This window comes from Rhamphochromis sp. 'chilingali' (genome assembly GCF_963969265.1).
Source record: "Rhamphochromis sp. 'chilingali' genome assembly, chromosome: 15".
Classification (NCBI taxonomy): Eukaryota; Metazoa; Chordata; class Actinopteri; order Cichliformes; family Cichlidae; genus Rhamphochromis; species Rhamphochromis sp. 'chilingali'.
In genome coordinates, this window is record NC_137942.1 from 30,530,136 (window position 1) to 30,602,224 (window position 72,089).

General features: G+C 41.3%; 3 protein-coding genes across 3 annotated transcripts in view; 2 read left to right on the top strand and 1 right to left on the bottom strand.

The window, feature by feature from the left end:
* Positions 1-448: 448 nt before the first annotated feature.
* Positions 449-20,435, bottom strand: engase (endo-beta-N-acetylglucosaminidase). Its single transcript, XM_080904608.1, has 14 exons — positions 20,070-20,435; positions 18,258-18,334; positions 17,973-18,174; positions 16,137-16,285; positions 15,817-15,971; positions 12,878-13,026; positions 12,535-12,703; positions 12,357-12,463; positions 11,853-11,964; positions 6,274-6,461; positions 6,000-6,142; positions 4,439-4,538; positions 4,238-4,349; positions 449-3,724 (listed from the first exon to the last, which is right to left on the bottom strand). Exons 1-14 carry the CDS (start codon positions 20,153-20,155, stop codon positions 3,347-3,349), a joined length of 2,127 nt encoding a protein of 708 aa, XP_080760734.1. The 5' UTR covers positions 20,156-20,435; the 3' UTR covers positions 449-3,346.
* Positions 20,436-21,488: 1,053 nt separating this feature from the next.
* Positions 21,489-44,198, top strand: csnk1da (casein kinase 1, delta a). Its single transcript, XM_080905447.1, has 9 exons — positions 21,489-21,974; positions 30,991-31,101; positions 35,845-35,993; positions 36,191-36,419; positions 36,505-36,675; positions 36,768-36,916; positions 37,307-37,475; positions 37,565-37,674; positions 41,253-44,198. The coding sequence occupies exons 1-9, from the start codon at positions 21,899-21,901 to the stop codon at positions 41,301-41,303; spliced, it is 1,215 nt and encodes a 404-aa protein (XP_080761573.1). The 5' UTR covers positions 21,489-21,898; the 3' UTR covers positions 41,304-44,198.
* Positions 44,199-62,358: 18,160 nt separating this feature from the next.
* Positions 62,359-72,089, top strand: part of slc16a3a (solute carrier family 16 member 3a) — an 11,637-nt gene continuing 1,906 nt past the window's right edge. The window contains exons 1-6 of the mRNA XM_080906531.1: positions 62,359-62,440; positions 66,481-66,744; positions 67,454-67,597; positions 68,338-68,957; positions 69,042-69,222; positions 71,352-72,089. The exon at positions 71,352-72,089 is cut by the window's right edge and continues 1,906 nt beyond it. Of these exons, the coding sequence (XP_080762657.1) occupies positions 66,522-66,744; positions 67,454-67,597; positions 68,338-68,957; positions 69,042-69,222; positions 71,352-71,767 (1,584 nt within the window). The 5' untranslated portion in view covers positions 62,359-62,440; positions 66,481-66,521 and the 3' untranslated portion in view covers positions 71,768-72,089. The remainder of the gene's footprint in view (positions 62,441-66,480; positions 66,745-67,453; positions 67,598-68,337; positions 68,958-69,041; positions 69,223-71,351) is intronic.

Sequence of the window (72,089 nt, forward strand, 5' to 3'; positions counted from 1 at the left end):
GTTTTTGTTTTGTGCCCTTCTCCCCCGTCCCTCTTCTCAGCTGTTTCTCTTTCCCTCTTTCTTTCTCCCCTTCTTTCCCCCAGTATTCAGTAAGTGAAAATAAAATAAACAATAAAAGGTGAATCAAATGGACCATTATGGCAAGGCTGGGATGGTCAATTTGGTAAAGTAAATCCGTTGGGCATCTTTCTTTGCCTTTAGACAATAATTCTGATGCAAAAGAGCCAAACGGGACAGGCAAAAAAAAAAAAAAGAAAAAAAAAAGATGTATCAAAGAATATATAAATAAAAGATAAAAAGATACCGGCATAGTATGTTAGCATGCTAATATTAGCATTGTATTAGCTTAGTTATTATAGCAGTTAGCATGGCTGTAGATTTGATTGTATTCACTTATACAGACTGTGATTAGATATTCAGACAAAGACATAAAACAGTATAAGGCAAGGCAAGGCAAGTTTATTTGTATAGCACAATTCAACAACAAGGTGATTCAAAGTGCTTTACAGAGACATTAGAAACAAAAACAAATAAAAAGCATGGTTTAAAATTGATTAAAACAAGCAAACAAACAAATTAACTAATTAACAAACAAACAAACAAACAAAACAGTATATAAAATCAAAACAGATAAAATCAGAACAATAGATAAAATCAGTAGTTAAAATGTTAGTTTTGAAATTTAAGCTTAAAAGTGTGGATTTGGTGCTTTATTCAAATGCAGCTGAGAATAGGTGAGTCTTCAACCTGGATTTAAATAAACTGAGTGTTTCAGCTGATCTGAGGCTTTCTGGGAGTTTGTTCCAGATATAAGGAGCATAAAAGCTGAATGCAGCTTCTCCGTGTCTGGTTCTGACTCTGGGAACTGATAAAAGACCGGATCCAGATGACCTGAGGGATCTGGAAGGTTCATACTGGGTCAGGAGGTCACTGATGTATTTTGGTCCTAAACCATTCAGAGCTTTATAGACCAGTATTAGAACTTTAAAGTCTATCCTCTGACGGACAGGCAGCCAGTGTAAAGACCTCAGAGCTGGACTGATGTGGTCCACTTTTTTGGTCTTAGTGAGGACTCGAGCAGCAGAGTTCTGAATGAGCTGTAGTTGTTTGACTGATTTTTTAGGTAGACCTGTAAAGATGCTGTTACAGTAAGCAAGCCTACTAAAGATGAATGCATGGACTAGTTTTTCCAGGTCCTGTTGAGACATCAGATCTTTTATCCTTGAAATATTCTTGAGGTGATAGTAAGCTGACTTTGTTATTGTCTTAATGTGTTTTTCTAAGTTTAGGTCTGCATCCATAACTACACCCAAATTTCTCGCCTGGTTTGTGGTTTTTAGATGTATAGATTGAAGTTCTCTGGTGACCTGTAATCGTTTTTCTTTGGCGCCAAAGACTATTACCTCAGTTTTGTTTTTGTTTAGTTGGAGAAAATTGTGGCACAACCAGTCATTAATTTCCTCAATGCACTTACCAAGAGCCTGTACAGGGCCTCGGGCTCCTGGTGACATTGTGATATATATTTGTGTGTCATCTGCATAGCTATGATAGTTTATTTTGTTGTTCTTTATAATCTGTGCCAGTGGGAGCATGTAAATGTTAAACAGAAGGGGTCCCAAGATGGAACCTTGGGGAACTCCACATGTGATACTTGTCTGCTCAGATGTGAAGTTACCTATTGATACAAAGTATGTCCTGTTTTCTAAGTATGTTTTGAACCAGTTTAGTACAGTTCCTGAAAGTCCTGCCCAGTTCTCCAGTCGTTTCAGTAATATGTTGTGGTCAACTGTGTCAAATGCTGCACTGAGATCCAGTAAAACTAAGACTGACATTTTTCCACTGTCTGTATTCAGACATATTTCATTAAACACTTTGGTCAGAGTGGTTTCAGTGCTGTGGTTCTGTCTAAAACCTGACTGGAAGGCATCATAGCAGTTATTCTGTTTTAAGAAGTAATTGAGCTGTTGAGAAACTGCTTTTTCAATGATCTTACTTAAAAATGGGAGATTTGAGATCGGCCTGTAGTTGTTCATTTGTGTCTTGTCAAGATTGTCCTTTTTCAGTATAGGTTTTATTACAGCAGTTTTTAGTGATTCTGGAAACACGCCTGACATTAAAGAAAAGTTGACGATCTGTAACAGGTCTGACTCTAAAGTCTTTGAGACCTTTTTGAAAAAACTTGTTGGCAGGACATCTAAACAGCAAGAGGAGGAGTTCAGTTGACCTAAGATGTCCTCCAGGTCTTTGCTGTTAATAGGGTGAAACTGTTTGATGGTGGACACAGTACATATTCTGGATCTGCTGTTGATGTACCAATTGCTTGTCTAATCTTTTGGATTTTTTCTGTGAAGAATTTGCCAAAGTCATTGCAGGCCATGGTTGAATGAAGTTCAGCTGCCACTGACACAGGAGGGTTTGTTAGCCTGTCAACTGTAGAAAATAAGACCCGAGCATTATGGCTGTTTTTAGTGATAATGTCAGAGAAGTAGGACCTTCTTGCACTCCTCAGTTGTAAATTATAATTGTGAAGTTTCTCTTTATCGATGTCATAATGAACCTGGAGGTTTGTTTTTCTCCATCTGCGCTCAGCTTTCCTACACTCAGTTTCTCCATGGAGACTTTTTCCTTCCAGAGATAACCTTCACCTTAATGGGAGCAATTGTGTCCATTACATTTAACATTTTTGCATTGAAGCTATTGACGAGCTCATTGACTGACCCTCTGGCCAGGTCAGGTGTTAATGGGAAGACCTGGTTAAAGATCTCACTACTGCCTTCAGTTATACACCGTTTTGTGATCACTGCTGTTGATATATTTGTGTGGGCTGTATAAGGGTAAGGTGCACCTTTCTTTTGTTTAGAATGCTACTGGCTTTACACATAACTGATCAAAACTATCAAATTTAACAAATTTCTTTCTTTCTTTTCTTGTCTGGAATGCCCAGACACCAGACTTATTTGACCCAAATATGGATCATATTTGCATTTTCGTACAGGTTACATATTGCTTTTATCCCTTCAATTTAAATTTTTGAAAATATCCTTTAGTTATCCAGTTTTATTGTTGAACATTCTTGTTAATAACTAGATCTTAAACAGGATGTAAAATGTTACAAAGCTGTATTCATAAGTATACTTACACAGCCTCAATTCACATTTCACAAGATGTTTGACATGTTTCTTTAAGCTTCTACTACACTGGGACGAGATTGGTGATTACATCACTGATGCACACTGATCCTGAAACAAATTAAGGCATTTCTCCACATTCTGCTTCACAGGTGTGATAGTAACAGTCGTAGCATGAGAGTAAATGAAGATGCTACTGGTTGGTATTTGTGTAAAATTCATTTCGAGGAATCCTTTGTGTAGCTGAGGCTTCTTCTTCCCCAGTGGCTCTCTGGGACTGGGAAACCCATCTTGATCACTGGCTCCACCACCAGCTCCAACAGGCCAGGAGGTTCTGGCACTCTCAGTTCCGTCACCCTGAACAAATTGGAATACGAGCGACCCACCAGAACCAACTGACCGGGGGGGATGCTGGGATGAGGTCCTCTCAGCTGTCGCCAGTACACCTTGAAGTGACGTACGAGGTTGCCAGGGTAGTCCCAGCGCAGAGTGGCGTTGAGGAGTGAGGTTCCAGCCCCACGCAGCCACACCACGTCATCAATGCACACACCGTGAATCCTGTCTGGGGGCACCTGCAGGCTAGCTACATCTAAGACCTTGTAGAAAGAGACGAATAAGAAACATGCTAGAACCAGATTTAAATTCAAATTTTGAATAGATTACTTCTCAAAGAAAACTGGTAACCTTACTGCTGATATTGTTATAGTTGGCAAAAAACCTCTGTCCATCATTTCTTTGTCTGTCTTGAAACCTGTTCATTTAATCAGCTTCAAACTTGGAGTGTATTCTCCCAGTTTAATCTCAAGTGGACTGGAATAAACATATTTATCAGTAACTTTACATTTGTCTTCATGTCATGTGTGGCTAATAAAATGTGTACCAAATACCACAAAATAACCCCACACAAGCCCAGTGTGTAGGGCTTATTTTTTTTGTTGTTTACCTTATGCTTTTATTTTGTCGTACTGTAAGGTGACCTTAAAGGTCTTTAAAGGCACCTATAAATAAAATGTATTATCATTATTATTTATGGATCCAAGCTTACATTCTAATCTCTAACAGCAGGCACAGAGTAATACATCGAGGAGTACTTGCTCCCACTGTCTCACCATGAGTTCTCCCACCCTGCAGCTGAAAGGCCTGTCCTCAGGCTGTCCGATGCGTTCGATCTTCACACAAACTTCTCGAAGAGTGCAGCAGTGAAGCTCCAGCTGTGAACACCTGCTCACAAACATGGGGAAAAAAATAAGTCCAAGAACTTCAACTCTTTGGAGAAATTAAAATCACTCAACTGTTAGTGCTCCACACACCTCATGGTCCAACCATTGTGGTTCAAGTTTCCACATAGCTGAGTGAACTTGTTCACTAACTGGTGCTCGTCATCCAGTACTTCAGGGGATACACTGTTAACTATAGACACACAAAAACACCCAACAACGACTCGACTTGCTGTGTGATTTGGAGGCAGGATCACAAACCTTCAATAAATGATGAAGTATCAGCAACTGTGTGAAACTAAAGCCCCTAAGCCTGACCAACAGCACTATGTAATAAATTGAGACATTAATATATATATATATATATATATATATATATATATATATATATATATATATATATATATATATACACACACACACACATACACACACACACACACACACACACACAACATGTACTGGTGCCTTTTATAGCACCAGTTCACCTCAGCACACTGTTTAAGGCCTGTTGATCAGCATCTTGGAGAACTTGCCACAGTTCTTCTGTGGATTTAAAATGTCAGTATCTTATGTCTCCTCATGCAACCCCGGACATAATCCCCGGTGTTAAGATCAGGGCTCTGTGGGGGCCACACCATCTGTTGCTGGGCTCTTTGTTCTTCTTAAAATAAGATAACAAATGTTTTATTTATCCCAGTGTTAGATTTTTTTAATAGCAGTTAAAAATTAAGTTAAACAAACGTACTAAATGGCCTAAATCATGAGGATACTCCTTTATGACTCTGGATGGATGATGTGCTGCTAAAGGAATTAGGGACCAATAGGATGGCTCTACAAAGGTTTTGTTTATTGAATATTGGTTTTTGTATGAGACCTAATGGCCTCGAAGTGCCCATACTGTGCTGTAAACATGTTTAAAGTTCTTTATTTGCAGGTCTGCCAGAACAGGTTTGCGCACTGTAATGTTCAATAAACACATTTTCCTCATCCAGAACATCGCTGCAACACTTCTTTTGACAAACTCTATATTTTGCCTTCCGTCTCTTTGAGAAATCACAAGAGAATTGAGGCGTCAAAAGCAAAAAAACCCATATCTCTAAAGAAATGGAATTATTCTGATTTAAGCAAGAGTTTTGCTTAGAGTGTCTATAAGCCAGACTATTCTCACAATCATACAGTTTAATATTCAAACAGCTCAGTGCCAACGCTGAGGTTTTAACCTGTGGAATCCAGAAACCAATGGATGAGTCTCTTAATCCATCTTTTGTATACAGTCTATAGTTTCCAGCCATTGAAGAATAGTAATTTCATATAGTTTGGATTGAAACACTGCAAAGTCTAAATATCTACACCACTCACCAAAGGAAGGGTCCTTTTTCTCGTTTTTAAAGAGGCACTCGCTGGGTAAACTGTCTATAATGAAACTCAATAAGGTAACAGTTTATAAAAACAACCAACAGCCGTACAAACTTAATTTCACACATGAAAATCAGTCAGTTTTTAATTAGTCTGCTCCTTAAATGTTCTCAACTATAATGTAAACCAAACTAAAGCAGAGAGGGTTTTGACTGTGCGAAATGAGTAGTGATTCCCTGTCAGGCTTAATGGTGGTGATTCAAAAAGATTTTTTGAAGGGTCTTAAGAAACTCACGTTGGATTTCCTGGACATCGACGTGTGTGCACTGACTGGCATCAGTCGTCTTCAGCTCCAAGGAGACTGCGATCTCAGGAGACGCCTTGTAGATGAGGCTCACCAGTGTACTGGACGGCAGGGGTACATGGATGGAGAAGATCCTGAATCAAGGAAAAAAAAAAGAGAAATGAGCTGTTCCATATGTGCCTTAGACTGCAGTTCTGAGTTTTCTATGTGAAAATAAGGTAGAAACTAAAACAAAATAAAGCCTCAATCAAACAAACCCACACACTTGGCACAAACTGGAGTGGTGTGGCTTGCAGGGATGAGTCCGTCGAGCAGCAGCGAACAACTTCCATTCCAGGCGTCCTTCGGGCAGCCAGAGCTTCTCAGCCACCCGAGGCCCCCTAGAGTCTGGTGGTAGTACAAAGGCTGAATCTCCTGGGCTGTCAGGTTGAACCAGCTGCTATTTGTCTCATGCTACATACAGAAAAAAAAAAAAGAGTAAAAAATACAAAATTACTCTGCACATTTTTAAACAATGTTAATAAACTAATAAAGCAAATAGTACACTTTAATAGGTTTGACAAGTAAACTTTTGAGTAACAGGTAAGCTTTCAGCTGCTTACAGCTTAACGATGACCTGTAAAACATTACATGTTACAAACCTCTGTAAGCATGTTAAGGTTAAAGTTCATGACCATACAATTAGAATAAGACTGGCTTGTTGCAATGGTTGTAGGAAAAGTCCACTTCTCTCTGAACATGAGAAGACGGCAGCATGGTTTAGGTTTGCAAAGTTGTTGTGTCTGAACAAACCACAAGACTTGTGGAATAACGTCCTTTGGACACACAAGGGGAGGTGCCTGCACCACATGTGAAAACAAACACCTCATACCAACTAACGAGCAAGGTGGTGCAGAGATGACGGTTTAGGTTGGTTTTCAGAGGATGGGACCCGGACACCCTGCTGACCCTGAACTCCTCCGTACACTAAACTAGTCTAGAGTCAAATGTCCGGCTGTCTGGGCGATAACCGATCATCTTAAACACACAAAGTAAATCTACAACAGAATAACTGAAAGTGGTTCAAGACGTTAACAAGAAGTGTACTTTGTTTTTCACAGACTAATTCTGGAGTTTGTCTTCTTTAAATAAATAATTACACTGTTGATGATGTTTGTTTGTTTTTTAAATTATCACCTGATATGCAAAATTGTCTCCATCCATCCATCCATCCATCCATCCATCTTAATCTGCTTTATCAGAGGCCGGGTCGCGGGGGCAGCAGCCTAAGCAAAGAGGCCCAGACCTCCCTCTCCCCAGCCACCTCCTCCAGCTTATCCGGGGGAACACCAAGGCGTTCCCAGGCCAGCCGAGAGATATAATCTCTCCAGCGTGTCCTGGGTCTGCCCCGGGGCCTCCTCCCGGTGGGACATGCCTGGAACACCTCACCCAGGAGGCGCCCAGGGGGCATCCTTGTCAGATGCCCGAACCACCTCAGCTGGCTCCTTTCGATGTGGAGCGGCAGCTGCTCTACTCTGAGTCCCTCCCGGATGGCCGAACTTCTCACCCTATCTCTAAGGGAGAGGCCAGCCACCCTTCGGAGGAAGCTCATTTCTGCCGCTTGTATCCGTGATCTCGTTCTTTCGGTCACTACCCACAGCTCGTGGCCATAGGTGAGGGTAGGGACGTAGATCGACCGGTAACTTGAGAGCTTCGCTTTTACACTCAGCTCCCTCTTCACCACGACGGACCGGTGCAGCGCCCGCATTACTGCAGCCCCAATCCGTCTGTCGATCTCCGGCTCCCTTCTCCCATCACTCGCGAACAAGACCCCGACATACTTGAACTCCTCCACTTGGGGCAGGAACTCATCCCCGACCCCGGAGTGGGCACTCCACCCTTTTCCGGCTGAGAACCATGGCCTCAGATTTGGAGGTGCTGATCCTCATTCCCGCTGCTTCACACTCGGCTGCGAACCGATGAAGCCAACAGAACCACATCATCCGCAAAAATCAGAGATGAGATTCTGAGGCCACCAAAGCGAAAGCCCTCCGCCACTTGGCTGCGCCTAGAAATCCTGTCCATGAAAATTATGAACAGAACCGGAGACAAAGGGCAGCCCTGGCGGAGCCCATCACCCACCGGGAACGAGTCCGACTTATTGCCGGCAATGCGAACCAAGCTCTTACAATGGTTGTATAGGGATCGAATGGCCCGTAGCAATGGGCCAGACACCCCATACTCCCGCAACACCTCCCACAGGACACCCCGAGGGACACGGTCGAATGCCTTCTCCAAGTCCACAAAACACATGTAGACTGGTTGGGCAAACTCCCATGCACCCTCAAGTACCCTTGAGAGGATAAAGAGCTGGTCCAGTGTTCTGCGACCAGGACGAAAACCGCATTGTTCCTCCTGTATTCGAGGTTCGACTAGCGGACGAACTCTCCTTTCCAGCACCCTGGCATAGACTTTCCCAGGGAGGCTGAGGAGTGTGATCCCCCTGTAGTTGGAACACACCCTCCGGTCCCCCTTCTTAAAGATGGGGACCACCAGCCCGGTCTGCCAGTCCACAGGTACTGCCCCTGATGTCCACGCAACATTGCAGAGGCGTGTCAACCAGGACAGCCCTACAACGTCCAGAGCCTTCAGGAACTCGGGGCGGACCTCATCAACACTAGGGGCTCTGCCACCAAGGAGTTGTTTAACTGCCTCAGTGACCTCGCCCCTGGAAATTGGCGGGTCATTCCCCTCATCCCCAGACTCTGCTTCCTCCTCGGAAGACGTGTCGGTGGGATTAAGGAGGTCCTCGAAGTATTCCTTCCACCGCCTGACAATTTTCTCAGTCGACGTCAGCAGCGCTCCGCCAGCACTATACACAGTGTAGGTAGAGCACCGCTTTCCCCTCCTGAGACGTCTGACGGTTTGCCAGAATCTCTTCGAGGCAGTCCGAAAGTCTTTTTCCATGGCCTCTCCGAACTCCTCCCACACCCGAGTTTTTGCTTCAGCCACTGTCCGTGCCGCATTCCGCTTAGCCTGTCGATACCTGTCGGCTGCCTCCGGAGTCCCACAGGCTAACCAAGCCCGATAGGACTCCTTCTTCAGCCTGGTGGCTCCGTTCACCTCTGGTGTCCACCATTTGGTTCGGGGATTACCACCACGGCAGGCACCAACCACCTTTTGGCCGCAGCTCAATGCAGCAGCTTCGGCAATGGAGACGCTGAACATGGTCCATTCGGACTCAATGTCCCCAGTCTCCCTCGGAATGCTGTCGAAGCTCTGCCGGAGGTGTGCGTTGAAGATCTCGCGGACTGGGGCCTCTGCTAGACGTTCCCAGCACACCCTCACTACGCGTTTAGGTGCACCAGGTCTGTCCAGCGTCCTCCCCCGCCACCTGATCCAACTCACCACCAGGTGGTGATCAGTTGACAGCTCAGCCCCTCTCTTTACCCGAGTGTCCAGAACATATGGTCGCAGGTCTGGTGATACGATTACAAAATCGATCATCAACCTACGGCCTAGAGCGTCCTGGTGCCACGTGCACTTATGGACACTCTTATGTTCGAACAGGGTGTTCGTTATGGCCAAACTGTGATTAGCACAGAAGTCCAATAACAAAGCACCGCTCGGGTTCAGATCAGGGAGGCCGTTCCTCCCAATCACGCCCCTCCAGGTCTCGCTGTCGTTACCCACGTGAGCATTGAAGTCTCCCAGCAGGACAACAGAGTCTCCAGGTGGAGCACCTTCCAGCACCCCCCCCAGGGACTCTAAGAAGGCTGGGTACTCCGAACTGCCACTCGGCGCAGGGAACAAACCCTCTCGTCCACCGGGAAAAACCCCAACGTACCGGCAGCAAGCCGAGGGGATATTAGGATACCCACCCCAGCCCGCCGCCTCTCACCAGGGGCAACTCCAGACTGAGACAGAGTCCAGCCCCTCTCCAGGAGACTGGTTCCAGAGCCCAAGCCATGCGTAGAGGTGAGCCCGACTATATCTAGCCGGTACCTCTCAACCTCACGCACTAACTCAGGCTCCTTCCCCACCAGAGAGGTGACATTCCATTTCCCTATTGCCAGTCTTGGCAGCCGGGGGTCAGTCCGCCAGGGCCTCCGCTCCTGGCCGCCACCCGGCACACAATGCACCCGACCCCTATGGCGCCTCCTGCGGGTGGTGGGCCTGCGGGAGGATGGGCCCATGTCTCCTCTTCGGGCTGTGCCCGGCCGGGCCCCATGGACTAAGGCCCGGCCACCAGACGCTCGCCCTCAGGCACCCTCCCCGGGCCTGGCTCCAGGGCGGGGCCCCGGTAACCCTATCCCGGGCAGGGTAAACTGTTCCCTCGATATTCTTTTCATAAGGGTCTTCTGAATCGCTCTTTGTCTGGTCCCTCACCCAGGACCAATTTGCCATGGGCGACCCTACCAGGGGGCAAAAGCCCCCAGACAACATAGCCCCTGGGATCCCTGGGACACACAAACCCCTCCACCACGATAAGGTAGCGATTCAAGGAGGAGAATTGTCTTTCCTTTACATAAAAAAATGTAAAGTGTAATATGAGTATTCACTGTTGTACTGGTAACAGTGAATACTGTCCTTTTTCTTTTTTATGTAAATTGTCTTTCCTTTACATAAAAAAGAAAAAGGACAGTATTCACTGTTACCAGTACAACAGTGAATACTCATATTACACGAGTAAGCCCTCTGATCCAAAAGCACAGGCTTCAGCTTGGTCTTGGCTTCAGACAGTTTCTTCTATTCTATCTCTATAGTGATGTCAGTGAGATCATTACCAGAGGGGGACACCCTAAATAAGGCCATCTGAGTCACAAAGCTCTCTGTAAGTACAGAAGACCACCCACCTGCTGTTCAAACCTTCTGTTTGTGAGGAAAAGCTCTGTTTAGAAGAATGGGAGACGGGACAGCAATGGCAAAGCAACTTAAGGAGTGTACATCAAAGCTATACAACACCTCAGAAATCAACCCTTTTCTACACAATCTATGACGCTAACACAAAGTTAGCACACCCCTTCACACTAGCCAAGCAGATGAAACTTGACTGGGATTGAAAACAAAACAAAAGAAGTGATGCAACAGCTTTTAGAATCACACCTTGTTCCAAGTGTACTCAGATCACTGTCAGCCCTGTAAACTGCTCCAGGGCTGTTTTTGACTTTGCCGTGAGTTTTGTGGTAAAACTTCAAAGAAATATCTTATGGAAGTTTTCCTTATTAGGATAGAAATATGTGCAAGTATGTAGGAGCATTTCTTTTAGGATTCATTTTAAAATTCTTTTATTTGCTTTTAAAGCCCTCCATAGCCTAACCCCATCTTATCTCTCTGAGCTGCTACAGCCTTATACACCCACCCGCTCTCTCAGGTCAGCTGATCAGCTGCTCCTGAATGTACCCAGGGCTGAGCATAGAGGAGATCGTGCGCCAACCTATGGAACGATCTCCCTTCAGAGAGCAGACAGGCTTCTTCTCTACCTGTTTTTAAATCACTCCTGGAAACCCACCTCTTCACCCTGGCCTTTGACACCACGTGAGATTTTGGTTTTTATTTTTAGTGTTATTTTAGTTGTTTTTAGTTGATTCTATGCTGTTTTATCTTGTTTTTTAATATAGGGCTGTTTTAATTTTTATGTATTATGTGTTTTATTTATTTTTGCTGTCTTCTGTTATTCTATTGTTTTTAACTTATTTTCTGTACAGCACTTTGGTCCTGTGCTGGGTATTTTAAAGTGCTTTCTAAATAAAATGTGAGCAAAAGAAAGTTTAGTGTCATATTGTTATTGGCATTTACACAGGGAGTAATGCAAAGGTAATACATGAAGCAGTGTAATACATAAATAACGCTTTACTTCAGTACCTGTCCTTGCCAGTAGACGGCATTCCCAAAGCCCTGGCAGAAGGAGGAGACGAAGGGGAGCGGTGAGGCTAGTCGGTGGATGTACAGGTAGTTTGACAGAAGAGCCCAGAACCTGCACAGAGGACAGACATCTCAGTCTTTACACTGACTAACATGCCCCACATATTGTCTATATTTGAAAGATGGATGCTGTGTCCAGTTCTCAGAAGTGTTGCAAATGCACAAGAACCTTAACTTAGCATTTACTCCAACAGCCAGCAAGGAGTGATTGTAAGTCTGAATGTGAAAAAGGCTCTCAGCTTCCTCCCCCTATTATGGTTCTCATTAGAGCCCAAAAGGACTGACAAGTGAGAAGTTACTAGCCTCTCAGTGCACAATCTCACTTCTGCTGCTCACTGTTAAAAAACAAGACAGTGATGGCTAAAGCCTTCAACTTATGGTGCCTACACCCATCTATAAATACAGTCTGATTTTTTCACAGAGTAGATGTTGCACTAGTCTCACTTGTCTTGATTCTTGCGGAATTCACTCTTATCCTCATGAGTCTCGTATACCCAGCCAGGAGCAAAGATGGCTACAGAGAAGTTGTGCCTTCGAATGATCTCCAGCGCCTGCAGACAACCAAAATCAGACGCTGCACGGTACAAGCACAAGCTGGTAAACACAATTCACAGTTTCTTACCTTATTTGTCTCAAACATTCCTCCTACTACCTCTCCTCGAGCAAACACATCCACTCCAACATAGATGTCAGCTTGGCGGTCTTGGAGCGCCAGGTTCTTCATCTCCACTAGGTTCTCCTCCTTCCAGTTGTAGTTGGTAAAGAGGCCATCGCAAGCATCAAAAAACACCCTGGTATGGAGATATTGACACGGATACATAACTGTTTGCCAGGAACTGACAGGCTAGAAGCAATCGTGATCTAAAAGGTCTGACACACTTCTGTGGACCAAAGTTCTCTTTTTCAGTCTTTGTTTTTGATCAGATGCTATAAAGGAAACACGTTTTGTTTTTTTTTAAATCTACCTGTTGGACTGGTTGAGCTCATTCTGCCATTTTAGCTCTCCATTGTCAAGTACACTGTCGTACCACAGCACAAGGCTGCCGGACACTCTCTCGTGCATCTGGTCTGTCAGATAGCGCAGGAACAGCGGCACATTTCGCACTGCAACCTCCTGTAAGCAGAGAGCAGCACACATGATCCATCTGCTACAGCTGCAAAGACTGACACTGTCATGCAATCGGTTTACTTTTTCCCAAAAGGTAAGCACAAATCAAAGCACACATCAGTAGTACAGCGGTCCCTCGCTATAGCACGGTTCACCTTTCACGGCCTCGCTGTTTTGCAGATTTTTTTGTGCAATTTTGCATGCTTTTTTTTTTTTTTTTTAAATACACAGCGAATTGTGTTCTGCATGCTGATTGGCTGTAGACCATTGTCAATCGTGTCGTGTCTCCTGTCCAGTAAAGAATGCGTTCAGCTTGTCAAATTTACATAAATCTTCAATTGCTAGCAGTGTGACTCTGAAGTGCTGCACTGTGTGTTTGTACGTTTTCTCCCCAACAAACACGGCAATGTCAACGAAACGTTTTATACTACTGGACTTATTTTTCTACAACGGTTTGAACTTTAAGAGTCTTTAAACAAGAGAGAAAAGTGTGAAAATGTTCATGCCTGTCTGAAAAAAAGTGTATATAGTGAGTAGTGAGGGGTTTTACATTAAAACATCTCTAATAATTGTAGAAAATAAAGCTGACTACTTTGTGGATTTCACCTATCGCGAGTTATTTTTAGAATGTAACTCCTGCCATAAACGAGGGACCGCTGTTTATGATTAAATCATTTCTTTGATCTGCTCCAATAGATGGTAGAGTAAAAGCTAAATACTCACAGCCTGTTATTAATGACAGATGTAGGATTTGTTTTTGCTTCTGTGGCTTTTTCAGTGATTTAATAGGTTTTCAATAAGATTGCATAAAAGCTGTCTGTAATCCTTCCCCTCTACATCTACTGACAAAGATGTAGAGGGTGCTGCCATTTCTGGGAAAACGGTACATTAAGATTTACAACATACAATTAAGTATTGTGTAAAAGATGACTTATTCGTCTCAGTCCAGTTTATTTTTTTAAGTGTTATTAAAAAAATAAACAGAAAATTTTTTTGGCTTTTTTCCTTTTTTAGATAGTTAAGAATAGAAACTGGAGACAGAGAGAGCGGGAAGATGGAACAAATGGCATCCGGTTGAAGTCAAACCTGCCACTGCATTACAGTTTTTCTCAAATGCTAAAACACATGTCACAAACGTTACCACCAGGTCCCCCAATGTCCAAACACAACACCCTTCTCTAAAGCTACATAAACACAACCACACCTTCCCACTGCAAAACTCAAACTCCCACACCAAGAGAGCAGCTCGAAGCTGTCAAAACTGTAAACACTATACACAGCATTACACACTACAGCAAAACAATTGAAAACACAATGCTCAATTTGTGAGAAGGTTCTTTGTTTCATAACTGCCAATGCATATTTTAGAAACTATACAGTAACGGATCGTCGTAGATCTCTGCAGAGGATTAGGCATTTAGATTTGTGAGTTTCATATGAGTAGTATGAATCTATAGAAAATCCTGCATGTACGTACACTACTGTAACACAACTCAATGCAAAAACAGAATCTATTGCACACAACAGTAATCTTGAAAACATGAACAGGGTGTGAAGTTTTTTTATTTACGTTATTCACACCACACACACACCACAATCACTGTGCGGCATCATGTCGCTGAGCTGTTGCTCGCATCTCGTCCGTAATGATGGTGCGAGGTTGTCTTGCTCTCCCTCCTGGACCTTCTCCTCTCCCATGTTGGCCTTCTCCTCTTCCTCGTTGGTCGCTCCTCTTCCTCCTCTCATTTGAACTCCTCTTCCTCATTGGCCTGCTCCTCTTCTTCCAGGGCCAGCTCTTCTCCCTCCTCTGCATCAAATTCCTCTTCCCCTGACTCTGCCTTCATCCATTGTGTTTGTTTGGAACCTTCAGCATACTGTGCACTCTGAACTTGCTTTTACATGTGGGTACAGCATTAGCAACAAGTGTCTTCAATTTTGAGTCATTGTGTGTAGTGAATGACGCCAGGTGTGTTCCCTGTGTTCAAAGATTGGGGACTGTGGCAAGCATTTTGCATCACATGGGCTTTCATTTGAGGATATGAGCAGAGTTGTTTTGCAACATGTGTTTTAGCAAGGAAAAATGTGTTTAGATTTATGAGTACAGAGGGTTGTGTTTTGTGAATTGTGTCTTCATGTGACATGTGTTTATGGTACTGGAATATGGTGGCTACATTTAGTAAATGTGTTTAGACTACTGGTCATTTGGGTTACAGGATTGGCTTTTGTGTTTTAACATTTGAGAAAAACTGTAAACACAGGTTCATTATGTCAGCTACACTGGCACCCAATATGTTGGCTTTGTAATCATCAGGAACTCTGTCCCTGACTGCCTCCTAATCCATGCCACTCCAAGCTATGGTAAATTCTTGATCAAGTGCAGGAGTTTATGTACCTGAGGGTCTTGTTCATAAATGAGGGCACAAGCAGCAGAAATGAGCTTCCTCTGAAGTGTGGCTGAGCTCTCCGTTCAAGATAGGATGACGAGTTTGGTCATTAGGAAGGAACTTGGAGTGGAGCTGCTGCTCCTCCACATCTAAATAACCCAATTTAGGTGATTCGGGCATCTGTCTACAATGCCTCCTAAATGAGGTGTTGCGAGGAAACCCCACAATAAACACAGGACACACTGGAGGGATTATATCTCTTAGCTAGCTTGGAAAACACCTGTGAGTACCCTGGATGAGCTGGAAGAGCTGACTAGGGGTAAAACTTGGTGCCGGTTGGGAGATGGATTAAAAAATTGGCTGTATTTCCTAAACATTTTGTTTTAGAGGTGAGCACAGAAGCTTTACTCACACTGAGCTTGTTCTCTATGTTAATGAGCCAGCCGTCAAAGCCAAAACAGTGGCTAATCTGGACAAGTTTATCAGCTACTCTCCGGTACGACTCCTCATCTTTCAGGAAGTCTTCACACATCGCAGCTCCATTTATCCACTCTGTGATGAAAGTCCCTGTAGACCACAGCAGTTTAACATTTCAAGACAAGAAAAGATACCATTTCTCTTTCTGCCAACATACTCCTTTTCTTTTAGTATATCCTACATTTAAAATTTATGATGCTATTTCAGACGTACTAAACTGGGTCTGGTTCTGCTTTATTGAGACTTTCTGCTCACCAATAACGATGACTCCATGTTTGTGTGCAGCATTGGTCCACACAGCCGGAGGAATAGTTACCAGGTGGTGTGAAAAGTAGTTAAAAATATCGATGTACTGCCAGTGGTAGAAAGCATATGGAGCCTCTGCATTTGTGCCCTGAACAAACCTTAGAGGGGAAACAGAAGAAAGCCTGTGTGAGACCAGTACAACAGTGTGACTGTAACAACATCTCCATGAACTTAAACCAAAGAAATAAAAGCTTAAGCCACAAGTTTAGGCTGTTCTAGGTAAGGTGTATCAAACTGTAGCATTTACAGTACATGTAGTTGGTTGTAACTGGATGTGTGTTGGGATTTACAAGCATTTCGAATTTTCTTCTAGCTGGGAACAAGTGACCTGACATCTTTTCTCCAGAGGAAGAAAATGTGTCAATCAGATCTAAAATAATTTAAAGTAGTAATGAAACTCTACGCGTTTTAAGGTTATTTTACGGCATGGAGCCTCACTAAAAACTGTCATGCATACAAAACTGCCGTTTGCTGCAGTTTTCTTAAGTAGCTATACCATGGTCTAAGGCATAGTTTGTGGGCTGGCCCTTGATGGATCTCAGAACTGGGCAGAGCGGCAGCCTGCAGCCAGTTAGAAGCTAATCAGTTGGATGACCTGGTGCAGTGTCTAAGAATAATTCAGAATGAATAATTACAGATTTTAATATAATACACTGGTTTTAGGGTGGACCCTTTAGTTATTAAATCAAAGGCAGGGGATTAGTTGTGTTGACCAAATCTTTTCAAAGTAAATTAAAGAACTATTTGTGGCAAAGATGATAAGAGGAGAATATGTCCAATATTGTTGCAGTCGCTTACGCACGCACGCACGCACACACACACACACACACACACACACACACACACACACACTATGCTAACTAAAGCCACAAAGAAATTATGCTTTCAAAAAAAAATTGTTGGTAAGATAAAAAAGACAAAAACAGCTCTGTATCACCTGTTTGCATGTTTTCTGACCGTCTGCACTGAGACAGAAGCAGCTACTGTCGATGTATTAGCCTTCCCCGTCACAAACGCTAGCTCACAAATTTAATTATTCGGCTGCTCCATGGCCTGTTTCCTGTCACGCACGCTGCTGTTTTGGCTGCAGCTCATTATTATTGTAAAAATATGCCACTTTGACCGTAGGCCTGCTGATATATTGCGAAAGACACTTTGTTTTCTAGGGCTCTCATAAACATAGCTTTTGTTCATGTATAGAATCGATCAGCATTGAGCATGATTGCAGGTGTTAGGGTAAATGACGCAAAAATGCCACTGAAAGTGGTTATATGGAAAAGGACTAATATACAAGGACTGCTGATTCAGCGTGGTCCTTGTGTAAGAGTACCAAACAATCAGGATTTAACACCATAACACACCCACACATATCATTTTTGTGCTTAACATGCACGGACAGAAGAAGGTTATTATTTAAAGCACCATAGTAAACTGCTGTATTGATAGTCTATGTTAAAATACGAAGAAAACTATCACACCCTATTATTAAGACAGACAAATATCTGACTTTAATTACAGTTTTGTATTTCAACAAGCTAATTAAATATAGATATTTGCCAAGGCAACAATTTTAGCTGTACCCTTTACCCCAGTGGCTTTAACCCTTTTTATAAGGTCAGCATGCACAAGGTTTGGGTGCTCTGTGATCATATCGCAAGGTGTCACATTAAGGTCTGTCAGCAAGATTAGCCAGAAATCACCGTGCTGAATCTTATGATTCAGAAACGTGAAGCATAGACAAAGAAAGTGCGTATCACATGTTGGCATGGCTCACTCGCTTCATACCTGTCATCAAGGTAGCCACCCATCATGTCATGAGACACCAAGGTCCGTCGCAGACAACGGTCCAGAGGAGGCTCTCTAGGTGCCAAGGGGACAACTGCCACACTGAAGGGGTTTGCCTTACTTCTTGTCCACGACAACAGATCCTCCATTGATTCAAGACCGCAGGTGATTGGTTCAGTGGTGTCAGCATCATAATGTTTCTCTTGAAGACAACAAGAAACAGCATGTACAAGAATGTACAACATACCAGCTTTAACTCAGATCTTTTTAGACTTGTAACCTTACTAGGTAGCGGTGACGCTGTATACGTGACGACTTCACAAGTAACTGAGTCCGTGGGCTGATCCAAACAAGATTCCAACCTGATAAAGGATAAGAAACCAGGAAAAGGTTTTTTTTTAAATTGGTTTTTAAACTAATCTGATGTGACAGTATTTCCGAAAAAGGTTCCCAGACATCAAAAATTTTTCTGACAATATTGCAATTAATCGGTTCCCAGACAGAGAAAATTCCCTTAACATAAAAAAGTTGCTCTGGAAGAGTCCTGGAAGAGTCCAGCACCCACCGGAAATTAGTCCGAATTGTTGCCAGTGTTGTGCCAGAAAGTGATCGCCTACCAAAACCTGATTTCCAGTGCTTCCTGGTTTTTATGTGTAATCTCTTTGTGTATGTTGGTAAATAGACTTCAGTGAAGAGGGTTTACAAAGGGGTTATATACAAAATGTAAAAATTACATGTTTTTCAAGTATCTTTATAACATTGTACTTACATTATAACCAATCTGGTCCTTTTTGTCCACTTAAAATATGTTTACAGAACTGTTGTTATATTTGTTGCAATATCTTCTGTCCTCTTGGCCAGATTGCTCTTAAAAAACACATTTTTAACTGGATAAATAAAGGATATATAAAAGTCACTGCCAAAAACTGATTACGGCTTCTACCTTGTTACAAGAATGCTGTTTGTGGTTCAAGATGACCTGATATCATTCATACATACATATATTTGACATATGTCTCACATATTATAGACCAACAAGTTATTTATAGCAGTTTAAATACGAGCAACCAGTTTTTGGCAAATACCGGAAATCAGTTTTTGGCAGACGATCATTTCTTGGCATAACACCGGTAATGTGGACAAAGCTCCCGTAACAAGGACTGAATGGCTAATAACAATGGACCGGACACCCCATACTCCCGAAGCATCCCCCATGGGACACTCCAATGCCTTTTCCACACACTCTCAAATATCATTGAGGGGATAAAGAGCTGGTTCAGTGGTCTGCGAACAGGACAAAAACCACCTTGTTCCTCCTGTATCTGTCGTTCAACTAACAAACACTCTCCCTTTCAAACAAACAAACTGTGGTTTATGAAAAAGTCCAAAAACAAAACACAGCTCGGGATCAGTTTAGACAGGTCGTTCCTCCCAGTCACGCTCCTCGATGTCTCCTTGTCGTTGCCCACTCAGTGACTTCAATAAGCCTGGTTACTCTGAACTGTTTGATGCATAAGCACAAACAGTCAGGAATCGTTCCCTGACCAGAAGGTGCAGGGAAGCAACCTTCTCATCCACCGACGAGAACCCCAATGTATCTGGCATGATCCCCATAAATGATCATTCCCTTCCTGCTTCCAGTAATGTGTCCCGTAGTTTTCTCCTTTCTCTTCTCCTAGGTGAAGACGGAGCTTAACTTGACAAGACAGAAGATCTTGACCGGAAGTTCTCTAACATAACTTTTTTTTGGCAACGTGATCGATCATTTCGTATCCTCTCTTTGAGATTTAAAAATCAGTTTTACAAAAGACACCTGACAAATATCTCATAGCATTTCAATAAAGACATTTCAAGTGGCAAAAAGGTGATTAATTATAATATCAAACGCAGAGCAGGAAGAATAGCAGACTGTTAAACATACTTGCAAAGCTGTTCTTTGTTTTATATTTAACGCCATAGGTTATGTTGACTACAGCCTATTTACCAAAATAAATAAAGATATAAGGCATAAAAAAAAAAAGAAATACGTATATCGGGAACTTTTAGGCCTAATTTTCACACAGCAGGCAGAAGGGCTCTCCTGACTAAATGTTGTACCTCTTTCCTGCGACACCATCACTTTCCTCTCCGTTCTTTCTTTTCCTTCGTAAAGGAAGCTGGATTTCCTCACCACTCGATGCCATTTCCCTGAATTTCGTGCAGAGAGTAATGAAGTGTCAAGTTATCTGAAGACATGGAAACTGAAACGGCTTTTCAACCAGTGAGGACGTCGTTCTCTCTCTCATTCTCTCTCAAGTTAATAGGCGGTTGCAGACAGCTGAAAGGTGCACACCACCACCTACTGTACAGTGTGTACATCATCATGTTATTAACAAACTAAATCAGCTCCCAACCAGCTGTGTTTCTCTCAAATAACAAAAATTGCTTTCCTAGTTCCTTCTTCTCTTAGTCTCCTTCCTACACCTTCAGCCCCGCCCATCTGTTCCCCCAAATATCCATCAATGACCGTTCCCTTCCCTGCTTCCAGTTTCCCCTTTCTAGTGTATTTCACATTTTTGAAATATTTTTTCATTTCTTATCCTCATACTATCTTTTCTGCCATAGTTCCATCCTTATCTTATTGATAACTGCCCTTCCTTCACATTTTCCAAGTGGAATGGGTATTGTTATTTCTTTTAGCAAAAGCACCTTTTGGTAATTTATCGGCATTTTCATTTCCATTCCAATTTCACAAACTAAAACGACAAAGCTGGACAACGTGGGAGCTGTTTAATATAATGTGATAAAAAAAAATCTGGTTTGTACTTTTTGATGTCACTATGCTCGATATACGAAACCTATAGGCGTCAAAATCCAGTTGATAACACTCAATTTAAACCACTGTTAATTACCAAACAGCTATAAAATAATTGATGATCTAATTTATTTTATTTTTTTAAACAATTTTTAAGAAACTGGTTAGATTAAACATTAAACTCAGTCCCCGATCAGTAACATTTTGTATTAACGGTTTTATTTTAAAATAAATATCTATTTAGGACTTCTTCTTTTTTTTTACCATGTCATACAGCAAAAGACTGTATTTGTTTAATTTGTTTATGAGAAGGTGGACAGTGGCCAGCTGGACAAAAGAGTACATCTTTTGTTTATGTGCACGACCAGACTCTTTCGCTTTGTATAGATTAGTCTCTAACGGAAAATACAGGTGCAACAACACAGAGCCCCGGAGAAGGTAAAAATGGCGGCTACGGATCAGGCGAAACCTCACACTCTTGTCCCGTGTGAATGATTTTCATTTATTTTTCATTACACTGTATTTCCCGGTTATTTAAAAGCAAACGTTTTTAAATTTAGCTCTTGTAACAGTTCAAAGTGAAGAAACTACCAAGGCTGGAGATGTGGTTGGGTCCGTTATCGTTAGTGGTATCTGTTGGGAACTCTACTGCAATAGGCTCTCTGATTAGCGTCCTCCCCCACTTCACCCTGCAGGGAAGTGATGTCAGACACATTCAGAGAAGTGCTGAACAGGGTCCTCACAGAGAGCAGACAAGGCAGCCAGACGAAGAGGATCAGAGCAGAATCGTAAAAGTAACCTGCTCAAAATCCGCCTTCATCCGTGGAGAATTAAAGTGTATCGGCACAGAAAACACCAGGAGCAGAAAGTACAACGATTAACCTTTCCAGTGAACCTCATATTGTCACATTATGAAGTTAGGAATACTTTAAAACAAGAGGCGAAAGATTGTGAGTATCGACCTCATCCGGCGACAGCATAGAGAAGAGTCAGTCCTTCGCCTGAATAGCTCGTTTGCGTTGGATGCTTTTGGCTGTGGTGCTTTTAAATAAGGCTGAGTTCTAAACCAGGACGTTTTTGGCTGTTTCCGAGCTAGCGAGCGTGCTTGCTAGCCGACTGAAGCTTGCTTACCATGGAGTTGAGAGTGGGTAACCGATACAGACTGGGGAGGAAAATTGGAAGTGGCTCTTTTGGAGACATCTACCTAGGTAAGTTATTGGCGGACAACATTTTTGTATTGTTTACCGTTGTTAGTCTCGTTATAATATAGACGTCTCTAACAATAAGTCATCTTCTCCGGGTTTCCTATTCGAGCTCACAATCAATCAGCTGTTCTGTGTTTAGTCCCAGTAACGTTAGCTACTAAGCTATCAGTCTGTGTAGCAAAGGAGCTAGCAGTGACATCCGCTGCCATAAAACATTTGATAATAAACGATATCATTCTTCATTGTGTTTGACTTCGAGAGCATTTTCTCTGTTACAAGATTCAATTATTGTCCAAATTAATCGTCCTAACGATAAGAATTGACACTGACGGCTCTTGTGTAACTAAATGTCCACTGCCTATAGATAGCTAATGTATAGGTTTCCAGTCTTTGCTCCCCTGGAAGCAGCAGCAGTGATAGTCTCGAACAAAATAGCAGATCAGGCCACAGGCTTTCATTTAAGCTTTTTTGGTAACCGATATCCAGCGTTTATTTACTTAAGCTGAACATCCTTCTTTAAACACAACAGACCGGTTTAATTTCCTCCTCTTGTTCATAAATGCACTAAAAAGACTACCTTAGTGTTCTTGAGAAGTGAGGAGGATATGGTCCTTTATATCCTAAAGATACTTTTGAAGACATCTTTATTTATTAAAATGATAACCTAGTTATTCAATCTGTGAGGATGGTATATTTGGGACTACATTTGATCAAAGGAGGCTCTATGGCCTGCTGAGACAGGCGGGGGTAACTTTGAGTATAGTACTGGTTGTTTGGTTTAAGGTACACGTTCATATAGTTTTTCATCTACACTTTTGGACTACTGGTGGATCAGTCCTTACTATAATGAACTGGATGTCCTTCCTCTGGCATAGGTGAACAGTAGATGTTGAATATTATTTACTGCACAGGCTGTGTGGGCTAATACTGGCTGCTAGCAATGATATAATTTATTGTGTGATGGGGAAGTCGATAGTGGCAGAGGGAAGTGTATCTTCTTTGAGCTCTCCAACTGAGCTATGAATATAAATATGCAAAAAACATTCTCTAACAGGGCTTCATCAGCTGCTGTAATGTGTTCTCTTGTGGCCATGTTGGAGGTTTTTGGCATCAGCAGTGGAGAACAGCTGATCACATTTTTGAGCTTAAAACCTAGTCATCTAAACAAATGTAGAGGTTATTCATTTGAGTTTTTCTCTGGTGGTGGACTGACTATTCTGTGACTGACGGCGCTCTAATCAACCAGGAGAGAAAATGGTCAGCTCTGACTGCTGGGACTTGGTAACAATTGAGTATATGTTACACAGTATTAAGTGCAATGTTTCCGCTTACTCAGGAAACAGTGAGATAGGTACATATGATTGGTTAAATGTTTCATCATCAGTTTAATTTAATCACTAAGCATTTTGAATTTGCTGTCTAAGTTGGAATTGTGGTTTTCCTGTGATTCTATGACATGAAAGTCAACACGATCAGTCCAGTTGTAATAAATAGTCTCTGTTAAATTTTTTAGGCTAATTTGTAACATTTTTTTCTTTTTCTTTTTTTTTTTTTTTGAGTAAATGATAAAATGCTAAACAGCACAACATGTAGAGTTACACCAGTAGCATTTATTGTCCCTTCTTGAATTAGTGTTGGGTTTTTCCAACCCATGTAGTGTGTTAAGGTCTCAGTCTAGAGCAGTTAAGCTGCAGCTGACTTAATAGTTTATTCATATTTAAATTTTACTTGAAAGGATAAAGTATGTGTTTGATTATTGGTTAACAAGCCTAGTTTCCTGTAGGGACAAACCTGTGTACATAGTTTATATAGCGTTTTACCCAGACTTGTTGGTTTTTGACATTTTTCTTTGTGGAAAAAACGAATAAGATTTGGTGTCTGACGGCTGTTACGGTACATGATTTAATCATGTTGCCCTCTGCAGTATAGCAGATGACTTTTTAATCTGTGAAATCAGAAATTATGCAGGGTGGACTGCAGGTTTAACAAAGTGCTTAGATTCAGATTCATAAATGCATTTATTTTTAAAACGCAACGTTTTAAACAGAGCAAAGTGGAAGTTAATGCATCAACTGTATCCAGTTTGCTTTCCACGTGATGCGTTGTTTCGACTGATAGTGAGCTCTGCCAGCTGCTTGCATAATCACTTTGTGGTTTTGTCTCTCCCTCCCTTCCTCTTTTCTCCTCCAATTGGCTGGTGGATAATGTGATGTAACATTGTTAATCAGCCAGAACAGAGAGTCACGCATTGTGCAGAGGTGTTTTTCCAAGTCTTACAGCACAAATTTGCACTTTAAGTGAATAATAGAATTGAACAAGTCAAACACATTTGGAGAAGTAAAATCTCCAGGAAGTAAACAAATTCTTAAAAGTCTTGAGAAAATGAAACTTTGACAGTTTAGGCAACTGGATTTCACAGTCATTCCCACATTAAGGCTCCCACACAGTGTGTGAAAACAGCGCGTTAATAATGCTGACAATGTGTGAGCAGCTTGGCTGAGCAGTGGATTGTGCGAGAGATCGGTTGTTGTTAGCAGGATTGAGGTCAGCTCTTGGAGTGAAGCCTTGTACTCTGTGTGCTGTGACTGGACGCAAATGTGGATTGTCAAATATTCTGGTACAAGTGGTAGAATAGCTTTTCCACTTTTGAGAGGCTGTCACGACAAAATGCCAGTTATGCACAGAGCACACAAGCGCTTAGTCAAGGTCTGAGTCATCTTGTATTTCCAAAGATCTTCCATTTGAATCTCTTGCTGTGTTATCTGTTGGGTGATGTGCATGTTGAAACACGGTTCAAAAATCCGGATGTGGTCTTTATCATTGTCCAAACTCCTTGAACTGTAAAGGTTTTCCCCTCATCACAGCACCAGACGTCAATACTTGTTTGGTATCGCCTGAAAAGGAGCATTCAAGTACTGCCAATATCTAAAGTTTAAACTTGGGAGATGGACAGAAATGTTGGTCTTTCATTGGAGTTCTGTGGCCAATTACAGATTCTAACTTAGGCAAAGTTCTTTTATGTCTTTCTGTTGTACAATTATTTTAATCAACAATTTAGAAATACGACTTATTGACTTTCTGTAGAGTTATTTAAAGTGAATGTATTTATACTTACTTTCAGCAAAATATTTTTATGATTTGAATTTACTAGAGTAGTCTACAAATTTGAGGTTTTAAAATAATGCTGTTGTTTTGGGGCCTTGGTGTAGGTCTAAATTTGCCAAAAATAAACAATTTTATACATTTCCTCTCTGACAGCAGCGTGGAGCCTGAGCTTTTGTTTCACAATGACTGCTTGTAAATAAACCTGACTTATTAGTGGCATTTTTAATATGAGAATCCACCTTACAAATGCAAAGTAAATGCAAAGTACCTTCATAGCTAGCTCTGCCTGTTCGTATTAAACGCTATCGTGGTAACTTGAATGACCTGAATACCCTTCAGATCTGGAAGAGTTGCTGCTTCAGTACATACACTGCATATAAGTATTGGTTCTGTGACATCCCTATTCTGTATCATTGTACTCTGTATTTATGACTAATATTTTATAATTTTAGGGCGATTACCACACCCCTTCACCCAGAGGCACTGAACACTCTCATACGTAATCAGTGCAAAGTTGAAATGGTAAATGGTAAATGGCCTGCATTTGTATAGCGCTTTTACTCAGTCCCTAAGGACCCCAAAGCGCTTTACACTACATTCAGTCATTCACCCATTCACACACACATTCACACACTGGTGACGGCAAGCTACATTGTAGCCACAGCTGCCCTGGGGCGCACTGACAGAGGCGAGGCTGCCGGACACTGGCGCCACCGGGCCCTCTGACCACCACCAGTAGGCAAACATGGGGTTAGTATCTTGCCCAAGGATATTTGGCATGCAGCCAGGAGGCAGCCTGGGATCGAACCACCGACCTTCTGGTTAGTGACTGACCTGCTCTGCCACCTGAGCTACAGCCATGAAAAAACTTGAGTGAGTTTGTGGGAAAATGTCACAAAATTACCCATATTGATATGCTGTGATGATGCGTTGTATTGACGTAAATTTAACCATTGATGTATTTCTTTTACACCGCATTATTGATCACTATCAGTAAGAATAAAACCTGTTTTTCAAAGTGTTCAGAGCTCCAAACTCTACCTCAGCCTGTTACTTAGCTACCTGAGACTTGTCTAACATTTTCCCAGCTTTTGATTTTTGAAAAGCTTCCAGTAGAGTATACCAAAAGGGATGGGTCTGCTTACACAAGGAAAAATAACAGTGAGGTTGCTATAAGGCTGCCATAATAACAAAGAACCTATGATGTGCTCAGAACTAATGCTGGCGGTGAGTCAGTCTTCAAACTGATGACGCGTTCCGTTGCTTCCCATCTGCCGTGTTATGGTGTCAACAGTAGCTATAATGACGCTGTCTCATCCAGCCCAGAAACTTTGGTATTGAGCAATCTTGAGTCTTTTTTTTTTTTTCTTAACTGATCGTAGAATATGTTAATGCAGCCTAAATTAAGCCTTAGTTCAATGGAGTCCTCGCACTGAAGACTTGAACCACTGCAGTCTTGGTCATCTTCTGTGTGAAATGCCAGCTTAGACCTGCTTCAGCATTATTGGGGATTGCTGGTCTGACTGGTTTTACTTGGATCGTGTTGCCTGTGCTGTCAGTTTCTCTGATTTACTCTCTGCCTGTTTGCCTCGATCATGGTAGTCTGTAATATATTTCTATATTTCTATTATGCTTATGGCAAAAAACAACTTTGATTCTATAAAGTGTGTTAATGCTGAGTTTTGTTTTTATTCCTATATAGTCATTACAGCACAGTTTTGTGCGCTGGTCTCTATGCAAATCTCGTCAAATATTTGCATATTTAGAGTCTCAGTAGCCTGCCTGTGTTTGTTTGTGAGCCAGTGTGGAGAGACATGTCAGAACACGTTTCACAAGCAGGACTGCACTTGATAGAAACACACACCATGTACATACACACTGTGTTTTTGTTTTGTTTTTTTGTTTGGGGGGGGGGGGGGGTGTTCCACTGACAAACACATCTATGCCCCCAGCCTCGCATTTAAAACCATGTGGTTGAGAGAAGGGGGTTGTTGGTGGGTGGAGGTGGGGGACTACATTCTCTAGGAAATGTGTCCAGGCAAATCACATTCCTATGATGCAAGAGAGCAGACACCACAGTCAAACACACGCTAGTTCTCCCCATAAAGAGGCTTTGAAGCCTTTTCGTTGTGACTGCGGATTGATTTATCAATCGATTGGCTGAGCACATACTGGATTAAACACTTATTTCGAGTTAAGTGTCTTTGTGTTGTACTGAAAGCTTTAATAGGGTAGAAACGCTAAGGGTGTGTTTTTAAAAACTAAACATATTTTGCATAACTATGCAACTGGATTTCTATAAAATTATATCAATCCACCAATGAATAATAGATTACTGCATGTTCAGGAACTACTTTGGCATTTCAAATAGGAGAACATTAATTCTGCAGGGAAATCCATAAAGAAATGTTTATTTAGATTGTTGTGGGTTCTCTGTGCCAGATAGATCTCATGTATTCTGCCTGGGATCCACATATTTGCATGCATATACATGTTATATATTTGTATATTACATTACATGCAATTGACCCTGTGCACGAGAACATGCTAACTTCCTGGTTTGAAGGATCCAAAACTCGAAAACGGAAAGATCGCGTTAAGTTACAAAGAGCAGAAGGTGGGAACACTCACCACTGTTGTGTCATAAAAAATCTAATGATCAATTTTGACGTTTAAAGAGTTTAGATCGATCAGTTGTTTACATCACTCAACACAAGCAGAACTGCATCACTGCAGCAGAAGACACATCGTCCACATTCAGAAGCACATCTCTGTATAGTGACTGGTCTCATGATTTAAACAGGCAAATGTTCAGCATTCAAACTACAGGTGAAGAATAGTCAAACCAGATGTTTCCCCCGTTATGTCGAGATCAGCTAGTCAAGTACACACCTACACAGCATGTTAATAAACTGTGAAAAAAGCCACACAAAAAATTAATGACTGCTGGTAACGGTTTCTATACATTAGTATTTACGAAGAGTATGTTGTGACTTACCTTAAAATTTACAGCGGTCCCTCGCTAATAACGCGGTTCACCTTTCACCTCGCTGTTTCGCAGAATTTTTTTTTTTAGTGCAAGCTTGCATGCTTATTTTTTACGTCACATTGTGTCCTGTGTCCTGATCGCTGCAGACGATCTCCTCCGTGACTTCTCTCCTGTACAGTACAGAATCGCTGCATCGATCGCTAGCAGTGTGACTCTGAAGTGCAGTACTGTATGTCCACGAAACGTTTTGCACCGTCAAAAAATAAAATTGGCTACTTGATTTCACCTATCGCTGGTTATTTTTAGAACGTAACACCCGCTGTAAACGAGGGACAGCTGAGAAATATAACATTTGAATCCCTTTTCTCTTTTGCTCTGAGGCGCGGGGAAAAAATATCGACAAGTCGATGAACATCATTTACAGATATATTGAGTAAATGCCCAAGACATCTATAGAAATGTAAATCGCCGCTTGATTCATTCATTTGCTTAACTTGTTTTGGACCGTAAACTGGGCGCGAATAGGACACCGGAAACAAAGCTCCCCACAGGAGTTTCCGCACCGGAAGTAGCATATGCTAATGTGCACACAGTCAATTAAATCACATACAGCAAGTTACAGCATTTCAGTCCACAGTGGGATATGTACCTGAAAAGTGTATGATGTTAATGCATTATCACAATGCATTATTGTTTACTGTGAACAGAAGTCATTATCTGTTACACTAAAATACTGATACAATGGATTGTGTGTACATGAGAAACAGTTCTGAGAACTTACATTTAAAAAGAATCGGCCATGAAAAAATGGGAGGAGCCAAATGCAGGTGGCAGTTTTAATGGAGCAGGGAGAATATGCTGTTATCTGAAAGAAATCATAATAAGATTTTCTCTGCTTGGTGAGAAAAAGTGACATTGATTCTGCTTCTAGTTTTATAGGATATATAAGAAAATGTATGCTAAGAGAGAAAAATATTTCTGAGTGCAGATGACCAAGTGATTTGGATAAACTTTAAAGTAACTGTCTCGAATGATTTGACAGTGGGTTTGGATTGCTAGCTTGGAGTAGATCAAAGTCAAATTTAACTGCGTAGATGAGGAGCAGCAGGTGCATCATGCATACTCATGCAGCTTTAAAAAACCCAAAATAAATATGAAGTCCTCTTCACCCTGTTAGTGTTGTTCTTGTATTAAAAACTTTGATTAAACAGTTAGGGTGCAAGTTGGAAGCCCCACCCATGATTGCTACTCGTTCCAGCCGAATGACATCATTTAGAGTTGTCTGATACACCATTGGTTGGCCTACATGATTGAACAGTTCCTTGTGTGAGATCCTGTATGCGTGAGAGTGTGTGTAATGGCATTACATAACCTGGTGTCCAGTTGCTGTTTTCATGTGGAGGGAACTGGCTTCTATGGCTGTGATTGGGAAGAAATGAGTTTGTCAGTTTGAGAGCCATTTCCCAAAATGCTTGATTGTGTGAAACCGTATCTAAATGTAAGGATAGTTGTGAGGAATAAGAGCGTAGATGTATGAAAGAAGAGCACGGTACAAGTACATCCAGTACACAAAATTGGCTGGTGTATCTTACACTTGGCTGGCTTTGCTGTGTTAATAACTACTGATATTTCCTTGTGTACCCAAGCAAGGCTTCCTAATTTCATCCACCAGCCAAGTGCTGGTTTATGTTTTTTCTGTGACATGTTGATAAAGCAAACCTTTAAATGACAACGCAGCACATTAACTGCTGCTTTTAAAGTAGTGAATCACATTGATCTAATGGACTGTTACTTGTTTTCTTGATTTTCAGAGGCTTATGGCACAGCTGATGATGCAATATTGGTTTATCTGCTGATGCTGTAACTTGGTTTCTAAATTACTTGTCTGCTAGAACAGTCCAACTTTATATATATATATATATATATATATATATATATATATATATATATATATATATATATATATATATATATATATATATATATATATATATAAAAATCAATTGCTCCTATTTTTATGCAAATGATATGCAGTATTTGCGTATCATCAGATCAGTATGTGTCATTTAAAACTCACACTGAAAGGCATTATTTAAGACTAAATCTTGTTTCTCTGTCCAAGTGAGGAAACTTGATCTCTAAAGGTTTTGTTTTTTTAACCTTTATTGGATTATGGCGATCTGCTCTTTGTAAATGCACCAGGCCTGGGCGCCGGTTTGAGCAGGCCCTTCCCCTTTCTCTCTCTCCCTCCACTTTCCTGTCATTTCTTCACTGTCAGTAAAGCTGAAAATTGCAGCAGGCCAGACCTAAGGAAGTTGGATTCTGTCTGTCATTGTGCTTTTCATGTTATTGCTAGCTGTCCTGTCCTACATCATTCTGTGTGCTGCTTCAATGTTGCAATCTCTGTTTATCTAAAGATTTCCCCATCAGTTGTTTTTTTAGCTATAAATTGTCGCTAGTTCCTCTTTATCTGCATGTGTAAAAACCACAGACGGTACACCATACAGGGTTTTAAGGTTGCTGTTGTAATAATCGGTTATTTTGTACGATTCACGTGTTTGTATCCACTTGTCTGTACTGAATATCATTTGTATTTGTTTCTTGCTATATAATGTGTTGTATTGTTGTAACTCCTACTGCCCCATTGCCCAGGTCCATATTGGAAAAGCGACATAAATGAAGGACAATAAGATTATAATAAAAACGACATTTTTTTTATCTTCATCATTAAATTGTATAACCATGACAGAGTTGTGTTGGACTTTGACATGACAATAATACTCCCTTGATTGTGTTAACCCCTGACGCAGTGCCCATTGTTCATATTGTTGATTAGATACTGTTGGGTTTTATTAATTAAATATAGGTTCTGACTGAATGTGTAATGCATCTTCATGCAGCTAACCCCTCTGCTGTTTTGCCCAGGTACTGATATCTCTGTTGGAGAGGAGGTCGCCATCAAATTGGAATGTGTCAAGACCAAACACCCACAGCTCCACATAGAGAGCAAAATCTACAAGATGATGCAGGGTGGAGGTACTGTACACTATGACACTCACTTTACACACATGCATCCATGCAGCTTTTATAAGTTCCTCATCATTTTAAAGTACTTGGATGGAGGCTGGTTTACACTTTTGTCATTATAAACCACAAAGAAAATGCTCCGTACTGGCTGTCTGGTAGACATTGGTAAAGGATGTTTGTTCATTCATTTTTTTCTGTTATTAAAGTGACCCTCCTGAACTGAACACCACCCAATAGCTGGGTGCTTAAAGCACACACCAAATGATTTTTCCCTTCCTTTTTCCTCCATTCCCTCTATTAATCACTTCTGACACCAGTTTTTTGTAAGCATAACATTAGCATTGTAATTGTCCATGAACTGTTTGGGCTATCTGACATTATGGAGTACAGTTACCGAGTGCTCCAGCGATACTCTGAGTCATTTGTTTACCATTGGCTGTCACATCATCAGCTGCTAGTATCTCCTCCTGTACCTTGTTGTCAAATCACTTGTTGGATCGTCAGTTTTTCCTGTAATTTTTGCGTACAGGTCATACAGTTTCAACTCATCTGTCATAGCTGTTGTTTCACCACTTTGACTTTAAACAAGAAGTAGAGATTAGGATAAGATGATTGATCCCACAACGGGGACATTTTTGCATTACCTCAGCTCAGGAACAGATATCAGAAGGAAAATACAAATAAAAAATAAGTAATATAATACACTAAATACAACAGTAGCATACACAGTATGTGATTATGGATATGGTTGTGGAAATATGCAAGACATAAACTATATAGCTTAACATAACTATTCTACCACTACTATTCCTATGTATAGACATGTACACGCACACACATGTGCACACTAACGTTGAGTTTAAATCACATAAAAGATAAATACACGAGTGTTGAGCCATGCAAGAGAAAGAGTTATTTACTTCAGTAAAGCTGAAAAGCTCTTTACAGTTCAAGCTTCATAAATCGAGGACTGATGTGGAGACTGTTGGAAAAACACAAGTAACACCTTTTTTCTATCGTATTAGGTAACAGGTTACAACTACATTTTCATGGAAGCGGGCCATCCTCAAAATCTTAGTAGTATTTATTTATTGTCATTGTCAAGAACAATGAAATTGCGTTTGGGGCTTCCATACAACCCAAAAAAAGAAGAAAATAATAAATACCCCTTAAAACCCAAGTGTACATATTTAACCCAGTGTGACTCCAATGCAATAAGACAATCCTTAGCAATAATGTTCGTAGAAATTCAGACAAAGACCTGAGAAACATGACAAAATACAACAATGCAACCCATTCAATATTATTGTACTGTGAGATATGATATCAGATATGATAGTTATCTATTTAAGAAAGAGGGGGGGGGCAGGAGGGGGAAGAGAATAAAGATATGATGCACCAATGCAGACCAGTTCATTGCTATTAAGAAGTTGGATATGGTTATTGTCCGTGAGAGGGGGGCAGAGAGTTCAGGAGCCTCACAGCCTGTGGATACAGGCTGTTGGCCAGTCTGGATGTTCTGGCCTGTACCTTCTCCCTGAGGGCAGCAGATGGAAAAGGTGGCGCGCAGGGTGATGTTGGTCCCGCAGGATACTGTGCACCCTCCTCAGACAGCGAGTGGGGAAGATATTACTGATCTCTGGCAGACTTGTTCCAATAATTCTGCCAGCTTCTTTCACCACCCGCTGGAGTGCTTGCTGATCGGCCTTGGTGCAGCTGGGGAACCACACTAGAAATCCATACGTCAGAACGCTGCTGATGGCACAGTTGTAGAAGTTCAACATCAGAGATCTGGGAATGTGTGCGCTCCGCAGTCTCCTCAGGTAGTAGAGGCGCTGTTGGGCCTTCCGTGCAACTGAGGTGATATGGTTGCCCCAGGACAGGTCCTCGGTCACAGTTACCCCCAAGAATTTAAAACTGCTCACCCTCTCCACCGCCTCACTGCCAATGAAGAGAGGCAGATGGTTGTTATGACCCCTCTTCCGGAAATCTACAATGATCTCCTTGGTCTTTTTGGTGTTTAAGACCAAGTTATTGTCGTGGCACCATGACTCTAGTTGTTGCACCTCTGTCCTATAGTTTGTCTCATCATTGTTGGAAATAAGTCCGAGCACTGTAGTGTCATCTGCAAACTTAACAATGAGATTGGACGCGCAGGAGGAAATACAGTCATGGGTGAAGAGAGTGTATAGCAGAGGGCTCAGAACACACCCCTGAGGGGCACCGGTGTTGACCACAAGGGTGGAAGAGGTGTTCTTACCCACTCTGACACTCTGTCTACGGTTAGTGAGGAAGTCCACAATCCAGTTGCACAGAGAGGAGTTAAGTCCCAGTTGGTGGAGTTTGGGACGGAGTTTGTATGGCCGGATGGTATTAAAAGCCGAGCTGTAGTCTACAAAGAGGAGCCGTGCATAGGTGTTCCTGTGTTCCAAGTGCTTCAGTAATGTGTGCAGCACTGTGGCGATCGCATCCTCGGTTGACCGGTTCTCCCTGTATGCAAACTGGTGCGAGTCCAGGGATGGTGGAAAAGCAGCTCTGATGTGTTTAATGACCAGTCTCTCCAGGCATTTGGCGGGAATGGGGGTGAGTGCCACAGGTCTGAAATCGTTCAGACATGTGACATTTGACTGTTTTGGGATGGGAACGATGGTTGCTGCTTTGAAACAGGATGGTACCAGTGAACAGGACAACGAGGTGTTATATATAGAGGTGAAGACGTCCGCCAGGTCCGCAGCACAGTCTTTTAGCACCCGGTCTTTTATGCACCACTGATACTAAAAAATATTCAAATTTGCACAGTATCGTGGCACGATAAAAACATAAAGCTGTACTTATCTCCTGTTGGTGTTGAAGAAACCAAAAGAAAAATGATTTGCATATAGTTTGTATTTAGGAGAAATTTCTGTTTGGGGAAAAATATTTACTGTTTAATGTCGATAGACACCGTGAATGGTTCCTGTTGATTTTTTCTTTCTTTTTTTTCTGTTTTTAAGTTTAAACCAAAGTGATCATTCAGTCTAGCTAACTGGCTGATAGTCTGACTACTAGCATAGCTTAAAGAACCCCTTGTGCCACTGCAAAGGTACCAAGAGCAAAGGAAAAGAACATCTGACTCTGAAACATGCTCACACACTTCCAACGTGAAAGAAGCAAGAAAGGACTTGCTGCTTTGAGTCAGTAAGCATGGGTAAAGTTTAATTGTTCTGCCAGCTCAGTAGTGTCTGCAACATCATACCTGGGGTAGACTTGTTTGCATGTTTGTATTTCTGTACCTCATACTGTATATTACTACACTATTACTGTGTGGCATGAAATGTACATTTTGAAATGTATTTTTCTTTTGTGACTTATTGATTCATGTCGTCTATACTACTGGCGTCTGCCTTTAAAACAGTAAACTTTAGAAGTCAGCAGTTTGTCTGTATGCACAGCTATGTCCCCACATGCATTTGTATTTTAGTTCCAGCATAGTTAGATTTATTAGGGCACAGTAGCCGACTCAGACTGTGAGATGTATTTGTGTTTGTATGTATATAAATAGCTTATGCTGTGTGTGTGTTGCTGAGCACCAGCATTTTGTTGCCGCTTGCCTGTAGAAGGAAATGCCAGATGGTCTATTTGCCTTGGCAGGGTCACCGGCTCCTACGAAACCAGCTGGCCTCTGTGTATGAGGGCAGGAGTCGAGCCATTTTTATTATTTGGAGTTGTATAAGTTTGTTTCAGGAAGTTGTTTTTTTTTTTCTTTCTAAATAATGCATGCAGAGTAAATGTGTTATGCATTTCCTGTTTACATATACACAGTGTGACTTGCTTACTTGGAAAAACCCCTTCATGACAGAAATCAGAAAAGTGTGTATGTGCGCTGCACTAATTGTGTTTGCTCAAAAACCTCAAAACACACAAGCTTGTCTGTAATACGATCCACAGAAAAGGGAAATGACATTGCACACGTTCATAGTGTGAAGACCTGACATCATTGCTAAACACTGCCATCAGCAGTGATGGTTGATCAGACTCACATACGTCTGTAGACTTCTGCAGATTTAACCCTGAAACGTGTTCACCAGTGCACATGTTTAAAACACCAAAAATAAAAACGGAGTAGAAATACTGTTATGCATACACACAAGGAGGGAAATCTACTTTGTTCAGGAGAAAGTTTGTAATTTTAATCCCTTAACACAAAAATGGGATTGAAATTACAAACTTTCTAAGTGAATGCCAATTAATCAAAAATGGTTTACCCATGGTCCCCCTCTGCAAACAACCCAACATCAAACCACATGCTTGCATCACAGATTGACACATTATGGCAGACAGTTTTTGAAACCAAAAACGACAATTTTAGTTTGAGTTTACCAAAGGTTTGTTATTCTGTTTTTTTCTGATCACTGCCCCATATAGCATATTGACAAACATGTAATTATGAGCATAATGTGTTAATATGTGTGCAACCATGAGACTTGCTGTTGGGTTGCTTTAACAGAAGACGTGATTGTGGAGGAGTCACAGCTGTCAGTACTAAACACGCTTGACCTTTGGCTTCCTTATACAGGCCTGTAAAGTCCTATATTTGACTTTTAGGATTCTGATTTGAGGACTTGCACATTCCAGCCTTAATAGTGGCTGCAGTTTCATCAAGTTATTACAGTTTAGTGTCAGCTTGTGGTTCTCACTGAAGTGCCAACATGAACAAAATGGCACCAAACCAAACTATAAATGTGACCCTTGTGTTCCCTACATTTCTTGCAGTGGGTATTCCAACGATAAAATGGTGTGGCGCTGAGGGTGACTACAATGTGATGGTGATGGAGCTGCTGGGTCCCAGTCTGGAAGACTTGTTCAACTTTTGCTCTCGCAAGTTCAGCCTCAAGACAGTCCTGCTGCTGGCTGACCAGATGGTGAGTTCCCAAAAGGAAAAAGAAAAGGAATAAAATGAGGAATGCTGGTCCTACACTTGATGTTAAAGATGCATCACAAATTGTATGTACAGTAGTGCAGGACGGTTTAATCTCTTCACTGATTTCAAATATCTACTTTGGTTAAGCTCCTGGAATGACCCCTTGTGTTCATTTTTAACCACCGTTTTTCCTTCCAGATCAGCCGAATTGAGTACATCCACTCCAAGAACTTCATCCACAGAGACGTAAAGCCAGACAACTTCCTGATGGGCCTGGGCAAGAAGGGAAATCTCGTCTACATCATCGACTTTGGCCTGGCCAAGAAATATCGTGACGCACGCACGCACCAACACATCCCCTACCGCGAGAACAAGAACCTGACAGGCACCGCCCGCTACGCCTCCATTAACACACATCTGGGCATCGGTAAGACCGACCTCCACAAACTAATGATTAATAACTCTGATTCGTCCAGATCCCGACTGACCTGGCCCTCTCTCTGCATTTACAGAGCAGTCCAGGCGGGATGACTTGGAGTCACTGGGATACGTCCTTATGTACTTCAACCTGGGGTCTCTGCCTTGGCAAGGCCTTAAAGCTGCCACTAAGAGGCAGAAGTATGAACGCATCAGCGAGAAAAAAATGTCGACACCCATTGAGGTCCTCTGCAAAGGCTACCCGTGTAGGTTCTAGTGCTCTTATGTACCTATGAATAAAGGCACCACATCAGTGTTAGCCAACACTAATGTTTTAAACACCTCTTTGTCCCCAAAGCCGAGTTTGCCACCTACCTGAACTTCTGCCGGTCTCTGCGGTTCGACGATAAGCCCGACTACTCATACTTGCGCCAGCTCTTCAGGAACCTCTTCCACAGGCAGGGATTCTCCTACGACTACGTCTTTGACTGGAACATGCTGAAATTTGTAAGTTATAGCTTCACATCTAAGAAGACTTTCTTTGTGCTTTTCACTACTGTCTTACTTTAATTATATAAGTGCTTTCGTTAGAAGGTTGTGCCAAAAACAAACAGTGTTTCTTAGGAATTTCATTGGCAAGCAGAATATGAGTCAAACTTGAGAAGAACTGGGTGATGTGTACTTTCTGTTTACAACTGGAACATCAGCATTCTCAGTGACATAAACGCAGCTATAAACATGTTGTGTAACATAATGTTAAGTTGACCTTCCACTGTTAAATGGCCTTGTGTATTCTGCCTAGATGCATTTTCATGCAGCATGTTTGTTATTTTGTTTATTTTTTTTAAGTGTGCAGCTGTCTTAAAGGTTAATAACCTCAGCTGTCTTGTGTGTCAGGGTGCCAATAGGGCCGTGGAGGATGCAGAGCGGGAGCGTCGGGAACGGGATGAGAGAATGAGGCACAGCAGGAACCCCGGGGCCAGAGGTATGGCCTCGGCCTCAGGAAGAGCCAGAGCCCCTCAGGAAGTTGCAGCCCCCTCCCCGCTCAACCCCGCCTCACACACAGGTGAGCAAAAAATATGTTTTGTTTTTCCTTCTCTTTAAACAGTTGCTGAAATATTTAGCCTACCCTTGTACCTTTTCTTTGTCTTTCAGGTATGGAGAAGGAGAGGAAGGTGAGCATGCGCCTTCATCGGGGAGCCCCTGTCAACATTTCCTCGTCAGACCTGACAGGACGCCAGGAAACATCCCGCATGTCCTCACAGGTAACACGAACTGCGTTACAAATATCATGTTGAAAATCCACAGCAGACAGCTGTTTGCAGCCACATTTCTTTAGGCTGTGGCATATCTCAAGTGACTGAGTAGCAGGGTACACGCTGTGCAGGTTGGCAGACCATAAAACATTGTCGTTAGAAACAGTCGGTTTACTGGGAGGACTTTATGATTGCGTGTCAGTTAATAAGAAGAACTTGAATCATTTGTGCTCAGTTGCCCAACAAATCCTGAAAACAGGAAGCGTCTAGCATAAGAGAACATAGTGTTTGTGCAGACACCACATGCATACATGTTCTCCTTTTCCCTCTGTTCAAACTGAACAGTATCTGTACTGATTCATTTCCACTGACACAGTCCTTCCCAGTTTGTAAAATAAGCGTAAAAGCACTCATGGAGCAAAGGAGGTCATTGTTTAAAGGCTTCATTAAGTCCTTTGTTCTCTTCTTTGCGTGGACCTCCGCGCCCCCCAGAGGGCAAAGTGGAGAACTGCTGAACAAATGAAAAGAATCGGTCTCCTCCAGTCACTTTGACGTTTTTGTTTCTTTTTTCTTAATCGAGTGTTTAAAAAGTGAAACATTTCTGTGTATTATCCCACACACAGACACGGGATAAGACATTGCATGTCAGTTTCATACTAGTTACATTTATCCATGAATAAAATGAACCATAATTAACTTGTTTCTATAGCTTTATGGAGCATTCGTTTAATGTTGTGGCAGTATGATGAAGAGAAAATTCAAATATAGAACACAAAGTCTGTGAAAATAGGAAAGTTACATGAAACTTTTGTTTATTCAGAACAAAAACAAAGAAGTGTTTCCAAGGACAACCAATGGAGGCCGGTGATTTGTCCTTAGGTAGGCATCCAGCTCATTTATGCTTCTGGCTGGCTCCTGATTGGTCAGTTTGTACCTGCTGCACTGGCTTCTTCAGCATATATACAAGAGTATATTCACAGGGAAACACAGCCAAAGTAGTACATAAACTTCAGTGTGAATTATACTTCAGTGGGAAAGCTGCATCGCAACTTATGAAGTAACTTCTCTTTTGGCTCTCAGCGAAGGCGGTCGCACTTTTCTCCTCTCCTGCCCTTATCTTCCCTGCTTAGCCTCTTGTGTCCTTGTCTAGTCTCGTGTTTTTTGAATTACTTTTCCCTGGAACACTCTCTCACAGTCTGTTCTCTAAAACCTAAAAGAGGAATTATGGATTTGATCAACTGGTCTCTGAATGCAATTGACACCCCTTCTCAACGAGAAGTCTGGGCTCGGGTGAGCCTGAGTGCTGAAGATATCTACCTATTCGGAACCATGATAACATGGTTCTTGCTGATCCGAGCTGGCTTGGCCCTGACTTATCGAAGAATTAAGGAAGCGGAACCGGCTGTTCAAACCCCCACAAGGCTGCCCGCTGGGATTGAAACGATGGGAGAGGCGTGAGTTTCTCAAAATGGGCTCATTGAGTGCAGCACGGATAAGATCTTGGAGAACACACGGCTGCCGTGAATACTCAGAACAAGACCTCTGAGTGGAAAAAACTGGATTACATCTGGAGGGGCTAGCTCGAACAACACCTTTGAGCGCAAATTGGATCAAATCTTGGGGAAGTGCACTGCGATCGTGAGTTCTCAGAATCTGCTCTTTGGGCAAAAAGAATGACAACATCACGGAACGTAAGTTTGGATAACATCATAGAAAGCTCGCGGCTCTCCAACGGGAGATTGTGAGACCAGTGTTGGACTGTTAGAACAGCTTTGAAATTCATATGAGCTGTTCGCACTAAAGTAAAAACCACCATCACTTCATGCGGAGACCCCATCGGCGCCAGCTGCGGTCTCAAGGCTGGAGCCGAACAAAAACACCCTGATAACGACTGTGTTTAGACTGTTCTTCCCATTCCATGCAAGGTCACCTGGGTTGGCTGGAAGACTGTTTACTTAGCCTGGCAGGGCGAAGGACACTGTCTCAGCTGAACTATGGACACACACACACACATACACTGATATGCACACACTGATCCCCCCTCCCTTTCCAAACGCCTTCGATGCTTGTCCCCTCCCGGGGAAGATGGCGGTCGACTGGACCAGCGCAGACATGCTGCAGGACCGGATGTGCTGTCTACACCGGCTCTCTCTCACCCTTTACCCGCCCCTGTTGCTTGTCTTGTGTTTCTATGGTGTATTGATAGTCATGTGCTTTTTGTGCTGAGGTGTCTTTTCTGTTATCAAACTGTTCTCCCACTAGGAGCTCAGTCTGAGTGGAGTTTTTTTTCTCCTCCTCTTACCTCATGTTATGTATTTTTGTTGTTTTTTTTCCTATCAGCCTACCTTTCTGACATGTCTCCCCAATGTGATGTTTGTGTAAAGTTGGTCAGAAGGTTCCTTTGTAAGTGCGCATGCGCCATTAGCGTGCTGCCTGCTGTAACCCTAATTTCCTTCGGGATTAATAAAGTATTCTGATTCTGAACCAGAAGCTGATGCGCACCTCCTGGGAAATGTAATCACACGTCAGGTCGACGTAGCCTGCAGCAACCTGAACAGTGAAGGTTGTGGTGTAGGGGGAAGTGGCGTTTCCAGCTACATTGCAAATTGGGATGTAGATTTCCCGCTGAAGTCTAAAATCAAGCCCAAATGCTATCTTTACTTGAGCAGTGTCTCTACACAGAATGTAAGAATGAGTGGGGAAGAGAAACGGTGCAAACACAGTTTAGATTCAGCTCTGCACACAGAAGCTTCATCAGTGCTTGTCTATTTTGCAGTGACGATCATATTCATTTCCAAGGGTGCAAATATGCAAGCATGGTCTGCATGGGTGGATGTAGCCAACAGGCTGTCACCTGTTTGCTTCGGGGCTGCAAAGTTCAGGACTGTACTGTTGTGTTGTGGCTGCAGCCATCTTGTTTTATTTGTTTTTGGAGTCAGGTTTGTCTGTGGGTGAGAGTGGTTATCAGCTAATACAGCCAAGCTTGTTTAGCAGGCTGGGCTGAAACTGGACTTTTGTAATCCACAGACACAGATATCTGCTAATTGGTGCCGAGTAATGAATCAAATCTTTCGTTGTAATTCGGTGAAACTAAAGTACACTTTTTGGAAAATATTGTGAAAGTGAGGCTTAGCTGTGTGTTACAGCGCCTCCTTTTGTTAATGAAGGCAGTCACGTCCACGTGTTTGTATCAGCCTGTAAACATTTTCACTTTTAAATGTAACTTTAGCCTTTTTAACACAGGAGTGTTATGGCTCACTGTTGGAGAGGATCTGCCGTGTGGGCACTTCTTGCCGTCTTTATTTTTTTTAGCCTCTGAGGTTGCTCCTTGCCTACATCAAACTATGATGGGGCATTTAATATTAACTGAATCTTATTAGTATTAACATATTGGATATTTGGTAAAATAAATGAAATAAAATGGGCTATTTCAGTGTTCATTCTAGCCCAAGGTTTTGAGCAGAACTCTAGTATGCAGTGTTTGCGCTAAGCTAGGCTGCTGGCTGTAGCATCATAGTAACCATGCAGTAACTGTAACTTCCAGTTATGTGCTCCCTGCTCAAACTGTGACGTTATTTTTCTTTCAGGCTCTGTCCCGGGTCACACCAAGTGGCCTCCAGTCTGCAGCCCCTCGGTGAAACCCTCTCATCCAGCTGTGCACCATGGAGGCCTCAACATGTACCACCTGCAGCCACACACACACACACACACACACACACACACACACACACACACACGCACACTTTACACACAACACACTTACACATATGAACAGGACTTTGCAGATTACACGGAGGACTTACCAACGATTGCACAAGTATCTGGCTACTCCCCTGTTCACTCGACAGAAGAGGTGCACAGCCAGAAATGAGTGTGAGTGTGTGTATGTGACAGAGAGATGGGCAGGTGGAGTACGGTTTGGTTGCCTTAACAACAATTTGGGCAAAGTAGCAGCCGCAGCATCTCTTCTTCTCCGTGGGAAGATTTGGAACCCCCCCTCCTCCTCCTGCCTCCCCCTTGCTGTTGATGAAGCCATGGATTCACTTCTCTGTGGCATCATCTTCCTATTTTTTTTTTTTTTTTCTCCCCCAACTTTTTGTTTTTACTTATTTTTAATCATTAAGAGAAATTGTACTGCACCAGCTGGCCAGACTTCACAAGAGAGAATGACATGTCTGTTAGCTGTCAAAATTAGCCTGTGGGATTTATTAAAACTACCAGAGACACGTGATCCATCGTGGCAGTGTTGTAGAGCAGTGCCTCAACTCTATTTTTGTGTCCTGAATGACTGTTTAAATCCCACAAGTGGGCATACTTTTCTTTTATTTTGTATTTTAGGTGTTTGAGGTTTAGCTCTACAGTTACATTAACAGGGGATTTAATGTTCTCTTTGCAATGATCCCAATGGTATGAGTAGATGTTTTGGGGTTTTTGTTTTTGTCTGCGTCCACCTCAGGTGCGTTGCAACCAGGACATTGTAGTAAATCCAAAAAAACCATACAGCACATATAGTGTGTCTTCAGGTTTGTGGCTGCGGTGGGAAAAGCTGTGAATGAAACGATGATCTAGTCTGGAGGCTGGTGTGTCCGCACCGAACGGATGAGAAATTGTTTTTAAACTCAGTGCATAGTGATGTGGTTTTTGTGTGTTTGTGTGGTTCTGTCTTAGGGTTATCTTAGGGTTGTACAAGCTTCAAATGGTTGTGGGATAAACATGTTGAGGGTATTTCTTTCTTTTTTGTCTCCTTTGCCTCCTCAACCTCACTCTAGACCATCTGTCCATCTACTTCCAAAGATTTTGTTTTGTTTTTCACGCGTACTCTGACAGCTTTCTTCGTAAACCTTAATAAACACTCATGGATGATTTCAACCTCCATGCAGCCTCCTTGTCTCCACGTGTCTCTAGTAGAAGCCACAAAAACGAATCTCTCAAACGTTTTAACGCAGCAGAACTGCAAGACAGAAACTTAAAGGATTAATTACATTGGAGGAAAGGCTCCAAGGCAGTTTAATGACTTGGATTTTACTGATACCCAGTTTGTTACATCGCAAAGTATTTTACATCATGGTTGCACAGTGCAGCGCAAGCCGCTTGGGTAAGGTGTCTTTGATTTGCCTTAAATGGGGGTTTCACAGTTTTTTAACAAATCGATGTTTAAGTCTGAGGGTGGAACTGTGAAAACACGCTTTGACCCTCAAACCTGATTTCCTGATTGCACCTGCAGCCCTCATCTAGTAGAGATCACACATTAGCTGCTGTTTAACCTGCCGACTCTCCAGTCCGTGCGTGTGGTGTTGGATTGCAGCTAATATTCCAGTGTGTTCCCCGCCAGTGTGTGCTGCCTCCAGAATGCACTCGGTCACCTAAACACAGCGGGCGTCTCTGAGCCGACTGTGCTGCCGTGTCTTACGTGTGAGAAAAACAGCTGTACGTTTAAACCATCTTCAAGTCTGATTTTGCAAATGCCGCAACTTTCTGTGAGCTAAAGACTAAATTACTGAGGTTACCTTTTAAAAAGGTAGATTCTGGTAATGTACTTTCCTCAAGCTGGGATCCATTCTGCCGATAGCAAGTTAAAGATAAAATGAAAAAATGCCACAACTCTTCAGATGTCATGGCCTCAGTTTGTACCTCCTGGTAGTATTTGATCCTGCATTTGTTTGTTTTTTCTTCACAGTTTAGAATTGTACTGTGCAGCCTATGTTGCAATGACTTTTAAAAGTAATTGGCATAGAAGGAGCTTGATATAAAGAAAATAAAGATCATTAGTTTCAGTCTGGTGCTGACCCACATCAGAGGGTCTGGCAAATAATGTGAAAGTTTGTGTAGAAAATGGACAGGATTGGTTTAAACAGAATGATTTTGGAGACAAATGAAGCAAGTATTAATTAAAAAAGGTGGGCGGGGCGGGTTGGACGAGTCCCAGTGGTACTAAAAGCCACGCACGGCTCCTCTCTGTGGCTCAATCTGAATCGTGCACATTTTAAAGTAGAAAACTGTCGATGTGGTACACTGATTGCAATGTAACGTAGGCCGATTTTCTGTAGTTAAAGGGGAAAGGGGTTGTCGTGGTATTTTGTACTCGTCGTTGTGTATAGGATGCGCCTACTTTGTCTACCAGGTCCACATGAGCCCCTGGTTTTGGATGATGACGACAGTGTATGGAGGGAATGGGAATGCCTCACTCCATTAGAATTCCCGCTAAGGCAGTTTTTGTTTCATACACTTCACCTGTGGGCTTGAAAATCAAAAAAAGTGATGCATTAACTTGTTCGTTTCACTGATGGCTATAATAAATGCAAGTCCAATTTACATGGGATAGATTTTGCAGTCTGCCTCACGCAGTTCTCCTTTTGTCAGTTTTGCTTTGAACTGTGCGTTGTGGAGATGGTTGCTCATGTCCCAAAATGCATCTTTCTGTGGATCATGGGAAATCGTTTCTTTTCACTCCCACCTCAAAACTTTTGCTCCTCATTTGTAATACCACTGTATTTGTGTATTTTAAAATTGTTTAAATAAATTAAGTACTTGTATGTGTGTGTGGTGTTTTATTTTATTTTTATTATTTTTTTATATTGTGTCAGTGTGAGACCCTTAGGCACAGTCATGCTGAGGTCCTCGTTTATCAATTTAAACCAGCTGTGTTGGATCAAGGACGCGTCTAAAACCTGCAGGACCCCGGCCCTCGAGGCCTGGAGTTCCCCGTGGAGGCTGTGCATCTCGAATAAAGGAACTGACAAAAAAGGATTTGTTAAGAATAACAGCAGTGTTTGAAAAACGTATGACAATATCCATCATTCCAGTCGAAGAGAGGATGATTGTTACCTCAAAAAGAAGCAAAAATCAGATGTAAGTCATAAGCGAGGCATAACTACCTGAATAGACATAATGTACGTGTAACATTAATGCCCAGATATTTGAGCCCAGCACATGTAAGGTTAAAGGACAGAGCTGATGTATTTATGTGGAAACCACTTTCTTTAGTAGTTTAGAAAAGACAAGATGTAGGATCAGTCACACAGACTATTGTCATAAGTAGGCAAGAAGTGGACCCAATGGCAAGGCTGTCAGGGAGATTACCTAAACGAGAACTATTTAAGGAATGCAGAAAAAAATGTGGTTTAGGAGGTAGAGCAGGGCATCTACTAACTGGAAGGTTGGTGGTTCGAGTCCTGGCTGTTCCAGTCTGCGTGCCAAATGTCCTTGGGCAAAATACTAACCCCCAAAATGCTTTTTGAGTCACACACACAGTATGAATGTGTGTGTGAATGTTAGATAGAAAGCACTACATATGAATCAGTCCATTTATAATTGATGAATAAAAATTAATTACAAAAAACTGAAATCCAAAAGTAAAAAAAAAAATAACAGCAACAAGGAACACAAATAAGATAAACACACGAAGAGAAGAGAAGAGAAGAGAAGACTGCACAAAGATACACCAAGAGCTATTTAGGGAACTAATCATTGACAGGAAATAAAGCTGAATTCTCTGAGACACATAACTTCAAAGACTACTTCAGCAACTAGTAGCTGGACCAGCTACTAGTTGCTGCATTTCTCACATTCCGAGTTTTTTTTCCTGTTTCTTAAGAACCTGATTTCAGTTCATCTGCTGTGGATGTTCTTTAGGTCTGACACTTTTTTTGTCCTCCTTTTGTTCAGTTTCTTTACACTTTTAAGGGAACAATCTTAAAGCTAATCTTGAAGCAACTGTGCTTTTATAAATGGGCGTCTTCTTTTTCTTATTTTGCAGTGCTTCCTCACTCGGTCCTTGCATCCTCCTTCACTAAATCTGTGAATCTTCTCTGTGTGTTCCTTGTACGCTTGTATACTGAATGACAAAGTCCGTTTGTCTCTTTTCCTCACGGCTAGCTGCTCTATACCTTATATCCTTTGTCCAGTACATCTACTATCCCTCCTCTGCATATGTCCATAGATTCATTTCTAATCTTGTCCATCCTAGTCACTCCCAATGAAAATGCTACCTTCATCTTCACTTCCTGTCACTTTCGTTAGTGACACGATTTCCAAGCAGTGCACCTGGAAATACTTCACAGCACTTCCATACTTTTTCATGATACAGCCTGATTCCAAAATGGATTAAAGTGAGATTTTCTACACGCAATACCGCATTATAATAATAATAATAATACATTTTATTTAAATAGCGCCTTTCAAAGCACCCAAGGACACTGTACAACAGATAAAAACTTATTATTATTATTATTATTATTATGACAAAGAGGGAAAATGTTTGGTTAAGATTCTTGCAAATTGATTAAAAATGTTAAAAACAAAACAAAAATATAATATGTACATAAGTATTCACAGATTTAGCTCAAAAGTTTTTGAAGCACTTTGGCAGCAATTACAGTCACATCTTTTTGAGTATGATGTGACAAGCTTGGCACGCAATCTCTCCCATTCTTCTGTGCAAACGCTCTCACGCTCCATCAGCTTGGATGGGGAGCGTCCAGTCTGGGCTCTGGCTGGTCCTGAAGACATGCCTTTGTTCTCTTGGCTGTGTGCTTAGGGCCATTGTCCTGTTAGAAGATAAAGGCCAGAGCGTTCATCGGACCAGAGAATTTTGTGGTGTGCAGCGCAGTGAGGTGTGCTCAGGCCTCAACATAGAAGAAATCAAACAGCCACTCCACGAACTCGTGGCACAACATAGAAGTGCGATCTGCATCTAAAGGACAAAGGTCATTTTTTGGAGAATGGCTGTGATCACATTTCAGACGATGAGACAGATGGTTTGAAAGAGGAGTAAAGGAGGCCATTGATGCCTTCTGTAAATGACCACTAGACACCCCAGAAGCACCAACCCCCACTCACACCACACCCCAGGTGAGCTCAATAGGTTATGTGATGTGGTGGGTCATGGTCTCACAGTGGTTTTACCCTTAATCCCCAGTGATGGCAATGACCCATGCCTTTTCCCCCACTTTGGCTCTTAAGAACTAACTGTGGAAACTGTTGACCAAGTGTGAAATAAATGAAATGAAATGAAATGAAATGAAATGATGACTGACATGTTCAGTGGTGGGTTAACGACCCCCAAAACGATGTCCAAGGGGACAACCAAACCAGAGCATTCTCCACTATTTGTTTTTTTGGGGGGAAGTCTCCTGGATGCCTCTTCAAATGTCTGCACAAACTAACAGAAGTCCAGTTGCCTCTTTATTCATACTCTCTAGAATTTAGGCTACTAGTTTAACATTTTACACATAGGATTGCCATTTCATAAATATTCTGGTCAAAAGAATTTACAACAATGATATTATGATGATGGCCACAAAAAGCTCCATCATACTGAGTTGAGTCCATTTGTTCCATTATTTCTACATTTCATTTGCTCAGGTTGTATTTAATTTACGTTTATCGTAAAATAGCAAAGTTGTAACACCGCAAATGCTGGTAAAACATTATTTTACTGGTGAAAACAATGTCAGGATTGTATGTTTGTATTTTCACTGCATCAGTGCCATAGTGAAACCAGTGGGCGGTGCTGTCAGACAGTTTCCATGCCACTGCACAACCATGACAGTTATACAACACACCACGTAGCTGCTCCCTGTAGATTGCGCAGAGGTTAAGGCATCCAAGACAAGCATGGCTGTGGTGGTGAAAACCCCTAAAGCAGATGCAAAGCTAGGTGGAAAAAACAGAGGTGGTTTTTGGAGCATGGTGTTATATATTAAGCAAACGGCTGGGCGTTCTTTTAGAACATGTGCTCATTATCAGTCAGGGCAAATGGAGTGAAGTCCTAAGGGAACTAAAGGATGAAGAGTCTGAACACGCACACATACTCCCTGTCTAGGGTTAAAGTGGGGCAGGGGGATCGTTGACGTCAGCAACCCACAGTCTCCAGCCCACAGCAACAGCGCTGCAGTTTATTTATTCCCCTGTTATTAACACTCTGTCACCTAAGGCATGGGAGCAGAATCACAGCAAACCCACTCGCCTTCAGGTGCACAATCATTTCCTTTGTGTTTTTGCTATTTAGTCCTGCACATAGTCACAGATAAGACTTGAATGATGAATTATGACAGTCAATCCTGATGTCAGCTTTCTAAAGGCCTTTCCCGGCTCCGCAAACAGGTCATGTGGCCGACAGGGACTAACTGACAGGAAGGTCATCAGAAAAACAAAATGATGGTGATGTGTGAATGCAAGATTTCTTTGGTCAGTGTGGGGCTGAGGTGGCGACCAAGTAATCACCACAGCCTATCGTAATAAAGGAAGGCACCTGTCAATCAAGTAATCAGCTCCAAAGCACGAGTCTCATAAATTCTTAAAGCTCCAGTCAGTCAGTATTTTTATACTGACAGTAATCAATTGGTTATGTGAGGGAGCTCTAGCATTGCAGTTGTCTTCAGTGTTGCACAGTGAGCAGCCTGTTTAGTTTTGCAGGCTGACACTTTAATGTTTTGGTTCATGCCATAGAGCAAATATAAAAGAAGGCTGGAGTATGTCCTTAAAAGTGAAGACATTGAGGAAATACAATGCCGTGAAGCTGCATTATTTCAAATGGCCAGCAGGGCCCATGTGAAATAATGCCCTTTGTGGCCATTAGAAGAACTAGCTTTTGTCTCCCCTCTTCTGTGACCCGTACAAACAATTTCTTGATGAATTCCTGGGCTCAGTCTTTAGCCTTGAGTCTTATTAAATACAACATGATAATTACGCTCCACATTAGAGCTATAAGTATGTATGTAAGGGTGCAACTTTACTGCCCCAGAAAACCTTCTGCAGTTTATTAATATCATTTTTATGTTTAAGGTGAGTAAAACAAAACAAACACTTTGAAGAACTCTTTGTTTCCCCATCAGACCCCTAAACATCTGACATAGCCCTGGCCTACAACTGAGTACATTTTTGCATCTTATATTTCTACTGTGTTTCTCATATGGTGTTTTTTTTAATAACTCTTTTTAAACGATCTATTCTATTTGGCCACTTTATTTCTTTTTGTTTGTTTGTTTGTTTGTTTGTTTGTTTGTTTGTTTGGTATCTATTGCAGACTGCAAAGGAAGAATTTAATTGTACAGGGAAACATGTTATAATAAAAATTTGAAACTTGAAAAATCTTCACTTACATTATTAAACTAATATTATAGATTTTTTTTATAAAGGGGACTTCCAGTGTTTTTGTATCTAATAGGGACAGTTTTCACAGTTTTAGCTGATGAAAGTGAGTGAGAAAGTTAAAAGCAGCAGACCTCAGTCATCAGTGTTCAGTGATCCAGTTTTGGAGAAGATGCATGAAAAGATTGTTGCATTTGACCCCAGCAGATGGGTTGGACACAGATTCCTTATATTTGCCATTTTAGTGTTGGACAGTGCTGAGCTGGAGCATCAGTGACATCAAGATGCAATAATGGAACACAGGAAAACTTCAGTTTATGCATTTGTTGATCCCATAACCAAAGACTGTGGACAAACCCCAGTCTCCTGCTCAACAGTGTAGCAGTAAACTTGAGCTTAAGAGTTTTCTTTCTTTCTTTTTAGCACCGTTCCAACATGCTTTGGCCTCTCCTTATCTTTGACATCACCCTCAGGGCAACCTTCATTTTGCTTGCTCTCTTCACTTCCATCATCTTCCATTACATGTTCTTGCTGACTATCTGCTACACAGACAGAGCCACTACCAGACTGAAGAATACAGGAGCCTCTTATTAGCTTCTTAACCTGCTTAGAGTCTAATATTGTTTTCAGCCTTTCCGGTGGTAAGGCACATCAGAGGTCAAACCACATCACTAATTATAAATAATGTAATTCTATTTATTTCCATGAAAGTTTAAATGTTTCTCCAAACCTTTTTATGTTTAACAAATTATTCATCTAAAATTACAGTACCTTGGTTGAGGAAGCTTAACGTTAGAATGTAAAATGCATTAGATTAAATTAGGTTTATTATATGTGCAATGAACATTTTCTATTAGCGTTCCTCTCATGTCCCCCATGCCCTCTTCCCTCTCTTCATCATCCATATGCAGACTCGAGTGAAGTAACTCTGCTTACCTCCTCCAGATGTTGGCATAACTATGTCAGATTTTCATCTACAATCATCAGCAGTATGTAACCCTGCTCCTGCTTTCCCTCGCTGGGTTCTTGATATACATTACGTGGCAGTCTTACTGAGTTTGTTTGTTTCCTGCTTGCTAAGCTGCAACATACTTATCTTGGTGTCCTCCCTCATCAAGTTCAAACCTGTAAAGTCAGAGAGCTTTTAACTCGAGCCTGAGGGAAACAATAAATCCTTACCTGAACCCTGTGAAATACACTGTAGACCTATCTGTGACTGTTCATGTGAATCCTGTATTAACTTATCTGAACCTGCAACCTACAGAAACAATGAGCCTGACAACCTTGTGGTGATTTGACCAGATCCTGTAAAGAAATGGACACTTCATCTTAGTAGTTTTTTGAAGAACTGCAAGCACTCACCTGTTATTTAACTTAAGTGTTCGTTAAAATCTTTGAACTGTTCCCACTGCATCTTGTCTTTGAGTCTTCTGACAGTTCCTTTGTTTTGTTGTTTGTACTAACCATAGTTTTCTCCATAACAAACACCATGTTTGAACAACAATGTGGTTTTCATCGAGATCCTGGAACCTTGGACTCCTGAACCATCGTTTTAAACTTTTGGAGGGTATGTGCGAGTTTACAAGTATTTTGTGTACTTGGAGAAAGCATTCGGCCACATCCTTTGGGGTATCCTGGAGTATGTGTTATCAGTTCCATGTTGTGTGCAGTCCTGTCCATGTACAACCAAGCAAGAGCTTGGTTCACATTGCTGCCAATAAGTTGCATTCATTCATAGTGAATGAATGCACTTTGTCACAGTCTGTATTCATAATTTTTATGGACTGAATTTGTAGACACAGCCAAGAGTGGAGGGTGTTTGGCTCAGTGGCACCGGCATCACATGTCAACTGAGAGGAAGTGGGTGGTGAGAAGGAGGTCTGGAAATCTCTGCCTAGACTGCAGCTTCTGTGACCCAGACCTGGAAAAGCAGGTGGAAATGGACAGATTATAACATTTAAAGGAGAGTAAATGGGTATATCAGTGTTTTATTAGAACTAGTAAAAGCTAAATAAATCCATCCTTGCAATATGAGTGGCTACCTGCATTTGTTCTTTTCCTTTTTTAAAAATTAAGAAGCAGTGTGGTATTTTAAAAGGCCGTTTCATCCGCTAGAGCAGTCTTCTTCAATTCCCTGCTTACCTCACAGCTGATCCTCATACACTAAAGCTCAGTGCTACTTGCTGTTAGTCTTGCTATTGAGGCTATGGACACATATGATTGCTTGGAATGGCTTTTAGTTGCCAGTATATGACGTCACCTTATATCGCATCCTTTGGAGTGGACATTGACTCACCATGTTTAACAGCTGCTGATGGCTGAAGCTCTTTTTTGTCTTTTAGTGGAGCAGTGAAGAGAGACAGGAGCAAGAGCAAAGGGTTGTGTCTTTCTTTCTTTTCTTTGATACCCTGAGCTTGCTTTCTTAGGAAAACACATGACTCGTGGTGAGCATAGCAGTCACCTTGACACAACAAATTTAGCTGTGTTGTACATGGGAGTGTCTGATGGGCTAAAACATGTTGTGTCATTATTGAGGGGTGAAGAGGGCATCAAACGTAGTCACACAATTGATTTATTCAGGTCATTCAATTATTAAAGTAATTAGAAATAAAAAAAAAATGCAAACAAAACCAAACTTTGCCAGTCTTGCAAAAGCTGCTCCTGCAGCTCTGGTTAGTCAGTAACACCCCCCTCCCACACACACCCATCCCCCAAACCACACCCGTCTCCTGCTACCTCTCTTTATTACAGTCAGGGGCTGGGTCTTTGACCCAGCGTTTTGTGTTATTTTGTATTGTTTTCTTACATTTGTATTATGTTTAATTCATGTGCTATTCTTCAGTTAAGGGTTTAGTTGAGTTATTTTTGCATTTTTTGATTATTTATGAGATAATTTTAAGTCTTATTAGTATTATTATTAATTGCCTTGAGTTGTAGTCTCGTTAGGTCCTTTCATGTCTCTTTAGTTATGAGTCTCTTCATGTCCCCTGGTGTAAGTCTGTCCTGGTCTTCTGTGTCATGTATTTCCTGTCTGTGTGGTTTCATGTTGTCAAGCCTGTGTCATGTCTATGTCTTCCTGTGTTTCCTGTTTTGTTTTGTAGAGGTCTTGTGTTCTACGTTCATTGTTTTAGTTTCACTTTCCCTTAATTTCACTTTCCCTGTCGTGTCATGGCGTTTATTTATGTGTCCCTATTTTGTTTCCTCTTCCCCTAATTACCTCCTGTGTGTATTTACTCTTTGTGTTGTTATTCAGTCTATGTCAGGATGTCTGTTCATCCCGTTCAGTCATGTACTTCTTGTCATAGTTATGGTCATAGTTTCATAGGTATCATAGCGTTCGTAGTTGTTTCCCAGTTCCACGGTCTCGTCACAGCTTGTCAGTTATTTAGTTTTTCCAGTTTATGTTGAGTTTTAGTTTCGCCCCACGTTGACCTTGCCTTGTATTTATGTTTCTCTCGTATCAGCCCAATAAAGACTCGCCTTTTGTTCAAGCTCCAGTTCTGTTCTCCACTCACGCTCTCCGTGACAGTTACTATAATTGCCTGAAATTTTACATTCAGGGTTCAGTTTATTCAAATAGGATTATTAATGTTGCATAATGTCCTGTGAGTTGAGTTGTTTAGGCACAAGAATTTGTATTTACTCTGTACATATGCACTGGGTATACTGTTGTGGATGCTGCAGTGAATACCAAACTCTTGTGGCCCACACATGATAGTAAATCCTGCAATCTCAGGGCACCCTCTCAGAAAAGTCAGGCAACAAATCTCTGGCATTACCTTTGGATTTAATAGACAAATGTTAATTACGCTTAATGATTACATAGGAAGTGGACTGTTGGAAAATCAGCTGGAGCTTTCTTTCTTTCTTTCTTTTCTCGTTTTATAAAATAAAGTTTTAAGTTACTGCATACAGTTGTAACAGTGCAAAGGTCTTGAGCCAGCCCTCATTTCTTGAAATTTTCTTCCATGGAGATAGGCCTGCTTGTAATTAAAACAAACAAACAAACAAACAAACAAAAATAATCTCAAGCAACAGTCGAGGATTTCTGACAGTCGTTTCTCAAGTTCTTCCTGTGGACATTGGCTACTTTTATTTGTCAATTTATTATATCCGGCAATTTCCAGAGGAATGCTTTTTATTTGCTAAACTACTTAACACTGATCTGTGCATTGTTTAAGAATAAAAAGACACCTAACACAGGTAATGAACCAGTTTTGTGTCTACACATAACAGGCAGCTTAAAATTCTATTTGAAAGAGCATCAACTCTGTTATTAGCAGCTTGATGCAGAAAACAAACAAACAAACAAACATAATGTGTTTCCATTTCTTTAGGTGAGTCTATAAAAAATGCCAAAGATTAGCACAGTTTGACAAGAATAAAATACAAGAAAATTAGCTAACAACTTTTCATAATGTATTTTAAAACTGCAGCTCTATTCGATTTAATTCTAATTTATTTCTATAGTGCCAAACCACAGCAACAGCTGCCTAAAGGCACGCTAAAGTAGAATTTAAAGCAGCAAGATACTGAGTCAGCAATGTCTACTGGAGATACCAGTTCCTTAAGATTAGTCAGTGATGAGCTACTTTTACTTACCAGTGAGGTGTCATCTGTTGGGTATTCATTAGTTTCAGTATAGTTATGACCTGGTTGCTTTTGAGGGTTTTTTCTTCACAATAATAGAAATCTGTTTTATGTTATCACATAATAAACATAGTATAATAAATCATTTTAATAATAAACCAGGCCACATCCCAATATGAGAAATTTAAGAGAATAACAGAGAGAGTTGAGAAATTGCTTATCTTTCTCCCCTTTCTTTTCCCCAGTCAAGTCTGTCCCATATTTAGCAAAGTGAAAATAAAATAAAATAAACAATAAAGGGTGAATCAAATAGACCATTACAGCAAGGGCGGGATGGTCAATTTGGTAAAGTAAATCCGTTGGGCATCTTTCTTTGCCTTTAGACAATAATTCTGATGGCAAAAGAGCCAAACGGGACAGGCAAAAAAAAAAAAAAGAAAAAAGAAAAAGAGAAATTGCTTATTTATGCATCTAGCAGTTATGTGGTATTATGGTTATATTTTCTAAAAAACAGTGTTTCCTACTGTTGGACCACATATTCTGAACCTAATTAATACCATCCTCTTGTCAGGTCAAGTACCAAGCGGGTTTAAGCATGCAGTTATTCACCCCTTACTTAAGAAGCCAGGCTCAGATGTTTCAGTAATGTCAAACTTTAGACCCATCTCTAAACTTCCTTTTCTGAGTAAGATCTTGGAAAAGGTTGTTCACACTCAGCTGATGGATTATCTAAACAACTCTCAAATGTTTGAAGTTTTTCAGTCCGGCTTTAAGCCGTTTCATAGCACAGAGACAGCTCTCATAAAGGTTATGAACGATATTCTGTTAGCGACGGACTGTGGTAAACATGTAGTGCTTATACTACTACAGAGAGTGCAGAATTATTAGGCAAATGAGTATTTTGTCCACATCATCCTCTTCATGCATGTTGTCTTACTCCAAGCTGTATAGGCTCGAAAGCCTACTACCAATTAAGCATATTAGGTGATGTGCATCTCTGTAATGAGAAGGGGTGTGGTCTAATGACATCAACACCCTATATCAGGTGTGCATAATTATTAGGCAACGTCCTTTCCTTTGGCAAAATGGGTCAAAAGAAGGACTTGACAGGCTCAGAAAAGTCAAAAATAGTGAGATATCTTGCAGAGGGATGCAGCAGTCTCAAAATTGCAAAGCTTCTGAAGCGTGATCATCGAACAATCAAGCGTTTCATTCAAAATAGTCAACAGGGTCGCAAGAAGCGTGTGGAAAAACCAAGGCGCAAAATAACTGCCCATGAACTGAGAAAAGTCAAGCGTGCAGCTGCCAAGATGCCACTTGCCACCAGTTTGGCCATATTTCAGAGCTGCAACATCACTGGAGTGCCCAAAAGCACAAGGTGTGCAATACTCAGAGACATGGCCAAGGTAAGAAAGGCTGAAAGACGACCACCACTGAACAAGACACACAAGCTGAAACGTCAAGACTGGGCCAAGAAATATCTCAAGACTGGTTTTTCTAAGGTTTTATGGACTGATGAAATGAGAGTGAGTCTTGATGGGCCAGATGGATGGGCCCGTGGCTGGATTGGTAAAGGGCAGAGAGCTCCAGTCCGACTCAGACGCCAGCAAGGTGGAGGTGGAGTACTGGTTTGGGCTGGTATCATCAAAGATGAGCTTGTGGGGCCTTTTCGGGTTGAGGATGGAGTCAAGCTCAACTCCCAGTCCTACTGCCAGTTTCTGGAAGACACCTTCTTCAAGCAGTGGTACAGGAAGAAGTCTGCATCCTTCAAGAAAAACATGATTTTCATGCAGGACAATGCTCCATCACACGCGTCCAAGTACTCCACAGCGTGGCTGGCAAGAAAGGGTATAAAAGAAGAAAAACTAATGACATGGCCTCCTTGTTCACCTGATCTGAACCCCATTGAGAACCTGTGGTCCATCATCAAATGTGAGATTTACAAGGAGGGAAAACAGTACACCCTCTGAACAGTGTCTGGGAGGCTGTGGTTGCTGCTGCACGCAATGTTGATGGTGAACAGATCAAAACACTGACAGAATCCATGGATGGCAGGCTTTTGAGTGTCCTTGCAAAGAAAGGTGGCTATATTGGTCGCTGATTTGTTTTTGTTTTGTTTTTGAATGTCAGAAATGTATATTTGTGAATGTGGAGATGTTATATTGGTTTCACTGGTAAAAATAAATAATTGAAATGGGTATATATTTGTTTTTTAAGTTGCCTAATAATTATGCACAGTAATAGTCACCTGCACACACAGATATCCCCCTAAAATAGCTAAAACTAAAAACAAACTAAAAACTACTTCCAAACACATTCAGCTTTGATATTACAGTTTTTCTCAAATGTTAAAACACAAAAGCCAATCCTGTAACCCAAATGACCAGTAGTCTAAACACATTTACTAAATGTAGCCACCATATTCCAGTACCATAAACACATGTCACATGAAGACACAATTCACAAAACACAACCCTCTGTACTCATAAATCTAAACACATTTTTCCTTGCTAAAACACATGTTGCAAAACAACTCTGCTCATATCCTCAAATGAAAGCCCATGTGATGCAAAATGCTTGCCACAGTCACCAATCTTTGAACACAGGGAACACACCTGGCGTCATTCACTACACACAATGACTCAAAATTGAAGACACTTGTTGCTAATGCTGTACCCACATGTAAAAGCAAGTTCAGAGTGCACAGTATGCTGAAGGTTCCAAACAAACACAATGGATGAAGGCAGAGTCAGGGGAAGAGGAATTTGATGCAGAGGAGGGAGAAGAGCTGGCCCTGGAAGAAGAGGAGCAGGCCAATGAGGAAGAGGAGTTCAAATGAGAGGAGGAAGAGGAGCGACCAACGAGGAAGAGGAGAAGGCCAACATGGGAGAGGAGAAGGTCCAGGAGGGAGAGCAAGACAACCTCGCACCATCATTACGGACGAGATGCGAGCAACAGCTCAGCGACATGATGCCGCACAGTGATTGTGGTGTGTGTGGTGTGAATAACGTAAATAAAAAAACTTCACACCCTGTTCATGTTTTCAAGATTACTGTTGTGTGCAATAGATTCTGTTTTTGCATTGAGTTGTGTTACAGTAGTGTACGTACATGCAGGATTTTCTATAGATTCATACTACTCATATGAAACTCACAAATCTAAATGCCTAATCCTCTGCAGAGATCTACGACGATCCGTTACTGTATAGTTTCTAAAATATGCATTGGCAGTTATGAAACAAAGAACCTTCTCACAAATTGAGCATTGTGTTTTCAATTGTTTTGCTGTAGTGTGTAATGCTGTGTATAGTGTTTATAGTTTTGACAGCTTCGAGCTGCTCTCTTGGTGTGGGAGTTTGAGTTTTGCAGTGGGAAGGTGTGGTTGTGTTTATGTAGCTTTAGAGAAGGGTGTTGTGTTTGGACATTGGGGGACCTGGTGGTAACGTTTGTGACATGTGTTTTAGCATTTGAGAAAAACTGTAATTAAATATGCCATTAATTACTCAATTAAATCTTTCATTATTTAATTAAATGCCCATTCACTTCACTAGTGTTTGTAGTTGTTGTTGAGAAATGCCCACTGAAAGAATGGCCACCAGGGCAAGTGCCTGTAATCAGTTTACAGTAACACGTTACTTGTAACGCATTACTGCCCATCTCTGTTGAGAACAAATAATGTAAATGAATAATAGTGTTCAAATTGTTCGTTAAAACACTCCATATCTCAGAAAAACTAAAAAAAAATCAGCTTTCTTCACTCACGTCTTTACAATGCAGCCATTACAGTCTTCTTTGACTGGTCGCTGCAGGATTGCCATTCTTCTCATGTTTAGTTTTTTTCCTATTGGTGTTTTAATTCCTTGAAATAAATTTTTCAAAGTCACTTTTTGCTTTCACTAGTTTGTTTTTAGTGTCCCACTTTTGGATCTTCTGAACTCACTCTGATTAAAGTTGTCATTGTACTAATGTTATTCATGTGCAGCTGACTTCACAGCTGTGTGTGTGTGTTTTTTTGGTTTTTTTGGTTTTTTGCAACTTTTTGTAATATCTAAATGTTTAACCTGTTCAATAACATTATTACTATTCAGTGATTATTATATATGATTATCACTTGGCTACGTGAACGTACATAAATCTGTTAAATCTCAGCGACACAAGCATGTCTTCATGCGCACACACAGTTTCTTCTCCCATTCATTCAGGTTTATATTTACACCTTTTACAGGAAGAATGGACAGCCATCACTTTAAGGAAAAACAAAGAGAGAGAGAGAGAGATTATAAGTTCAGGGCAGGTCAGTTTTTATAGAAATGCATAGATGTGTGTTGTACTTCCATTTGGCTTATTACTTTCTAATGCAGGGAAAAGACATTGGCAAAGAAACACCTACTACATAGTTTGATTTGAAGTTGCTCTTTTGAGTCCTCTCTATTGACTCTGACATCCTGCTGTTACAGTTTTTCTCAAATGCTAAAACACATGTCACAAACGTTACCACCAGGTCCCCCAATGTCCAAACACAACACCCTTCTCTAAAGCTACATAAACACAACCACACCTTCCCACTGCAAAACTCAAACTCCCACACCAAGAGAGCAGCTCGAAGCTGTCAAAACTATAAACACTATACACAGCATTACACACTACAGCAAAACAATTGAAAACACAATGCTCAATTTGTGAGAAGGTTCTTTGTTTCATAACTGCCAATGCATATTTTAGAAACTATACAGTAACGGATCGTCGTAGATCTCTGCAGAGGATTAGGCATTTAGATTTGTGAGTTTCATATGAGTAGTATAAATCTATAGAAAATCCTGCATGTACGTACACTACTGTAACACAACTCAATGCAAAAACAGAATCTATTGCACACAACAGTAATCTTGAAAACATGAACAGGGTGTGAAGTTTTTTTATTTACGTTATTCACACCACACACACACCACAATCACTGTGCGGCATCATGTCGCTGAGCTGTTGCTCGCATCTCGTCCGTAATGATGGTGCGAGGTTGTCTTGCTCTCCCTCCTGGACCTTCTCCTCTCCCATGTTGGCCTTCTCCTCTTCCTCGTTGGTCGCTCCTCTTCCTCCTCTCATTTGAACTCCTCTTCCTCATTGGCCTGCTCCTCTTCTTCCAGGGCCAGCTCTTCTCCCTCCTCTGCATCAAATTCCTCTTCCCCTGACTCTGCCTTCATCCATTGTGTTTGTTTGGAACCTTCAGCATACTGTGCACTCTGAACTTGCTTTTACATGTGGGTACAGCATTAGCAACAAGTGTCTTCAATTTTGAGTCATTGTGTGTAGTGAATGACGCCAGGTGTGTTCCCTGTGTTCAAAGATTGGTGACTGTGGCAAGCATTTTGCATCACATGGGCTTTCATTTGAGGATATGAGCAGAGTTGTTTTGCAACGTGTGTTTTAGCAAGGAAAAATGTGTTTAGATTTATGAGTACAGAGGGTTGTGTTTTGTGAATTGTGTCTTCATGTGACATGTGTTTATGGTACTGGAATATGGTGGCTACATTTAGTAAATGTGTTTAGACTACTGGTCATTTGGGTTACAGGATTGGCTTTTGTGTTTTAACATTTGAGAAAAACTGTAACACTTTCATGGTACTGCTTTTTTTGCTTTAAACAAACCTCACAGGGTGGAAGAATATGTCTGCGGCGCAGAGGTCCTTGGATCGCCTCTCTGTTGTCTTTGTTGACAGCAATGAAGGCAGTGAAAGAACTGCTCACTCCTGATTGGACACTGAGCTGCACCACCTTCTTCTTCACTCCTCCATCTTGCTGTCCTCTGAGCTCTCTCTCCTTCATCTCCAGGGAACGAATCAGAATGCGAGCACCCAACCTGTGGACTGTTAATCTGCAGACAAGGAAGAAAACATTTACAGTTCTAATGTTTCCTATTTCCCTAACTTCCTTGACAAAGTTAAGGAAAAAGAAAGAGCCACACAAATAAGGAGTTGCTTGTTTTGCAAAGGTGAACATACCTTAGAAAATTGTCAAGAGCTGGAAAGAAAAACGCAAAAAGACAAAATCACTTTTCTAAAAGAGAATGGAGTCTGTTTCGGATGTCTTTGTAAAGGACACATTAGTAGAGACTGCAAAAAGCGCCTCAGTTGCAAGACGTGTGGTTTAAAGCATCCTCAAATGTTACACATTTATCAAAAGACAATGAGTAAAGAACAAGAATCAAAGGAACAAATTCAAGATCGTGCCATAGTCTCTATTCAGACCAGTGCTCTTACTGGGGCCGGTAAAGATGAATTCAAACTTTCAATCGTTCCTCACCAGAACGATATAATCCGGTGGCTGTCAATAGAGTTTCAGTGGTGAAACTTGATGAGCTGTGGAATCAGCAGTTTAAAACTGATTTTCCAGAGTGTGCCAAAGATGAGAAAGAACCTTCTAGGGAAGACCAACAGTTTTTGGATAAAGTTTCCAATACTGCTAAGCTACATAATGGTCATTATTATATTGGACTCCCATTGAAAGACTTAAAGGTCTGCATGCCAGATAATAAAAGTGTTGCTGAACAACGCCTTCAGAATTGGAAGAAAAGACTTATCTTCTTTTCTGCAGGACTATAACAGCTTTATGGTAGATATGATCTCTGAAGGTTATGCAGAAAAGGTACCAGAGGACAACTTAGAACGGACGGATGGCAGGAAATGGTATTTGCCGCACCATGGTGTTCTGCATCCGCAGAAGAAAACCCTTAGAGTGGTGTTTGACTGTGGAGCCAAGTATCAAGGAGTGTCGCTAAATAACAAGGTCCAGACTTGACCAGCACGTTAATTGGAGTTCTGACAAGATTTCGTAAAGAACCTGTTGTCATTGCAGCAGACATTAAAGCCATGTTTCATCAGGTTAAAATACCAGAGGAGGATCGAGATATGTTGAGATTCCTTTGGTGGCCCAACGGAGATTACACTCAAGCCATGGTTGAATATTGGATGACAGTACATGTGTTTGGAGCAACATCATCTCCCAGTTGTGCATATTTTGCACTAAGGAAATGTGCTGAAGATCATAAACAACATTTTAGCCTTCAAGCCGTGGATACAATCTTGAACAACTTTTACGTTGACGATTGTCTCGTCTCAGCAGCCACAGAAGAGGATGCGATAGATCTCTATCGTGAACTCTGTGCCATATGTTTGAAAGGAGGCTTTCCACTGAACAAATGGATAAGTAACAGTCGTAATGTGTTGGCTGTAATACCTGAAAGTAACAGAGCAAACAAAATAAAGAATCTAGACTTGATCAGTGATGAGCTTCCAGTGGAAAGAGTTTTGGGCGTTCAATGGTGTGTTGAATCTGACATTTTCAAGTTCAGAATCACTCTAAGAGATCAACCTTTGACAAGACATGGCATCCTTTCTGTAGTCAGCTCTGTTTATGACCCCTTAGGAATGTTGGCACCAGTAATCTTAAATGCTAAAAAGAGTCTGCAAAATCTGTGTCGTAAAAAGATTGGATGGGATGATACATTACCTGATGCAGTTATAAAGGAATGGACTATTTGGATGCAAGAGCTCTACAAGCTGGAGGAGTTTAAGGTTGATCGTTGTTTTAAAACCAACAGTTTTGGAACTGTAAAAACTGCTCAGTTACATCATTTCGCAGATGCATCTGAGGACAGCTATGGAACAGTGACTTATTTGTTACTAAAGAACGAACGAGACCAGGCACACTGTGCAAAATAAATTTCCCGTGGTTAGAAATTATTTTATGCAACTTTTTTGTACATTTACAGTTTTGAGGGACATATCTGAAATTATCTACAAATATGTGTAAAAAAATTAAAATTATTTTCTTTTCTTTTTTTAGTTTATTGCACTTATTTGCACGTTATGTAGTAACTAAGGACTTAATATATACATATTATTAAACTTTAGGATATATCGTTTGTATTGATGTATAGCAACTTAAAATGCTCCAAAAATTGCACTACAGCATGTAAAGATAGAAAGATAAGCTCTGGCGAACTTGGCTCTATGGTGGGCTTTAAAGGATTAACTCTTTATTAAATAATGCACTATGAATCTGAAAACAAAGCTTTTTTAATAAAAACAATGTGTCCCTAACCCAGAGACACATGACCTGAGGGGTTATGTTTACAGGTTGTTTTTCTTCTATCTTATTTTCATGAACATAATATCTCTGAAACACTTTCTTCAATTTTCTTTTTTCAGACTTTCACTCTTTTTGACTTATAACAAGCGGGGATTTTCACCAAATTTCACATTAGGTTGGCACTTTTGGATTGACTGGACACTTAGTTTTAGTACCTAACTAAAGCTAATCTGGAGCGATTGAACTCTTCTGTTGCGTGTAAAGATGTTTGGAACTTGTAGCCTCTTTGGAGCATATTACCTGCTGTCATGGCAACAACTTTGCATTCTGTCCAAATTGGCTGTTTTGCCGACCATACCTAACAAACATACCCGTGAAGGACAACAGTGGGCGGGTATGGGTGAACTATGGGACTGTGTGGGCAGGGCAAACCCACATTTATTCTATGCGGTCCCCACTGTGTGTTACACAGAGTCCACAGCAGTATTTGATTTCAAATACCTTTTTATTGAAGTCCTCCAAGGTCTTCAGTACAAATTAAATGAATCTGTATGCTTGGATTTCTACTACAATGTCACTGCTGTTGCAAACAACACCCAGGAAATCGTATTATAGGTTTTTCAAAACCCAGCCTTTATTTTGTGCAACTGAATAATTAAAGGCAGATTTTAGACTTGATTTAATTGTTTTTATCAGAAGTACTACATCCAGCTGCATCCCTATATTGACACTTCCTATCTGAAATCCATAATACTCCCATGGGATGCACTCGTAAGGAAAACAGTAATCACCAGTTCCGGTATCACCTAGACTATCCAATAAAAACAAAGGACTAAAAAAGCAATGCTCATCATTGGATGCTGCTGAGTGACGTCAGTGGTGTGTAGGCTTTAGGACCCAGCAGCAAGGGGGCTTCCTTTGTGATGATCTGCAGGCAGACGTGCGGGGAGGAACGCGCATCTCCGGTGCTGAAGCAGAAGGCTGGAGGAAGGGCAGGCCAGCATCACCCGGTAAGACACTCAACAGTTGTTCTGTGTGTGCGCATTGATTTAGCTCCTGATATCACTGATGGAACCGTTAACTCTCCCTGTTATATACAGTATATGTATTATATAGAAATTCAACTTCATTTAGAGACGATTGGAGCAGAAAAGTCTCTGCCACAGTGACACATATTCATGGGACGGGTGATCTCTCGTGATAGCTCAATTTTCATGCATGTTTTCTCACGCGATTCTGACTGCGTGTCGTGATAGTGTTTTGACATAGGTGTGCGTCGGTATTCAGGGATAATAGCTTATAGGCTTTTCACGATGCAACCCCCCCTGTTGGGATGTGAGTGGTGTTGGTATACACACAGCAGGGATTTGTTGCTTTAGTCTTGAAACTTTTATCTTAAAAGGTTGAAATCAAAATTATATTGGAATCGAAATATTGTTAATGTCAAATTGTCGAATTCATACCTAAAATAATTTATTTAAAAAAAAAAAAGACACATACAAAACAAAAAGACTCTGAATTAAAATTAAATCAATAAGCCAATGACATCATCAAAGCTATAAAAGCCCTTTTTAAGTTATTTTGTATACATTTTATCAACCTTACTGTTTCAAATATTTTGTATACATTTCCTGACTTCAGACTTCTGGTTTACATTATTTTATTTAAAAAATGTGAGAAATGTAAAATGGTTTAAATATATATTTTTTAATTTTCTTCTAAAAGGCACAAAGATGAATGATCATCCACTGGACAAAGGCATATTTCTAACATAAAATAAAGTATAATCACTTTACTTTCTTTTTCGGTCTTTACACAAACTGTATATAAAAGATAAACATAAGGTTTAAAAGGCTTCTTTCTCATGGACAGCAAAGGGATACTTTGTGCTTTCAAAAAGAAAGTAATTTATGGTCTCAGTCACTAGTTTTAAGTATTACTGAAAACAACATCTTCTCTTTAAAATGTGGTAAAAATAAATAAATACTGTTACTAATACTAATAGTACTAAAACAGAAATCTTAAGGTATGTCTGACAATTCAAAATCAAAAACAGCACCACTGAAAGTTAAGAGCTGCTAAAATAACAATGAAGAAAATCCAATGAAATTGTCAGTGTGGCTTTTTTCCTGGGAGTTGCAATAAACATCCGGGCATCCACACAGAAGAGGGTTTATAAGATTTTGCTGAGTTAGAAGTTAGCAGGAAGTTAGCTACCTAGTTTAAATCTAAATATAATATTCCATCTGCTCACTCACTAAAAAACAGACAAAAAATACAGCTCTGCTGTTAGTTTGCACAGGAACAGACAGAAAACCATACAGCAGCGATGTGGGGAGGGTTCATGTGCTAAAATAATGTGCTAATATAACCACATTAGCAGAGGGAGGCTGTAGAATAAATTATTCTCAGTCTGCTGGAAAGAGTAAAGAGTGATTCAAATGTTGGGTACCTGGGACACTATGGGATGCAGTGTACACAGTGAGCTGTTAAAAACTGAACTTAGAGATGTGCCGTGCATGAGTAATACTTATAAAAAGTTGAAAGGTCTAAAACAAACACAGATTCTTTTTGAAGTGTATTTCGATTAACTAAAGAAGACATAAACAAGTTAAGACACTTTGAACCAGGCACAGGGTTGATACACCATCACCTAAAATCAGATTACAGTGGCTATGTCTTTCTTTTATATACAGTCTCTGGGTTTTTGTGAACTCTTGAGAGAAATATGTAACTCATTAGCAGAAAAATGCTTCAAAATGCTGGATGTTGTGTTCATAGTGAAGTGTTTTTAGAGCGTTTTGCTGAAAACAGCTGTCTGAAAATAAAGTGATGGTTTGAGTGAAGCTGGAATCAGCAGTTATTAACCTCAGTAAAAAAAATACTCTCTGTTGAGCAGAACACAGGAAAGGGGACAATTGTGGGTTAATCAGTGTGAGTACACATCGTAAATTGATCCACTGTTACCATGGAAATATTGATTAGTGTAGTTTTAAAGTCCCAGCACAAAACAGTCATTCCTTCATGATATTATACCATAACTGTACTTTGTTCTTCCTATAAATAACAATAAACTATAGAGGACCAACCTATAAAGTTACAGAATTTTCAATATTACATATATTTTTAATTCTTACCTTTCTTGGCTACAGAAAAGGAAAACAGCATTTTTTAAAAGCTAAAAATGGAAAAAATGTTACTGAAGTAGTTTTAAAAAATACACTTAAAATATTTTTGTAAAAGGAAAATTCAGATTTTATGTATTCAATAATTTATTTAGGTTTGGGGCAGTTACCATTAAAACTACATTACATGGCCTTAAAACTACATTCCCTAATTTTGTGAATACATGCAGCAGAAAACTTAAAATGCAACATTTTAGCGTTTTGGCTCATCCGTCTGTGACGACAGAGTGCACTTGAGCTATTTGTGGATAAGCAGTGCAGCATAAATCAAGTCGATTTTAGCAGAGATGTAACGTTATCTGTTTTTCAAGGACACTCTGGACATTTTGGAAAGCAGATATCATCGTCCAAACAATAGTCCTAAGATATGTTCCTTATTGTGACTGTGTAATAATGTAGGATATTGCCCTGGGGACTGAGCATTGCACAGGCTCTGGTGGCCTGCGGGGTTTTTAAAATTTGTTAGGTTGGTCACGTCACAATCCTGACAGCACGAGGCTTGAAATGCTCATGTTTCGTAGAGACAAAGGATTGCTGATTGTTTAACAAGAGCCCAGCCTGCATTTCAATCCTTCTCTTTCTTCAGGGGATCGTAAATTAACTGATGGAGCCACTGGCTGTTTCCTCACTGTCCCACCAGCAGCTGAGCATCTAAGCAGCTAAGCCCACCCCTCCTCCACGCCAAAATAAAAACTGATATATAATTTGGATTTACATACAATACATGAAACTATCGGGTGTAAGTGGTGGTGCTGATGTATGGTTGTGAGGTAAAAGCCAATGATCGCTCCAGAGGACCAGTGAGCCTGTAAATCTCTGAGCTAGTCCATTACAAAGCATTATAGGATGACATGTAACTCTCTGCTGTCTTATAAATAACAACTGGTTGAAGCAGATGAGGCTGAACAAGCATTAACAGCTGTATTAAAATAAGATAAGACTCTTTATATTTGAACAAGTTTTAACACTTACCAGTGGTTTGTTTACCTAGTTAGTTAATAGTAAATACAGTGATGAGTTATTTTGATTTCTTTAATCTCTACTTTAGCAATTTTACTTGGAAAGAAATGATAATATTTTCAGGATTAAACTGTTTTCTTGGTCTTTTACTGTACACACAATCTGTTTGCTGGTCAGTTCTTAAATAATCCACAAAGTTATTGGAGACATAAAAAATGAATTACATGAGTCATCGATTGTTATGATGTCTGTCTAAAGTCTGTGACCACTATCTTATCTTTCCACTCGTGTAAGTGGGAGAGGGGAATACATAAAACATGGGATCCATTGCATTGAGGTGAGGTGTCAGACTCGGTCAATCAACAACAAAACTCCTCGGTGTCTTTGGTTTGGGATAATTGTTGGAACCAAACTAACAACGTTTTCACACATACACTGCAGTGGCAATGGGACATTTTCTGTTTGTTATCATCTTGGAACATCTGATTAAATTATGATATATCTGTCACCTCGATGTATTTAAACTACTGAAGCCACATTTTTTAGAATGTGTGGCTAACAAGATGTGCAATACATTAAAAAATGAATATAAAGTGTGCACTCTTTGTTTCATTTGACAGTTTTGATTCTTTGTGGGTGTTCACAGATCCTGTCTACTAAAAATCTTTCTTCTCTGCCAATCAGCATAACTTGAGTCTAGAGCTGTTGATGCACATGATGTATCACAGTGAAGACTTGTGAACTGAGAGCTAGCCATGCTTAGAGTACCATGCACCTCTCTGATTCTTCATAATTACAGAGAACAGATGTTGTTGCAGTTATTAGAACATAGGCACTTCATGCAGGACTGAATTAGACACAAACTAAATCCCCATCTTGCTGTTGCTTTTATTTATTTTTTCCAGCTTCTCCATTTGCCTTCTTTAAGATATAGCCCTAAAGAACTATGGGAGGTGTTGCATTGGATGTGGGTGATTCCAGGGTGAAGGCTCCAGACGGAGGCTGGGGCTGGGCAGTGCTGGCTGGCTGTTTTGTCATCACAGGCTTCTCCTATGCTTTCCCAAAAGCGATCAGCGTATTTTTCAAAGAGCTGATCAGGGAGTTTGGTGTTGGATACAGCGACACTGCATGGATCTCCTCCATACTGCTGGCCATGCTCTATGGCACAGGTAGGCTGCTACCCTTTGTATTCAGTATTCACATTTTTTTTAACTCTTTGTACTTGGAAGCATTATGTACCTATGCAGTTCTTTAATTTAAAAAATACTGCAATAGAAGCTTTTTGAAACTCCCTTTTGCCCCATTTCATCCTAAACATTTGTTTTGATTGAGCACTGAACACTGGAGACAGGCACAGAACAAAACTCCACAGTCTGCAGCCCTGGATCAAACATAACAGTAATCCCGGAAGCGTGAGCAGGACAGAAAGAGGGGAAACACACACCATGCTCAGATGTCATGTTTTCAGCTAATAGCTCTTTGCGAATCGACTTATTGGTGCAAAAATTTTTTTTTTGCTGTCAAACTGTGTAATCCATGGCATCACCCTAAGATTCAGATTAAGAAATTGGAACAAATTGTGTGTTAATTAAAAAGTGTCTCTTTGCAAATTTGTCTGACGTGCAGACACAAACACTGGTTCGTTTCTTGAGCTTTGTGTAAAGAAATAAGGGTTAGCTCGAGGATTTGATGATCTCATTTTGAAAATAATGTATCTGCATATTCTCAGAGGGATATTTTATATCATATTAACAATGATATAAAATGTGAAATTTTGGAAAATGCTTGTGTTTGTACCTTAATACTCGCCGCTTTTCTTTTCATGTGCTGCACACTGCGCCTGATGCATGCAGTCATACTATGTTACACTTTGTCCAGGTCCCCTGTGCAGCGTGCTGGTGAACCGCTTAGGCTGTCGTCCAGTCATGATGGTGGGGGGCCTCTTTGCCTCTCTGGGAATGATTCTGGCCTCCTTTGCCACAAGTATCATCCACATCTACCTCACTGCTGGAGTCATTACAGGTCACGAACACTTGTACATTGTCAAATAAAATCACACAATGCTTTACGCCCAATAAATTAAGAATAGATTACAATACAATTGTTAGAAGAATGCATTAATGTTTTTCCTATATTTCAATACATCATAATCAAATTATCCCTGCTTGCTCTGCATTTGTTTTTCCTTCCTGCTCCCTCCCCCATTGGGCTTTTTATAAGCTGCTTAGGTTTATAAACACCAAAAGGTGCTTTGTAAGGTACACCGGCTTACAACTACTTGGTTAAGTTTGGGAAATATTGTGGTCTGGGGTCAAATAAGCCCCTTCACCAAAGGACACCTTGTGTTTAACTGAGACAAGCCTGCAGCTTTGATAATGAGAACACCCCGGTGTGCCGCCTGGGTTAAGGTTACAGTGAAAGTATACTCCACCGCAGGTGCTTATCGGATCATTGAAACCGTAATGTAGGTTAGTGGTACAAAGGTTTCAAGGTAACAACACCACAAATACTTTACAGGAGATGCTGTCAGAAAGTTTGCATCATTATACCCATTAAGATATATTAAATCATATGGCTGATGTCATGTAAACAAGTTCTGCATGAGCATATCTCAAACATTAGAGTAAGGTTAGAAACATCTTGAAATGCTTTGTCTCCATATCATGTAGAAATGTAGGGAAAAAGAAAACTATGTTAATGAAAGCAGGTAAGTTCAAGTTAAAAAGGCTGAAGAGTGTAACCCTTTCTTTTATTTGCTGCAGGTCTTGGATTAGCCCTGAACTTCCAACCTTCTCTGATTATGTTGAACCGCTACTTCAGCGAGAAGCGTCCTCTGGCCAATGGCCTTTCAGCAGCAGGAAGCCCCGTGGCCCTTTGCTGCCTCTCGCCACTGGGACAGGTACTTCAGTATCAGTATGGATGGAGGGGAGGATTTCTTATCCTTGGTGGTATCCTGCTGAACTGCTGTGTGTGCGGGGCCCTCATGAAGCCTCTGGTGGCCCCAAAGAACCTCAAGGCCAAGAGCTTCGAAGAGGACAATGACAAGGAGGAAGAGGTGAAAGAGGAGAAGAAGAAGCCAAAAGCCAAACTTCTGGACTTCTCCGTGTTTAAAGATGGTGGCTTTGTCATCTATACTGTGGCGGCATCCATCATGGTGCTGGGACTGTTCGTGCCTCCTGTGTTTGTTGTTAGTTACGCTAAGGAGCTGGGAAATGAAGACACCAAATCTGCTTTACTGCTTACTATCCTGGGATTCATTGATATTTTTGCACGGCCAACGTGCGGTATAATCGCTGGACTCAAATGGGTCCGGCCTCGCTGCGTCTACCTCTTCAGCTTTGCTATGCTCTTCAATGGAGTCACTGACCTGATTGGCTCACAGGTGAGTGATCACATACTTCCTTGAACTGGAAAATGAAGTCCAAACATTGAAGGTTTCTGTTCATTATTTTGTGTTTGTTCCCAGGCCAAAGACTATGCCTCTCTGGTGGTATTCTGTGTCTTTTTTGGCGTCTCCTATGGGATGGTGGGTGCCCTACAATTTGAAGTTCTCATGGCAATTGTCGGTACTGAGAAGTTCTCCAGTGCCATTGGCCTTGTGCTCCTCATGGAGGCCATTGCTGTGCTGGTGGGGCCACCGGGTGCAGGTCAGTGTCAGCATCCTGGGCCATTTGACCCAGTGCCTCTGTGTGTGTGTTCCCGTTACTTCCTGTTTTACTTTGGTAGTCTCCCATCTGTGCCATGTTTTGCTTTGCTTCTCTTACTTTGACGGTACCCTGTCTCATGTGTTATGTTTATGTTTTGTGTCCCAGCTGTGTTCCTCATGAGCTTCCTGTTCCCTCGTCATTCCCTGTGTATTTAAGCCTTTTGTTTTCTTCTGTCGAGTGTCGCAGTCTCCCTCATTCATGGCTGTGTGTTTCCCAGTTTGCCTCTTTGTTTACTTGTTCATACATGTCCCAGTATAGTTTTGCATCATTTCCCTTGTGTCAGCAATAAAGCTGCTTTTGAGTTTACATTTGGCCTCCGTGAAGTCTGCGTTTAAAAGGAAGACTTGTTTTATTTGGTAGTAGCTGTTGATCGTGAGCCCAACAGGAAGATATGAGGTTGTATCCAAGACCAACGGGTCATAGTTGGGACTTTAGTGATTATTTAATTGGCTCATGTCTTATACACAGTTCAGTAGCTGTAGAACCACTGTTAACAAAAAACAACTTAAAGTAACTGTTCTCTGTACCACTGTATCACTATCTCAAATCATGTGAAAGATTTAAGATTTTCACCCACTCTTCTTTACAGCATTACTTCAGGTCATGGAGGTTTGCTGGCATTCAATTAAGCACAGCTCTCTTAAGGTCCCACCACAGCGTTTAAATCAGGTTGAGATCCATTGCAACACTTTTTTTCATATATTCTGTTGCAGCTTGGCTGCCGTGCTTGGGGTCAACATCCCGCTGCAACAAAACAAACACAAATCCTCACTCCTCCACCACCGTGCATGAGATGTAGCGCTGTGCCTAATGGCCATCTCCACTTTGGTTTTATCTGTCCAGAGGACATTGTTCATACTTGTTCATCTTTTTCTACCCTGGACAGTCATGAACATGCTAATTGTAGCCAGTAAAGACCAGGCTGGTAAACTGCCAAAATGATTTTTAAAGAGGTGTTCACATTACCTCTGGCAAACCTGATCTGGGCCACCAAAGGGCCGTCATTCTTTGTGGTATGTGGGCCATGTGTAAGTTGTGTGCAGCCACGGGCTAGTTGTAGACACACTGCTGGCCCAGAACTGTTTCAGCTCTGGCCCCAGATGTCAGCCTAATGTGCACCTTAATCAAGCCATGTAATAACAACATGCGCCAGAAGTGCTCTATACAACATGTCACATTCACCCAATCGCACACTTTCTCTAAACTGAGTGCTTCCTAACTACATTCATTCACATAAACACTCTTGACATGCAGACTGGAGGAGACAGGGAACCACTAACCTCCCGATCAGTCGGTGACCTGCTCTACCTCCTGAGCTACAGCCATCCACTGGCAAAGATGAGTAAACCGTCACTAAGTTTTGGACAAAGTGTACACTCACAAACCTGTCAAACCTGCATTTGAAACGTTGGCTACCATAGCAGTGTAGTATTGCAACATGGCATTTGAGTCTTCTAACTAAAATAGGACAATAGGAACATAAACAGTGCCATCACTGCCAGACCTGGCCCACATCTGGTTGACATACACCCTGCCATGACACCTGTCAGTCAGAAGTGCCACCTGATGCCGGACCCAGGGAAGACCTGTTTTCTATGGGCCTGGGCCACATACATAATCGAGCCAGATATGGCATGCCATCGCATAAACAGTGGCGTCATTGCCAGACCTAGCGCACATCTGGTTGACAAACACTCTGCCATGACACCGGTCAGTCAGAAGTGCCAGCTTGACACCAGATCCGGGCCAGACCTGCTTGCTATGTGGGTACATACCCTTTTAATTGCTTTGGACTGGTAAACATGCACTTAGTTTTTTTTTTTTTAATTGGACTGCATGTATACTTCATAAAAACTGTTCATATGTTAGGGTTAGTTACTTTCTGTCTACAGTTTTATTGTACAGGATGATTTAAGCACATTTTATGAGTTATGAGTGCAGAAATTCAGATAATTCTAAAGAATCCATAAACGTGTCACTATATGTTTATTTAAACCAGCATCGCCACAAATGAAGCGAAATCATTTCTACTATATAATTGCATCTTTCACTGTGTTCTTCCGTTTCAGGCCGACTGCTCGATGCCACCAAGAAATACATGTACGTCTTCCTGCTGGCAGGAAGCGAGGTGGTCCTCTCCGCTGTGGTTCTAGCTACCTGCAACTTCTTCTTTATCAAAAGGAAGCCCCAGGAGCCATCTCACAAACTTGAGTGCATCACAGTCACAGATGACACCAAGACAGAAGTATGCAGCAGGCCTTTGGAGGTAAATGATGAAGAGGAGAAGGGAGAGAGAGAGGAGCAAGAGAAGGAAACAAAGAGGGAGGTATCGAAGGAGTTGAAGGAGGAGGAGGAAAAAGACAAAGAAAAAGTAGACGAGGTCAGGCCAAAGAGCGTAACAGTGGACTCACAGGAAGTGGAAAAGTTCTTGAAAGAGCCCCAACTAAATGGTGGCATGACCCCCAGTCCTGAAACATGCCTGTGAAAATGGGTAGAAGACGGGATTATTTTCCACACAGCTCAGTGACGTGAACGGGACCACACCGTACTGGATAGTTATTCCCCATGATGTAGTGTTTAACCCAGGTGTTCGTGTCTGATATGGCAGATTAGAGTCACTGCCGTATCAAATACTAATAGTTCTGTGAGCAATATTTTATCTCTAGATGTTTTTAGTGTGGTTAGCTGTCACAACACTGCCTTGTCTATACAGTTCATGTTAAAAGCCACCAGCAAATAAAGTTGAGGGATAATTTGAAAGAATATTCTGTGTTTTTACTTGAAAAAAAAAAAAACACATGAGAAAT

Excerpts from the sequence above, each read along its gene's own strand:
- engase (XM_080904608.1), bottom strand. The coding sequence starts at position 20,155 with ATGGCATCGAGTGGTGAGGAAATCCAGCTTCCTTTACGAAGGAAAAGA. Across the intron at positions 11,965-12,356 it reads TTCCGCAAGAATCAAGACAA|GTTCTGGGCTCTTCTGTCAA; the intron begins GTGAGACTAGTG and ends TCCTCTGTGCAG. Across the intron at positions 4,539-5,999 it reads CGATGTCCAGGAAATCCAAC|TTAACAGTGTATCCCCTGAA; the intron begins GTGAGTTTCTTA and ends GTGTGTCTATAG.
- csnk1da (XM_080905447.1), top strand. The coding sequence starts at position 21,899 with ATGGAGTTGAGAGTGGGTAACCGATACAGACTGGGGAGGAAAATTGGA. Across the intron at positions 21,975-30,990 it reads TTTTGGAGACATCTACCTAG|GTACTGATATCTCTGTTGGA; the intron begins GTAAGTTATTGG and ends TGTTTTGCCCAG. Across the intron at positions 37,675-41,252 it reads CATCCCGCATGTCCTCACAG|GCTCTGTCCCGGGTCACACC; the intron begins GTAACACGAACT and ends TTTTTCTTTCAG.